The following is a 72,089-nucleotide window of genomic DNA, read 5'->3' as shown; positions in this document are numbered from 1 at the left end:
AACATATTATGAGTAATAATAATACATGAAAAAATACTTTTCACTTATTAAATGCGTTAGTAAAAAAAAACCTTGAAGGGTTGCGTGTAAAAACACAATTTTTCAAGTATTTTTCGGTTTGAGGTAAACAACATTTGATCAATAGCATTTTTCTAAACCAATACACATCCACAAAAACTATTTTACAAATTTTCCTGTAGGATATTAAAAAAAAAAATTTTTTCTATCATAGTCATATTATATACGAATTGTTAAAATTATGGAAAATATTTAGGCTTGGGTAGCTAGGCTATCCTTTAAGTAGGCAATTGTGCATTTCTTATAAAGCCACACTATCTCCTCTTATTCTCTTCAGTAAATCTATAGCCTATTTCTGGATAGTAAAAAAGTTCAACTCCTCTGATCCGGGACATTCAGGTATCTTTGATAATGAAGTTATCAGAAAAGCTAGCGTTCTCTACCAGCCTCTACACCTAACCTTCCTCCTTTCGAATTCCACACACAAGCATAAAAAAAAAAAATTTTCTTTATTTGATTTTTTAACCGTAGTTTTTGGAATTGTAGTGTAAATCTATTATACGTAGAATTGTTTTTTTTTATTCTATCAGAAAAATCATTTTCAGTGGCAAAAATACTGTGAAACCACGAAAACGATAATATGCAAAATGTTATAAAAGCAAATAGTAGTATATCGACATGTACCGACAAAGAAAAAATAATTTTTTTTTAATATTCTTGTAGTTGCGGCGTTTGTACAAATAAGAACAATTACAACGACAACAGCAGAAAACGCAAAAACCATTTTACTGTCAAATGAATATATTTTCAATTCAAATCTACGCATAGAGAAAATATCTGTTTATACTTTTACTTTATAATAAAAACAGCTATAATACTTTTAAAGCAAAAATTATTCATATTGATTAGGATTACATAAGCGTGGAGAAAATAGTGAAATTTAGAACTTTAAATTTAATGCTTGTTTTATGTGATTAGCTCTTCAAAAAAGTATTTAAAAAAATGAACATAACAACATTTTAGGGAGGGTAAAATATAATTTCCTCTCTGAGGAAGTCTAGAAAAATGTTAAATACTCAAAAAGGGTAGCAACCCTGTTAAATGATGCCCATTTAGTGGCACTTGCGAAAAATAAAAATGTTCCTTTACTGCTTAAACTGTAACAAAAAAACAAATTTAGTTAGAAAGTTAGCATGTGAATATAAAAATGTAAGGGATTAAAAAGAGTCGTTTATTAATAAATACAATTGTAATAATAATATAAGTTGGGTATGACGATAACCAATAATTATTATTTATAACAAATTATTTTTTTTAAAATAATATTTATCCAAACTATTAATCGTTATAGTTATAATAACTGTTTATTCAACATGGTATTAAAAAAAAAAAAAAATGGTTTAGTTAAAAATTTAGTTAACCATAAAAGTACGAACAGCAAGTATCACAATAAGGCTTTATGTAAGAAACGAAAATCATTAACAGATTTAGGTTCTTCAGGAAAACCATAACTAGGTAATACATAACAGCATTCAGCCCATCATTTTTTCATTATTTATTAGCGTCGAGCTCACTCGGCATGTAAACAAAAACCATCACGTCACATGTTTGAAATCACCGTTACCAGAGGGTAAAGGAAAAAATTTCATAATATTATCACAGACTAGATAAAAAAAAAATTATCTAATCTGGTGTAATGTAGTCAGTTATCCTTTAAACTTAGTGATTCCAGGTCGGTGCTAAGAAATATGCAAGGGGGGGGGGTCAAAATGAAGGTGCCGACTTTAAAATTTTAATTGCTGACTAAAATATTTGGGTACTTTCGTAAATAGTTTATGACATTTTACATCACAAGTCACAATTTTTTGCTTAAATTAATGGGAATTATTAATTGTTGAACGTTATTATTTTTTCAAGTATTAATTAATACAAACAAATTCAGATAGTACAAGTAGTACAAGTTTTTTAATGCGGACTATTTCTTTGTTATTTCTTCCAAATCAGTTATATCGAGAATATCTCTGGTTGAATTTAAAATCGTGAGGGTCATTTTTTATTATTTTTAAAAGATAACGACGGCAACTGTTTTTTTGGACAGCCTAAGAAATAGGAGGAAATGTAATATCTTTACAAAGTTGATCGGATTGATGAAAATTACAAATTTAAACGCTGAAATTTTTTTAATTTTTTTCTTCGGTCTACATACCTATGGAGCTAAAAACATATGTTTCCATTTGGAAAAACGAAGTCCGTGTTTATTTGACGTATAAAGGTTAAAGACACAAAATTTCAATACTAAGTTTTAAAGGTATTGAAAAATATAGTAAAATACCCATATTTTTTGAGTAAATGATTGTCTTATATCAGATAGACCACCCTGTATAAAAAATTTTAAATTCTATAGGTCAAAATTTCGGGCTATTGGTAGTAGATTACCCTATTTATAGTACGTATGCGGTATGTGTTTATTTTCAAAGTTGTTCTAAATCCGGGATTCCACGATCACACCTGGGCAATTTGTGTTTAATTTAAAAATGTATTGTTTTAAATATATTTTTATTTTATTGTTCCGAATAGCCTAATATTTTAAATAATTTTATAAAAAATAATGACATTGTATTCAAAATTATTATTGAAACCTTTGAAATTAAATAAAAAATGTATTTTTTTATGAGTTATTATCTAAATACAATTTTATATTAATTTTAGTTTTGCACTCTATTTAAAAAAATGCTCATGTCTGCTCCCTGCTCGCTATACATATAGTATAGTAGGTAATATACCACCGCAACGATAGTCATAAAGAAGAAACAAGACGTAGTGAAGTAGTACCAAGGAACTCTCATAGGCCTTAAAATCTGGCTTTATGATTTATTTTAAAATCTTAATACGTATCCATCTCATACCTTTTATTCAAATTTTACTAGGGCAGGCTCAAAAGAATTGTTAGCAGCTCCTTGGTGTTTTATATTCATTCTCTAACCATTATGCACCTGTTGTTCGTATTTACGGCGATAATCATCATCAAATGTGCTATCACATGCTAAACATTCGAGTTTTATACGTTTTCGCTTACGTTTTATATCACTCATATTGACAAATGAGGTTAAAATATATATAATCGATTACACACATTTATAACCAATATTTATTATTTTACAAGCGCACACGGGACAAGCAAAATAAACCCGCTAACTCTTTGCCTGCAGACTTAATACTATGGGTTATCTTACACTTTTTATAATAAACAATATTTTACAATTTTTATTTAAACAATCTATATCAACTGATTCCATATATTTCTTCTGATCAGTAATACCAACCTATGTAGCTCATACCAATGTACAATAAAGAAAGTATTTTGCTTTACATAAATATATATGTATAATATTTTCTGTAGTCAAACATTAAACAATTAAGGAGAACCGAAAAAAAAGAAAGGAAAAAACCATTTTGGACGAAAAATCATAATTTAATAATAATAATTATAAAAGTATAATAAAGAAAATTTGGAATTTTTCATTAGATAACACATAAGAAATTTTCGTCAAACAAAAGGAGATTTTGAGGTTAATTATAATACATTACCATTTTAAAATATTCATAAATATAAGCTTTAATTTTCATCAATTTTTCAAGTCATGAGTTAAAAATGTGTGTGTGTAGATTTTGGTCCAAACCGATGCCACCTGTAAACATTAGAATTGTCTATTTATTTCCTCATTTTGAAGTTGTTGTAGTACATCACCACCGCTTGGTCCAGCGTCCGTTTCTTTTTTAAAGTACCTGATTGTACGTAACTTAATACGTTCTAATATGGCCATTAGGGGAGTCGTTGGATGTTCGACATCGTCATATACGTCAGTACTCACCAAGCCCATCATGTTACCATACCGTTGACTAAACTCCATGCATGTCAGTTTGAAGAATTCTTTTCGGTCTTTCGAACCCCCCCTTTCTGACACTCTTACTACGTCGATGGCGGCTCTCATTTGAAGCACCGGCGCAGTCGATATTAAATACAATTTAAACTTGTTGTAAATGAGTTCTATTATAGGAATGATCGTATCAAAGAGCTTATTAATTCTACTCGATACCTTCTTCGTTATCATTTTATTTGATACATGACATAATCTACTCAACATCGAAATTCCTTCACTTTCGATTACGTTCATAAACCGAATATATGCCTGGGCGTAACGTCCTTTATCTACACAGTTCATCATCACTGCCTTCAATGTTTGACCTACGGCACCACCGCAATAGGTTTGCAATATAATGGCCATATAGCTTTCTGCTATTCCTATATTGGTTGTCGGCGAATATTCAGTGAATAAAATATTATACCGCAGATCTTCAGTAACCGTAAAGGGTGGCATCACTCTGTAGTATTCATATTGCACTTGTACGTCTGGGATACTAACGCATCTTTTCTGCGGTGCTTCTTCGGTCTGGTTCGGTTTATCTCGAGTATAGCACGTATTGTCCAACAACACCAAACTCATAAAGTTCGACTCGGTTATTAGCAAATTCTGAATAGTTTCCAATGTGATCATCGTTTGACAACCGCTAAGACTGCATAGTGCAATAACACAAATTTGGAAAACAAACATTTTTTAACTCGTATTCGTCGATTGTCGAAAATAATCAAAACAGGTAAACTATGAACAACAATAACTTTCACAAAAGAATAACTGCTCACACTATTTCTATGCGGGTTTATACATTACTTGATTACATTGTACCTATTTAGTTTAGGAACGAGCTAAGGCTTTATTTGTTCAATGTTATGTTTGAAGAGCTGTTGCTATTCGCACGCGTTTGACAAAAACTACATCGTACCGTTTCTTTTTCATGGCGACTTTGGTTGTACAGAAAGAAAAAGACATACTATTCTATTTTATAATTTTATGGTTTTTAGCGCGCACAAATTTGATATGTTTTAAAAAATAAATCTTTCAATTTAAGATTAACTAAAAACTGTATAAAAAAAAGGTCTAACACTTTAGAAAATTTTTAGAGCGTCATAGTCAACCAATCATACTGTACAACATTTTTTGAAATAATAATACTTTGAAAAAATCAATTATCGATTATTCCGCTAGATAGTACTAGTAGATGAAATATAAAAAATTATATTATTTAAAAAAAAAAAATTATTTTAAATAAGCAACATGGCGCATTGAAGGATAATTTGGTGTACTCAAATGTATTACCTGTGATCATAAACAATAGAATGTCATTTGTTCTACTAAAGATCTAAGTCCTCATATATTGTATATTATAATAGGAGAGCAGATTTTTAGGTTTTCACACATATTTATTAGCTTCATGCAGCTCTACGGGGTTGAACAATTTGTACAACACATCAGATATTATTTTGCCTAATAGAGCAGATTATAATCAGGTTTGACCATTTTTGAAATTTAGTTTTAATAGAATATTATGAGATTTTTTTTAATGCATTTCATCAAAATATTTTGAACTTTTAAAAACCAAAAATCCGATCATAAATTAAAGCAATTCTTTGGATTCAATATACATTTGTCAATTACATATCTTTTATTACCTGTGAAATGTAATTTATTCTGCTTAAGTACTAAGTCCTAATATATTTGATATATAAGTTAGATATACTAGACTCTAATACTTTTTTTTAATACTCTAATTATTTCAGAATTTGTATGGAATATAAAAATATATTCTTAAAATATAGTACTACCGGTAAGCATTGGCAAACCAAAAAATAGCATAAAACATATTTCTAGAGGGATAGCACTTTTTTTCTTTATTTCACTTTTCCAAACAATGTTTTAGTGATTAGAGTTTGAACACTAGACTGTAGGCAAAGCTACAGTGGAGCTATAACATTATATATATGTATAATATTTTCTGTAGCCAAACTTAATTAAATCATTAAGGAGAACCGAAAAAAAGAAACCATTTTTAACAAACATTTATAATATAATAATAATAGTTATACAAGAATAAAAAAGAAAGTTTGTAATTTTTTAAAACATTTTTTAAATTTATAACTTAGAATTTTATTATTAGATAGCACACAAGAAATTTTTGTTAAACAAAAAGGAGATTTTGAGGTTAAATATAATAAATTACTATTTTATAATATACATATGCTTCAATTTTTATCAATTTTTCAAGTCATTAGTTCAAAAATGTGTGTCTAGGTTTTTGTCCAAACCGATGCCACCCGTAAACATTACAATTGTCTATTTAATTCCTCAACTTGGGGTTATTGTAGTTAATGGTCACCACCGCTTGGTCCAACGTCCGTTTCTTTTTTAAAGTACTCGATTGTACGTAACTTAATAAGGGTCAATTCTCGGTTGGCTTGGTAGGAAGTCGTTATAAATTCAACGTCCGTATATACGCCAGTACTAACCAAGTCCATCATGTTACCATACCGTTGACTAAACTCCATGCATGTCAGTTTGAAGAATTCTTTTCGTTCATTCAAACCCTCCCTTTCTGACACTCTTACTACGTCGATGGCGGCTTCCATTTGACGCACCGGCTCAGTCGATATTAAATGCAATTTAAACTTGTTGTAAATGTGTTCTATTATAGGAACGATGGTATCAAAGAGCTCATTAATTGCCTTTAATGCCTTCTTCGTTATCAATTTATTTGATACATGACATAATCTACTCAACATCGTAATGCCTTCACTTTCGACCACGTTCATAAATCGAATAAATGCCTCGACGTAACGTCCTTTATCTACATAGTTCTTCATCACTGCGTTCAATGATTGACCTACGGCACGACCGATATAGGTGTCCAGTATAAAGGCCATAAAACTATTTGTACTTTGTACATTAGTTGACAGCGAATATCCAGTTAATATAATACTATACCCCACATCTTCAGTAACTTTAAAGGGTGGTATCACACCGTAGTTTGCATATGGCACTTGAACGTCCGGGATACTAACACATCTTTTTTGCGGGACTTCTTCGGTCACGTTCGGTTTATCTCGTGTATAGCACGTATTGTCCAAAAACACCAAACTCATAAATTTCGATTCGGTTATTTGCAAATTCTGAATGGTTTCCAATGTGTACATCGTTTGACAACGGCTAAGACTGCATAGTGCAATAACACAGATTTGGAGCACAAACATTTTTTGTACTATGAACACTAAGAACTTTCACAAAAGAATACCTTTCACTACGAAGTATATTTTATCAACTGAATCGTCGTTATTACTTTCGTGGCAATCCAAAACACGTTTTACGGATACATTAAACTTGTTTCTAACGGTAATAATATTGGTAGTGGGTTGGAATATTTCTATTCGTTTTTTTAGAAAAACTAGAACAAATAACACGACGATATTGGCTGGGTATAATGTTTGAAGTTCGTTCCTTGTACTTTCCCCCTTTTCCCCGTCCCATCAAAAATAAAGAAATAATTTTTTTTTTTGTGATTTTTTCACCGTAACGTTAATATTCAAGCATTCGTAAAGACGTATTATAATTGTAGTATTATTTAAATGTAAAAAAAATACTTGATTTACGCATGGAAGATCATGCGACTTCATCGGTCACTGCGGCAGTGTTTGCTAATGTGTAGGGACTGGACTTGACTTTGGTTCAATCGTGCCATGTGGGTTTCTGTAAAATCGCAACGAATTTCAATGTCAAAACAAGCTAAGGCTTTATTTGTTCAAGGTTATGTATGAAGAGCTGTTGTTTTTTGCGCGCGTTTGACAAAAACAATACGGTATCGTTTCTTGTACATGGTGTTTTTGGCTGTACAGAATGAAAAAGACCTATTATTTTATTTTATAATTTTATAGGTTTTAACGTGCCTAATTTTGATATATTTAAAAAAAAAAATCAATTATTCCAGATTAACAACTTAATTAAAACTGTGGGAAATAAGGTCTAACATCTTAGAAGAATTTGAGACAGTCATAATAAACCAATCATACTGTACAACATGTATTGAAATATGAATACTTAGAAAAAAAAGTTTATCAGCCGAGTCTGCAACCACCGAAGAGCGTTTACATGTCTCGTTGAAATATCGAGATAAATTTAGAGTGGTGGTGGAATTATAAATAATGATATAGTATATTACGAAGCAGTAACAAGCTAGTATCTATGGTGGTTAGTACATTAAAACTTCAAGTTTCTGGCGAATATTGTAGTTTTTAATATCTGGTTTAAAACAATTCATAGAGAATTTGGGCCCTAATACTATTTTGATTTTATCATTTAGTTCTAATTTGAACGTTGAACGCTAAACATATCTCTTATCAGATAATAGCGTAACGATTTTTGGGTAACACTTTTTTCGGTTATGTGGCAGAGCTAATTCCCACCCCTATCACCTATCCCCTATCTCCCACCCCTTTTTACTACCCCTATCTCCCACCCCTTCTTCCTACCCCTATCTCCCACCGAGATACAGATTCGTTACCCTTTTTTTCGGTTATGTGCCAGAGCTAAGACATGTATATGTCAAAATAAAATTCTTGTAACAGTATTGCTTTTACACCCACTATTGACTAGTATATGCCATGGCTCGTCTAAGGATGATGATACTAATGACGGTGCATTAGCCAAATACACGAATATTAATATACTCATAACAGTTTAAAAATGAGAGATGCCGTTAAAAAAATAATTATTTGGTGTTTATCATTATCGAGCAACAACTGCGGCTAATTACGAAACTATTGGCCGATTTAGAATTTTTTTTTACTTAAAAACTTATCGATTATTCCGTTAGATAGTACCAGTAAGATGAAATATAAGAAATTATATAATTTAAAAATGAAAAGATTGTTTTAATTAAGCAACATGGCGCATTGAAGGGTTAAATTGGTGTAGGGTTAAAATATATTTTTTTTTTACTTATTTCTTTATATTGACTTACTTTTTAGGTTTATGATTTCGCTAAGGGTATCTTTGTTTTCCTTAGTATTGAAGCTATTCATATTTTATAAAAAAAAACGAAACAGTTGAAAATGTAATTTTTAGAAGAGCTTTTTTAAAAAAAAAAAAAAAGTGAAGCACTAACCCCATAACTTGGGGTATATGCATTGCATGAATATACTTCTAAAATATGTAATAGTATAAGTAAGAACTTAGTTTCTTGTAGACGTTTTTGGCCTATTACGAGGCATTATGCCCTACAAGTAGATATTAGTTTTTTTTAGTTACACGTAAATAATATTTGTTGACATTTGTGTGTTTGTATGAAAAAAAACTGATGTACTTTCCCCGTGAATACTTTTCAGCGGGGTAAGTGTATCATTGAATGTAATAGTAATTAAACTAAATAATTAAATAAAATTCATAACAAAAACACAAAGCACATTAGTAATGTGTTTATATTGACTAGGAAAAATTTGAGAGATTAATAATTGTTCCACAAATTTTTTCTTCCGATGAACATTTGCTCCACATGTATCTAATAGCCATTTTTTATATGCCTACTAACTTTGAAAGATGTTAAACTATAAAACCAAAAAAAATTATTGAAATCTGATCGTTTGACACTTCAGAAAGTGGCTTCGCGTTTTGGTCTTAATTTGTAATAAAATTGACGCTTTCCGTTTCCCTTAAGATGATTTACCTACTAGGGTGGTCTGTCTTACTAATAACGGTGGATAATTATAACAAGTTAAGCTTCATGTCAAAAATTATCAGTAGGTAATTACGTTAATAACTTTTAAGGGTGTCGGTGCCGACCATTTATTAAGGAGTAAAGTATAGGCAACTTTTTACAACATTTTAACTTAAAGGTTAGATTCTAATGTGTAATTATTAGTCCAGTAGTTTAGACTCTTTTTTGGTAGTTGAATTATTCAACGAGATCGATCAAAATTAAATAGCTCTATTTAAACGAATAAAAATGCTTTTAAAGGAAAACTCTCACGCCTTGAAGACATGTCGGATTTTAATAATTTTTTTTTTTATTTGAAAGGGGAAAACTTTTTGCAGGTCGGATAGAAGCCTTAATTTTCATAACAACATATAGGACTAAAAAAATATGTTTAAAAAAATAACAAATATTGGCATAATTCAAATGCACATTTTAGCTTCTATAATACGAATTTTGAAATTCGGGATTCTACCCGACCTGCAAAAAGTTTTCCCCTTTCAAATAAAAAAAAAAATGATTTGTTTTGTGTTCTAGCCATTTTTAGTAGTGAAAAATACTTCTCAGAAAATTGTCTTATGGCTTACAGATTGGTATGATTTCGATCACTTTATTTATGTTTGAAAAATAAAGACTTTTTTACAGGACGATTTAGACTACATTATCAATTACGACAATATTAATTATACTGGTTTGTTGATTACGTTTGATTCATCTTTATTTAAGCATTCAGAATTGTAATTCTTAGAATTTATATGTAACGTTCAATGCATTCAACATTATTTTAGTTCATAAGAATACGAAATTCGTAGGCATATTGGAAAATAAATGTATGTATCTTAGATATCATTCATATCATATTATATAAAATATGTAATATGTATGTACATTTAAGCTCCTATCGTAACTAGCATAGCTAGTAATAATCTATTATGCTAAGAATGTTGTAACATATTCATGTTAATAATTAATATCTGATACCTATAATACCTATAAATTATAATATATAAAATGACAAGCCTTTTTTTTAAACCAAAAATGTTTTGATCCCATATACATTTTTTCCATTTACCATTTGTTCCGAAATATTATAAGATGAATTGTTTGTTGGAAAAAATGTATTGTGGGCCAAATGTATATTGGAACAATTACAATTTGGACCAAACGTCCATTAGCATAACTGTTTAGCGGAAAATAAAGTGATTGGAACAAATATTCGTTGAAGCAATCCATGATCTTGGATACAAGTGTCTTTGGAACAAATGTCTCATGGAATAAAAAAATTGTGGAACGAAAGGTAGTGATCCGAAAAATTTGAATTCAGGCTACATTTAGGCTACAACTTTTAATTGAATATTTACTTATTATCTGTTATTTGAAACATCAAACTGAATTTAGTTTAAAAGAACGCACTTACCCCAATAAGGCACTCACCCATCCTAACCCTACTCAAATGTATTATCTGTGAACATAAAAAATAGAATGTACAAAGTGTTAATATATTTGATATATTTTTCCCAATTGTATATTATAACAAGAGAGCTGATTTTTAGGTTTTTTACACATTATTATTAGCTTAATGCAGCTCTACGAAGTTAATTACTATACTCTAACACTTTTTTTAACACTCTAATTATTTCTAAATTTGTATGCAATATTCATTAAATATAGTACTTCTAGTAAACATTGGCAAACCAAAAAAATAGCATACACCATTTTTCTAGAAGGGATAGAATTTTTTTTCTTTATATCACTTTTTCAAACAAAGTTTTAGTGAATAGAGTTTGAACACTAGATCGTAGGTATAGCTACAGTGGAGCTTTAACATTATATATATATATATGTATAATATTTTCTGTCAAATATAATTTCATTCAAAATATAATTAAATAGTTCAAATTAAAAACACTTCAAATATAATTAAATCAATTAAGAGACCAAAAAAAAAAAACCATTTTGAACGAAAAATTATAATATAATAATAATAATTATACAAGTATAATAAAGAAAATTTGTAATTTTTTAAAAAAAATTTTCATTTATAACGTACAATTTTATTATTAGTAACACATAAGGAATTTTTGCCAAACAAAAAGATATTTTGTGGTTAAATATAATACATTACTATTTTACAATATGCATACATGCAAGCTTTAATTTATATCAATTTTTTAAGTAATTAGTTAAAATATGTGTGTGTAGATTTTGGTACAAACCGGTGCCACCCGTAAACATTACAACTGTCAATTTGTTTCCTCATTTTGGAGTTGTTGTAGTAGATGGTCACCACCGCTTGGTCCAGCGTCCGTTTCTTTTTTAAAGTACGCGATTGCTTGTTCCATAGTACGTTCTAATTCTTGTCTGGCTAAGAAGGCAGTCGGTAGAAGTTTGACGTTCGTATATACGCCAGTACTCACCAAGCCCATCATGTTACCATACCGTTGACTGAACTCCATGCATGTAAGTTTGAAGAATTCTTTTCGTTTTCTCAAACAACTGTCTTTCATCCTTACTACGTCGATGGCGGCTTCCATTTGACGCACCGGCTCCGTCGATATGAAATACAACTTAAACTTGTTGTAAATGTGTACTATTATATGATTGATGGTATCAAAGAACTCATTAATTGCCTTCGATGCCAGCAAGGCTATTATTTTGTTTGATAAATTACATAATCTACTCAACATCGAAATGCCTTCACTTTCGACCACGTTCATAAACCGAATAAATGCCTGGACGTAACGTCCTTCATCTACATAGTTCTTCATCACTGCGTTCAATGATTGACCTACGGCACGACCGATATAGGTGTCCAGTATAAAGGCCATAAAACTGTTTGTACTTTGTACATTAGTTGACAGCGAATATCCAGTGAATATAATACTATACCCCACATCTTCAGTAACCGTAAAGGGTGGCATCACACCGTAGTTTTCATATGGCACTTGAACGTCCGGGATACTAACACATCTTTTCTGTGGGGCTTCTTCGGCCACGTTCGGTAAATCTATATGTATAGCACGTATTGTCCAAAAACACCAAACTCATAAATTTCGATTCTGTTATTTGCAAATTCTGAATGGTTTCCAATGTGTACATCGTTTGACAACGGCTAATACTGCATAGTGCAATAACACAGATTTGGAATACAAACATCTTTTATTCTATGATCACAAAGAACTTTCACAAAAGAATAACTGCTCACTACAAAGTATATTTTATCGACTGAATCGTCGTTATAACTTCCGTGGTAATCCAAAACACTTTTACGGCTACATTAAATTTGTTTCTAGCGGTAATAGTTTTGGTTGTGGGTTAGAATATTTCTATTCGTTTTTTTAAAAAAACTAGAATAAATAACATGACGATATGGGATAGGTACAATGTTTGATATTCGTTTCGTGTACTTTTCCTCTGCCCCCCCTTTTCCCCGTCCTTCCAAAAAAAAATTTTTTGTATTTTTTTCACCGTAACGTTAATATTCAAGCATTCGTTAAGGCGAACAAAATTTGTAGTATTATTTAAATGTAATAAAATAACTTGATTTACACATGAAAGATTCCCACACTTTAGCGGTCACTGCTGCAGTGTTTGCTAAAGTATAGGTACTTGATTTAACATTAGTACAATTGTGCTATGCAGGTTTGTAGCTTACTTGGTTATATTGTACCTATTTAGTTTAGGCTATACATAAAAAGCATTATACCCTAGCATTAGACAAACAGACAGATATTAATTTATATAAATATATATGTGTGTTGTAGTCGAACATTATTGCATTAAGGAAAACCAAAAAAAAAACATTTTGAGCGAAAAATTATAATATAATAACAATAATAACTATCCAAATATTATAAAGAAGTATGTAATTTTTTAAATAATGTTTACATTTACAACGTAGATATGTATTATTTGATAACACATGAGAATTTTTTAGCAGACATTTTGAGGTTAAATATAACGTATAACTAAATATATATATGCTAGCTTCAATTTTTAAATTTTTTTAAGTAATTAGTTCAAAAATGTGTGTATGGATTTTGGTCCGAACCGGTGCCACCCCTAAACATTATAATTGTCTTCTTATTTCCTCATTTTGGAGTTGTTGTAGTAAATGGTCACTACCGCTTGGTCCAGCGTCCATCTCTTTTTTAAAGTACATGGTTGCACGTTTTAAAATACGTTTTAATTCTTGTCTGGCCATGTATGGAGTCAGTAGAAGTTCGACGTCAGCATATACGCCAGTACTAACCAAGTCCATCATGTTACTATACCGTTGACTAAACTCCATGCATGTCAGCTTGAAGAATTCTTTTCGTTCTTTCAAACACCTGTCTCTCACTCTTACTACGCCGATGGCGGCTTCCATTTGACGCACCGGCTCAGTCGATATTAAATGCAATTTAAACTTGTTGTAAATGTATTCTATTATAGGATCGATGGTATCAAAGAGCTCATTAATTGCCTTCGATGGCTTCTTCGTTATCATTTTATTTGATACATGACATAATCTACTCAACATCGAAATGCCTTCACTTTCGACCACGTTCATAAATCGAATAAATGCCTCGACGTAACGACCTTTATCTACACAGTTCGTCATCACTGCGTTCAATGATTGACCTACGGCACGACCGGAATAGGTTTCCAATATGAAGGCCATAAAACTGTTTGTACTTTGTACATTGGTTGACAGCGAATATCCAGTGAATATAATACTATACCCCAGATCTTCAGTAACCGTAAAGGGTGGCATCACACCATAGTTTGCATATGGCACTTGAACGTCCGGGATACTAACGCATCTTTTCTGTGGGGCTTCTTCGGTCACGTTCGGTTTATCTCGTGTATAGCACGTATTGTCCAAAAACACCAAACTCATAAATTTCGATTCGGTTATTTGCAAATTCTGAATAGTTTCCAATGTGGTCATCGTTTGACAACGGCGAAGACTGCATAGTGCAATAATACAGATTTGGAACACAGACATTTTTTATAATATGAAGCCTAATATTTTTCACAAAATGATAACTGCTCACTACGAAGTATGTTGTATAGACTAAATGGTCGATATAACTTACGTGGCATTCCAAAACACTTTTTACAGCTACAACAAATTTGTATGTAACGGTAATAGTTTTGTTAGTAAGTAGCAATATTTCTATTAAAATTGTAGGAAGAACTTGAACAAATAACATGACGATATGGGATAGGTACAATGTTTGATGTTCGTTTTATGTACTATCCCCCTTCTCCCATCCTTCCAAAAATAAAGAAAATAATTTCTTTTTTTGTATTTCTATCACCGTAACGTTAATATTCAAGCATTCGTAAAGGTGTACAAAATTTGTAGTATTATTTAAATGTAATTAAATAATTTGATTTACACATGGAGATTCCCACACTTCAGCGGTCACTGCCGCAGTGTTTGCTGAAGTCTAGGTACTGGACTTGACTGTCAAAATAATTGCTCTATCTGGGTTCTATATATTTTTACAAGTCCTTAATTGTCACATTATTTTTTTGTAAGTCTTAATGAAATTTTACTTTATCATTATATCTATACAAATAGCTGCAGTACGATATTACAAAAAGTTATTATTGCTTTTTCGATCAAATTAAATTTTCTAGGATTAACAAGAAGTAATATATATTGTAATATATAATGATATTTAGCAAAAAAAAATATTAGAAAATAATAATTAAACGTTTTGCCAAAGTGCGAGGTATTGTGTTAAACTACTAATAACACATATTTTGCGGCTAAACAGAAATTACATGTAATATAATGTTTCAAACACTATGTCCTGCGTTTCTGTAAAATCGTACAATGATGTATGATTTTACACAAGCTAAAGTATTCTTTGTTTAACGTTATGTTTAAAGAGCTGTTGTTATTCGCGCGTGTTTGAAAAAAACAACACGGTATCGTTTCTTGTACATGGTGACTTTGGCTGTGCAAAATAAGAAAGACATAATTTTCTATTTTATAATTTTATAGATTTTAGCGCACCCAAATTTGATATATTTAAAAAAAAAAAAATTCATAAATTAAAATTAACTAAAATCTGTGAAAAAAGGTCTAATATCTTAGAAGAATTTGAGAAAGTCACAAACCAATCACCATGACAACGTGTATTGAAATATTAATACTTTGAAAAAATTAAATTTTATTAACAGTATTGAGTTTATATCCACCATTGAATAGTAATTAAATCCATGACTGATCTAAGGATGATGATACTAATGACGATGCATTAGCCAATTACACTAATATTATTATATCCACAACAATTTAAAAATGAGAGATACAGTTTAAAAAATAATGATCAGCTCTTTATCATTATTAAACAACATCAGCGGCTAATTAGTTTGTTTCAAATAAGCAACATGGCGCATTGAAGGGTTAAATTGGTGTACTGAAATGTATTACCTGTGAACATAAAAAATAGAATTTCATTTGTTCTGCTAAAGTACTAAGACCTAATAGGTTTGTTACATTTTTTCCCAATTGTATAACAAGAGAGCAGATTTTCAGGTTTTTACACATAATAATTTCGGCGTGGAGTTGAGAAAATATTGTTTTTACAATGATGAGTATTTATTTATTAACAGATGAAAACCATTTAAAACGAAAAATTATAATAAAATAATAATAACTATACAAATATTATAAGGTAATTATTTAATTTGTTTAAATTTCATATGCATTTATAGCATACATTTTTTTTATTAGATAACACAGAAGAAATTTTTGGCAGTCAATTTTGAGGTTAAATATAATATAATACTATTTTATTATAAACATTTATGCAAGCTTTAATTTTATCAATTTTTCAAATAATTATATTAAAAATGTGTGTGTAGATTTTAGACTAATCCGATGTCACTTGTAAACATTATAATTGGCTATTTTTTTCCTGATTTTGGAGTTGATGCAATATATTGAATTCGACAACACCACCGCTTGGTCCAGCGTCCGTTTCTTTTTTAAAGTACTTGGTTGCACGTATCTTAATACGGGTTAATTCTTGGTTGGCTTTGAAGGGAGTCGGTAGATGTTCGACGTCCGTATATACGCCAGTACTCACCAAGCCCATCATGTTACCATACCGTTGACTAAACTCCATGCATGTAAGTGTGAAGAATTCTTTTCGTTTTTTCAAACCCCCCCTCTCTTTCTCCCTTACTACGTTGATGGCGGTTACTATTTGACGCACCGGCTCAGTCGATATTGAATACAATTTAAACTTGTTGTAAATGTGTTCTATTATAGGAACGATCGTATCAAAGAGCTTATTAATATCCTTTAATAACTTATTTGGTATTATTTGATTTGATAAATGACATAATCTACTCAACATTGAAATGCCTTCACTTTCGACAACGTTTATAAGCCGAATAAATGCCTCGAAGTAACGTTCTTCTTTTACACAGTTCTCCATAACTGCTTGCAATGATTGGCCTACTGCAAGACCGCAATAGGTGTCCAGTATAACGGCCATAAAACAGTCTGTACTTGGTATATTGGCTGTCAGCGAACTTTCAGTGGAAAAAATATTATGGCTCAGGCCTTCAGTAACCGTAAAGGGTGGCATCACACCGTAGTTTGCATATGGCACTTGAACGTCCGGGATACTAACACATCTTTTCTGCGGGGCTTCTTCGGTCTCGTTCGATCTATATTGAGTATAGCACGTTTTGTCCAAAAACACCAAACTCATAAATATCGACTCGGTTTCTTGCAAATTTCGAATGGTTTCCAATGTTATCATCGTTTGGCAACGGCGAAGACTGCATAGTGCAATATCACAGATTTGGAACACAAACATTTTTTATACTATGAACACTAAGAACTCTCACAAAAGCATTTATGCTCACTATTAAGTATGTTGTATCGACTGAATTGTCGTTTAACTTACTTGAGAATCCAAAACACTTTTTACAACTACAATAAATTTGTATCTAATGCTAATAATTTTGTTAGTGTGAAGTAATATTTTTATTCAATTTTTTGGAAAAACTAGAACAAATAACAAGTCGATTTTTGGTTAGGTTCAATGTTTGATGTTCGTTTCATGTACTTTCCCGGTTACCGTCCTTCAAAAAATAAAGAAAATAATTTATTTTTTGTATTTTTTCACCGTGACGTTAATACTTAAGCATTCGTATAGGCGTATAAAATGTTTACGTTTATTTAAATGTAAAATCATGTACAATCATGCTATGCTGGTTTGTACCTTATTCGGTTAGACTTTACATATTTAGTTTAAGCTATACAAAAAAAAAAAATCGAAAATCAGATAATGTTGACGGTAGGAAGGGTGTGGAGTATGGGTTATAATTATTATGTAAATTTGAGGCTTTCGCCGTATTGCTAAAAATTCTACACACTACAGGGTGTATCAAATATAATGGTGGGGCTTCAAACGGCTGTAGGTTGATAGGTATTGGACCTAGTAAGGCTTGAATGAAAGAGGGAGTTGTCAAGTTTCGAATGACTTCCACTAGACGTCTCTCCGCGTTTCCGTTTGTGTAGGCTGCCTTCTTTGTTCAGTTTGTTAAGATTAATCGTATAAAAACTTAATTTTCAATTTTTCTTAGTCTATAATTTATAGATATCTATATACACCTAAAGATAAGTTTTAATGCGCCAAATTTTCATATCCTTTTTCAAAAATAAATATATTAATTCCATATACACTTAACAAATTAAAAACGAGGAATACCGTTATAAAAATAATGATCGGGTATTTATTATTTTTAAACAACGTCCGCGGCTAATTACGAAACTATTGGCTGATCTAGAATTTTTTTTTTATCAAAAACTTCTCGATTTATCCGCTAGATAGTACTAGTATGATGAAATATAACAAATTAAATAATTAATTAAGAAAAAAGATTATTTCAAATAAGCAACTTGGCGCATTGAAGGGTTAGAGATTATATACAGATTTGAAAATTTTAAATATTTAGTTTACCACTCTTAATACAGTATTATGCATGTTTCATCCTGAACAACTTACCTACTTTTAAAACATAGGCTACGAATACTATAATTTATAAATAATGAACAATTGTTTATATTCCCAACGTATAAATTAGGTAAAAACGATTTATATATACTAATAACAAAATATGTCAAACAAAAAACTCAATTTTTTATCCATAGAATTGCAATTTTATACATGGCTTTTACATTGTTTAAACAAAGGTTAAAATAATAATATATCGTTTTTTATTCATTGAATGAAGACCTAGGGGGCACCGACGGTAGTCATTTCTCCCCCCCCCCCTCCAGGTCCCTTTTGTTTATTAAAACAATGATTTATTGTGTTGTTTTCCTTATAAAGTAATTAACAACATAATGAAACTACTCGGCAACCTGTTTGAATCTGTGGAGCGAGGATGGTAAAGTATAAAATACCGATAAAAATAATAATTGTAAGGCCAAAAATATGTTTATAATTGTATTTTAATTTATTTTTTATATACATTTGTATGGAATATTCTTTAAACATTGTCCTACCGGTAAACATTGGCAAACCAAAAAAATAGCATAAACCAATTAATTTCTAGAAGGGATAGAATTTTTTTTTCTTTATTTCACTTTTTCAAACAAAGTTTTAGTGATTAGAGTTTGAAAACTAGACCGTAGGTATAGCTACAGTAGAGCTATAACATTATATATATATATATTATATTCTGTAGTCAAACATTATGTCATTAAGAAGAACCAAAAGAAAAAAGAAAACCCTTCTAGCGAAAAATTATGATATCATAATAATAATAGTAATTATACAAATATTATGAAGAAAGTTTGTAATTTTTTAAAAAAATGTTTACATTTATAACGTAGATTTTTATTATTAGATAACACCAAAGGAATTTTTGGCAAACTTTTTAGGAGATTTTGATGTTAAATATAATATGCTACTATTTTATTACATACATTTATGCAAGCTTTAATTTTTATAAATTTTTCAAATAATTAGATTAAAAATGTGTGTGTAGATTTAAGACTAATCCGATGTCACTTGTAAACATTAAAATTGGCTATTTTTTTCCTGATTTTGGAGTTGATGCAGTACATTGAATTCTTTATTACCACCGCTTAGACCAACGTCGGTGTCTCTTGTAAAGTACTTGGTTGCACGACCTAAGATTAATTCTAGGTCAGCTATGTCGCAAGTCGATAAGTTTTCGACATTCGCATATTCGCCAGTATTGACCAAGCCCATCATGTTACTATATCGTTGTCTAAACTCCATGCATGTATCATTGAAGCAAATAACAAAACGACATTGGATAGGGACAATGTTTGATTTTTGTTTCATGTAGTATCCCGCTTCCCGTCCTTCCAAAAAAAAGGAAAAAATTTCTATTTTGGTATCGTTTTTTGTACATGGTGACATCGGCTGTACAGAATAAAAATAACATATTATTCTTTTTTATAATTTTATAGGTTTTAGTGCGCCCAATTTTGATATATTTTTAAAAAAATAAATTCATCAATTTCAAATTAACTAAAATCTGTGAAAAAAGGTCTAACATCATAGAAGAATTTGAGACCGTCATAGTGACACTCACCATGACAAAGTGTATTGAAATATAAATACTTTGAAAAAATAAAATTCTAGTAACAGTATTGCTTTTATATCCACTATTGACTAGTATATAACTATGGCTGATCTAAGATGATGATACTAATGACGGTGCAATAGCCAAATACACGAATATTATTATACCCATAACAATTTAAAAATGAGAGATGCCGTTAAAAAAATAATGATCAGGTCTTTATCATTTTTAAACAACATCAGCGGCTAATTAGATTGTTTTAAATAAGCAACATGGCGCATTGAAGGGTTAAATTAGTGTACTCAAATGTATTACCTGTGAAAATAATAAATGGAATATCATTAGTTCTGCTAAAGTACTAAGTACTAATATGTTTGATACATTTTTTCCCAATTGTATAATAAAACAAAAGAGCAGGTTTGCAATAATGAATTTGATTTTTTTTTTTAAGTAACTGATGAAAACTATTAAAAGCGAAAAATTATAATACAATAATAATTATAATTATACAAATATTGTAAGGTACTTATTAAATTGGTTTAAATTGCATATACATTTAAGCGTACATTTTTTTTATTAGTTAACACATAAGGATTTTCGGCTAACATATAAACTATATAAACATTATAATTGGCTATTTTATTCCTGATTTTGGAGTTGATGCAGTATATTGAATTCGCCAACACCACCGCTTGGTCCAGCGTCCATTTCTTTTTTAAAGTATCTGATTGCACGTATTCTAATAAGGGATAATTCTTGGTTGGCTTTGTAGGGAGTCGGTAGATGTTCGACGTCCGTATATACGCCAGTACTCACCAAGCCCATCATGTTACCATACCGTTGACTAAACTCCATGCATGTAAGTGTGAAGAATTCTTTTCGTTTTTTCAAACCCCCCCTCTCTTTCACCCTTACTACGTTGATGGCGGTTACTATTTGACGCACCGCCTCAGTCGATATTAAATAAAATTTAAACTTGTTGTAAATGTGTTCTATAACAGGAACGATCGTATCAAAGAGCTCATTAATATCTTTTGATAACTTATTTGGTATTATTTGATTTGATACATGACACAATCTACTCAACATTGAAATGCCTTCACTTTCAATTACGTTTATAAGCCGAATAAATGCCTCAAAGTAACGTTCTTTTTTTACACAGTTCTCCATCACTACTTGCAATGGCAGGCCTACTGCAAGACCGCAATAGGTGTCCAGTATAACGGCCATAAAACAGTCTGTACTTGGTATATTGGCTGTCAGCGAACTTTCAGTGGAAAAAATATTATGGCTCAGGCCTTCAGTAACCGTAAAGGGTGGCATCACACCGTAGTTTGCATATGGCACTTGAACGTCCGGGATACTAACACATCTTTTCTGCGGGGCTTCTTCGGTCTCGTTCGATCTATATTGAGTATAGCACGTTTTGTCCAAAAACACTAAACTCATAAATATCGACTCGGTTTCTTGCAAATTTCGAATGGTTTCCAATGTTATCATCGTTTGACAACGGCTAATACTGCATAGTGCAATAACACAGACTTGGAACAAAAACATTTTTTTACTTGTATTCTTCTTTAACTGTCGAAAAAAATTAAAAACAGGTATACTATGTACAATTGTTATTCGTTATAATATGAACACTAATATTTTTCACAAATTTTTAACTGCGCACTACGAAGTATGCTGTATCGACTGAATTGTCGTTAAACTTACGTGACAATCCAAACCACGTTTTACAGCTACACTAAATTTGTTTGTAAAAGTAAGAGTTTTGATAGTGGGAAGGAATATTTTTATTACATTTTTTAGAAAAACTAGAACAAATAACAAGACGATATGGGATAGGTACAATGTTTGATATTCGTACCTATCCCATATAGGTATGTTTGCTGTTCGTTCTATGTATTTTCCCGCTTCCCGTCCTTAAAAAAAATAAAGAAAAAAATTCCTTTTTTTTTCTATTTTTTCAACGCACCGAAAACACTGAATTTTCAATTTTCCCTAGTGTATAATTTACAGAAAGTTGAATCTATATATACCTAATATCAAAGCGTATTGGGGGGGCGTCTTAGTTACTAATTTTCCACACAGATTTTATGTAAGCTAATAATAACTAACAAGTAAAATTAAACGCTCTATCTGGGCACTTTATAATTTTACATGTCTTTAACTATTACATCATTGTATTAGTGTTAATGTAATATTACTTTATCATTATAACTATACATATTGTGTTGATTATTTATTTTGTTTTGATCCACACAAATATCAACATTGAACGCTTTTTTTTTTTATTGACAATGTTCAGACGTTTATTTATTCTTTTGAGTTTTCTTTTATTCACCTATAAACAAATAGTAGCGCCGGTAATAAAATTGACACGGTATTAAAAAAGTTACTATTGCTTTTTCAATACAATTTAATTTGTTGGGAAATTAACAAGAAGTAATAGTTTTAGCAAAAAAATAATTAGAAAATATTAAAACGTTTTGCCACAACATGATATTGTGTAAAACTAATAATAACAGAATTTCACGGCCCAACAGAAATTTCATAATATAATACAATCTTTAAAACACTATGTCCCGCGTTTTTATAAAATCACAGCGAATTTCTATGCCATGGTAATAATAGTGTTCTTTTAACTAATGTATGCAGCACGAGCTAAGGCTTTATTTGTTTAGTGTCATGTTTGAAGAGCTGTTGTTATTCGTGCGCGTTTGGCGAAAACAACACCGTATAGTTTCTTGACGGAAGAGACATATTATTATTTTTTATAATTTTATAAGTTTTAATGCGCCCAATTTTTATTTATTTTTCAAAAGTAAGTATATTAATTCCAGATACCCTTAACATTTTAAAAACTAGGAATACCGTTATAAAAATAATGATCTGGTCTACGATGGCTGATCAAGAATCGTTTTAAATAAAAAACTGCTTGATCAATCCGCTAGATAGTACTAGTAAGATGATATATAACAAATTAAATAATTAATTAAGAAAAAAGATTATTTCAAATAAGCAACTTGGCGCACTGAAGGGTTAGAGATTATATTCAGTTTTGAATATTTTTGAAAGTTTGTTTACCATTTTTAATACAGTCTTATGCATGTTTCATCCTGAACAACCTACCTACTTTTAAATCATAAGCTACGAATATTATAATTTATAAATAATGAACAATTGTTTTTATTTCCAACGTATTAATTAGGTAAAAACTATTTATACATGCTAATAACAAAATATATCAGAACAAAAAACTCAATTTTTAATCTAAAGAATTGGAATTTTATACATAGCTTTTACATTGTTTAAACAAAGGTTTAAAGAATAATATTCTTCTTCTTCTTCTTCTTCTTCTTGGGTTTTTCGGCCATCAAGACCATCCCATCACACATCCAATCCTCCAGCCTTCCCTTTCCACCGCTCTTGTTTTCCAATCCCGTCCTCCGTTCAGTGTTTCCACGTCTTTTCTTATCACATCTTCCCACCTCAATCGTGGTCTTCCCAGTGGTCTCCTGCCTACTGGGTTCTCGTCCATGATCATCCTTATGAGATGGTTCTGGCTTCGCATAGCATGTCCAGCCCATTGAAGTCTTCGGCTTTTGATTACGCTTAATATATTTTCTTTCCGGAACATCCTCTCCAGTTCCTCATTTTTTCTCGTTCTCCACTCTCCCGTTTCTCTGTCCATAACAGGTCCAAAAATCTTCCTTAAAACTTGCCTTTCAAAAACCAGTAATTTCCTTTCCTCAGTCTTTCTCAATGGCCAGGTCTCAGCCCCATAAGTGACAAATGGGCGTATTAAGGTTATGTATAGTTGTATCTTCATTTCTATTGACAGAGATCGTGATCCTAATATTTTTGTGAGTCCATAGAAACATTTATTTCCTGATAGGATTCTTGATGCTATTTCTTTGTCAGTCTCATTTTTTTCTGTTAATATTGAACCCAAGTACTTAAACTGTTTGACTCTACTGAACTCATATCTACCAACTTTCAGGTGTGGAAAAACGGCCACACTATCTCTTCTACCAACAATCATGTATTCGGTTTTTTCCTCGTTTACTTGTAACCCTACTTTTTTTGCCTTTTCCTCCAAACGAGTGAATAGTGATCTTAAATTATCTTGTGATTTGCTCATTAGTACCACATCATCTGCATATGCTAAAATTGCTATAGTCGATTCTTGTAACTTAACACCTTCTTGTGGTTGAATATACATTTCTCTTACTACTTTCTCTAAAATTAAGTTAAATAGAATCGGTGATATTGAGTCTCCCTGTCTTAACCCAGATTTTATTAGATTTTATTAAAGAATAATATATAATTTTTTTTTACATTGAATGAAGACCTAAGGGGGTGGCACCGACGGTAGTCATTTCACAACCCCCCCCCCCCTCCAGGTATCTTTTGTTTATTAAAACAATGATTTATTGTGTTCTTTTCCTTATAAAGTAATTAACAACATAATGAGACTACCCTGCAACCTGTTTGAATCTGTGGAGCGAGGATGGTAAAGTATAAAATACCGATAAAAATAATAATTGTAAAGCCAAAAATATGTTTATTTTTTGTGAGTTTAGCTATAGTCGTAGTAACAAAAGGCAATATCAACAATATAATACAATTATTTTTCAGATACACCATGTTGGCTGTTGACTAGAAATTTACTACCTACGACCAAAATTTAATTTCCCCCATTTTCTTGGGGGATTTTACTTTACAAAAAAAAAAAATAATACCGAAGAATTCTGAGGAAACGGTTTGTGTTATTCACATAGCTATTCGTGAAGTCTGTTACACCTTAAAATAAACCCTGAAATGTCATGCACATGTATCATGTATAATAAAGCAATTAAAACCGTTGAATGCAAACGTTAATTTACACAAGTGATTGTAAAAGCAATAACTCAAATGAAAGCCAAAACTCTGCTATGTACGTATGAAGTAAGTCATGATAAAATGTATTTGCATATACCAATTGGAAAAACATACTAGTATTTTACTGTTTCGGTGGACATGAAAAGCCCAATAAAATCAATTTCAAACTGATAGTTTAAAAAGCCGATCGTCAAATTGATCATATTGTATTTTAAATTTGTATTGTTTCGATATTTTAAAAAAGTAACACAATTCGACTGCAATGATTGTAAGTACGCTTTTCATACCGCTATGTCGACCTAATTTATTATAATCAATATGTATAAATTATTATTCATAATTTTGCAAGTCAATAAATCAAGAAGCAAACCTGAAAGTTACTTCATGGGATCTACAATTTTTAATGTTCACCGTTTTTCCCTTCAAAGTCTAGCTAAATTATCGAATTAGTTTCAAATAATTGGTTTGGAATATTCTTTAGACACGGTATTATCAATATACTTAGTCGCACACCTAAAATTAGTTCTTGGTTCTTTTCCCCTTTAAGCGGTGTGAGCATACTATTTTATTTTTTGGCTGTAGTGTAAAACCATGAGGAATGAAAGTTATAAAATCATAATATATAACAATAGGTAGTATAACATAATATGGTTAAAATGGTTAAAAAGTTATCATTTAAAAACACATTTTAAATTAACTAAAAATTCAAATTCGCATTTGTTTATTATTATTTTCAGATAAAAATCAACTTTTTTTGTTTCTTAATATCATTTGCCCTTCAAGAAGTTTTGGCAGTTACCTACGGTTATTTTTTCATCTTTACGCCTACTTAGTATACCTGGTATACTCCATTACAAAACCGATGTTTAACGATTTTTTTTTTACAGCGGAGTATAAGAAAGAGGTGGCCATCACCAGTGAGTAAACATTTCTTGCATACAAAATAACATAATAAGTTTTATTATTTTAACATCTACATGACATTTTAATAATTAACGACAGATAGACACATCGAGCTTGCAGGAGGTAAGATTTATTTAAAATTTATATACTGAAAGTCAGTTGTTTTATCATTTTTGTATGATAATAAATGATCAAAAAATAAATAAAATTAAAATTAAAGTTTTGTACAATCCGTTCAGATTGAAATAGTTCAAAATGTTAAGTACCGCAGTGTTCTAAACACTGTGAAAATACAGACGTTTTTATTATTTACTTAGAGCACACTTGGCTAATAATAGTTAGCGACTATTATTTGCCAAATCGTGGTGTACTCTTATTTTTAAGTTTTATATTTCTATTACGATTGTACTTGAATGTTATCATGTATCTCGACCAATTATTCGTTTATTCTAGATAGATTGCCGGATGTAATTGGAAATATTATATTTAAAATTACAGCGATGGGTAAGTATAATTCTAAAATAATAAAAAATTAACGGCGAGTTAGTCAGTCATAAATAATACTAGAAAATGGTATAAAAATTGCAAAGAACAATGGGCTGGTTGATTTTTAGTCTCGCTTATCAAAATCAGTCAAAGCTGTAGGAATGACAATATAATATCATAATACTACATAATATAATAAATATATAGACCCCTATATTCATAATATGGACATCCCGTTCATTGGAGTATAATATAATATTGTGCACGCCACTTGTTTTTTGCAAAAAAAAAAAAACAGTACTCACTTTCAAATAAACGCTTTTTATAATGATTTTATCACTTTCAAAATTAAAAATTCCTGCAAACCTGTGACCTCCCCGTCCCCACTATGGCCGGATTTTTTTCTTTGTTGCTTAACTTGCTATTGTTTAAAAATTCACTATTATACATTTATCTACTTATGTTATTGTTATTTCAGAAAAAATTGCTCTTATGTTAGCTGCACCAGGTAACAATATTGCTTACAGTTTATGGATGTAATTCCACATAGTTGTGTCATAAGAATTAAGAATAAAATATTTTCGTTTTGGTTTTAGAAAATATAATATCTTGCTGCCTAACAAGTAATCACCATTGTTGTGTTTATTAGTAATTATATTAGTTTATACAAGTATTGAGATTAATCATACACTTGTCTATACATTTCTATACATTAAAATATAATTGGGTTTTTATGTTTTAGAATGCAAAAATTACCAGAAAGCTATGCAAAATGAAATACTTAAAGTCACGTGTAAGTGTAAAATTTAACAATTTTCAAATTTAGTACTTAATTCCAAACAATAACGATAAAAATTCGACTAGGTACAAGTCATAACGTTATAATACGTTTTTTCGATTAAAGTTTTGTGAATTGTTTGTAATATTATTCAAATATTTGTACCATATTTTATATTGATTAATCGGTCTGAGTAATCTTAGTTATATTTAAGCAGTTTTACCTTATTTAAATATCCAAACCGGGTTATTTTTTACTCTATAATTTTTTTCATGTTTTTGTTACAGCTCAGCCTGTGCCCGATGCTGTAAACCTAAGTAATCACGCATTAATACGACATTAAAAACAGCCCTATAAACAATAAAGCACCGTTTTGTATAACACTATAATATAACATGCTTAAATAACAAACTCTTCAACCGCACAAAGCACAAGAAACAACTTTTCGGGTCATAGCACAAACGTTCTAAACTTTGAAAACATTACTGCTAAAAACTAATTTGTTTTTTATTTTTAATTAATGTTTGCTAATTACACAGTATTTTTTTGAAGATATTAGTTGGTCACAACTTGGAGTTGATAGAAGATCAAGAGTTAAACTAGCTCTGCAAGCCATAATCGCAAGATGTAAGTATACATTCAGAGTTTTAATGATTTCACTTTTTTACATGTTATATACACAGGGTGATCTATTTACTTAAATAGGCTAGGTTAGGTTAGAACGTTAGACATACAATTTCTTGGAAAACAGTTACAATTTTGTAGTTTTTCTACAGTTTGTATTTATATTACTCTGTAATATTTCAAGTATATCAAATACGTTTATTTTATAATCAGTATTTTCCAAAGCACTATCAGTTATTGAAACATAAACGGTACACATTTAAAATACCTCTTTAAACTTAGTATTAATTAAAATCAACAATATCTACAAAATCTTCTACTGAATTTTATTGAACAAGGCAAAACTTCATTTCAAATGACAATTGGTTTTTTTTCTTTAATGCTTTTGTTATAAAGTATTATTGATGTTTAATTAATTAATAATAAATAGTAGTAAAATTAATATTATACACAAAGTAAGGTTTTTTTTTTTAAATGTATTTTATACAATTTCGACGAATAAGAAGTTATGTTATGTTTGGTGTCCAGCCGTGTTTACCTATATACAAATTATCAACTAGAAGAACATAGCTGTACGATACGACCACCCTGTGTATTATATATTTTGTACACATGTGCCTAACTAAATAGGCCTTGCACGATAAACAAAATTATTGATCTAAATTTGACGAATTATTACAAAATAATTGTTTTTTTTTTTCAAGTTGAATTAGATGCAATTTTTCGTATAGCCGTCAAGATGTGTCGTCTCAAAGGATTGCTCTTGAGTATACAAAATCCCAATGCATATATTAAAAAAGTTATACTTGACGATGATGGTAAATGTGTCCTAACTGACATAGACGAAAATATTTACATACACAATTCTGTTTGGGACCCAAGTATGGAAAGTATACTTCACTCAAGTTAAACGTAAGAAGTGTTTACTTGCATCTCGGTTATAATAAATCAGACCAAGCAATTATAATATGGATAACTCATTGAAATTATGATCTACTATTGTTAATATATTGAAATAACCAAAGCGAATGTTAATGTATTTTACAATAAAAAGTTTTACTTACAAATATAATATACAAAATCTATATTATTGTATACCGGTTGATCCATTTAACGTAAGAGATTAATTTTCTTGAAAAATAAATACAGTGTGTGGTTTTTTTTTTGAAAATATTTTCATTTCTATTATTGTACATTATTTTATCAAACAACCGATTATTTACCTTGTTTTAGTATGTCGTCGCTTGAGATGCAACACTTCATATATAATTTTTCTCAACTTTACAAGAGGGCAAAAAAATCAGTTTCAAATACCATTAAATAACATTAAAATAATATAGAGGAACCGTTCCATCAGAATACTGATTCGAACAAGGAATAGATTAATAGTTAAGAGTTAAGGGAACAGCAAAATTATAAATTTCAAAGCAATTGTCCAAGCTCAAATTTAAGCATTGCCTATGCAATTGAAGGCTTGGACCCAACTAGAATTTAATTAAAATAAAACAATTCCATAAAAGAGGTTATTATTAGATAACCATTACAATATCTAATATTTGCCCTCTCGTTAAGATACTTTTAAAAACTATTCAGTACTTATTTAAATATAAATAATTTCATATATTATTTTTTGTAAATTCTATGCGCAGGTAAAAAAGTGTTGGTAACATGTAGGTTGTAGGTATATCTATACCATACCCAGCTTCTGATTGCTTGAGTAGTTAAATTTATAGTAATCATATTAATTTATGTAATGAATTATCAAAGCTAAAACTGTGCAAATCTCCCCTCATACTATTTTTTAATTATAACTACATAATTACATTATAAATCAGTTTATTAATGTTATTTTTTAAAAAAAAAGGTAATATATCAATTATTGTAAAACGTGTATACCGCAGCACCGTCTAGACTGTTAGTAAACAAAATTTTAAAAAAATGGTTTGAATCAGGTACAGTATTTTTAAGGAGGGATAAACAAAAGAATTCAATTACCCAGAAATTATCTTGTTCTCATCACATTCATATTATAATCTCTTCACCGCCTTGTGCCATAGGACATATTCGTGTCAAAAACATATTAATAAAAACGTTAGTGTGCGCAGGCATGGACCTAAATGTAAAAATAATGTATCAGTAGACTGAAATTAGTACCTCCGCTGCAGGGTAGTACAAAGGAACTAGGATATGTCTTAATATAGAAATATAGAACTCCGGGATTTTTGGTAATTTTGTACTTCCATTATTAATCTCATATCTGATTACATAATCTAATATCTTCGCTTATCTCTAGTCCTTTATCTCTGATCTCTTATCTCCATTCATTATTTTCTTATTACATTTCTCTAATATTAATAGACGTGACGCATTAAAGCAATAACTCAAATGAAAGCTGAAACTCCACTATGTATATATTATATGAATCATTATGAAATATATTTGCATATGCCAACTGAAAAAACAACACTAATATTTTATTGTTTCGGTCGACATAAAAGCCATCGACGAGTCGTAAGGAAATCATTTTAAAATAGACAGTTTAATAAGCCAATCAAATTGATCGTATTGTCTTTTAAATTTGTGTTATTTCAATATTTTTAAAAAGTAACACGATTCGACTTTAATGATTGTAAGTACAACTTTAATACATTTTTTATGATGAGTTTTTACAAGAATTTGCGAAAAATCTTTAACCACTAGGTCGTTTTAGTTAATTATAAATAATGTTATTAATACTACACAAATGTTGTACCGATTCAAATTATTTTTCAGAAATAGTATTATGAATATACTTAGACACACTAAAAGTACATTATAACGTTTTTCCTTTAAAGGGGTGGAAACATAGTATTTATTTGTTCTTTAGGTGCAGATTAAGCAATTTAAGTATGATATACTGAAGGTAGATCTAGAGTGAGATTATAAAATAGTATAAAATTTGCTCTAAAAAACTTTGTTTTATGGTTTTTCAAAAAAAAAATTATACATTTAATCTAGTAAATCACTATAAATAAAAGCTAACGACCACAAAGAATTACTACTGAATTGCATAAATGCATCTCAAATGCATCATAAATGCTCATTGGCATTGCTTATTGGCGACATACTCAATACAAATGACTTTTATGTTTATTATTATTTGCAGATGAAAATTAAATTTTTTTGTTTCATAATATCATTTGCCTTTGTTAATGTTTTGGCTGATATTACTGGTAATTTTTACATTTTTACACGTGCCTAGTTTGTCTTCAACACTTGAGCACGTTAAAAGCTAAAAAAAAGAACTAACAATTTAATGTTTTTTTTTTTTTTTTAGAGGAATATAAGAACGCAATTGCCGTTACAAGTGAGTAAAAATATTTTACATTCAAAACAACTCGACAAGTTTTAAAGTTTCAATGTTTTAATACTTACATATTTTAATAATTAATGACAGACAAACACATCGACCTTGCAGGAGGTAAGATACTAAGATGAATTTAAAATCGATATACTAAAGGCTAGTTTTACTGGAAACCTATTTTGTACACTCAATAGTTCTCAATCCATTATCGGTATATTCCAGATAGATTGCCAGACGTTATAAGAAATATTATTTTTGGACGTGCACCGATGGGTAATCATAAAACAAAAATCCCTAATACTGTAAATTTATAAATTGAATTTATTGTTATTTCAGAGAAAATTGCTTATATGTTAGCCGCACCGGGTAACAAATAACAATATGTCATAGTTACCTCATAATAATTATTAAGAATAAAATATTTTCGTTTTTAATTTCAGAATTAGCACATTCTCGTTCCATAGCAAGTAACCACTCATGTTGTATTTAAAAGTTATAATGTTTACACAGAGACATATATAAATTATGCACATATGACATGAATACAAAAATATATAGGTAAACATTAAAATATATTCCATTTTTTTGTTTTAGAATGCATAAAATACCAGACTGATTTGCAAAAAGAAATAGCTATGGTCACGTGTATGTACTTATACAGTTAACATTTTTCGAGAACATGTTTTAAAATTTAGAACCATTTTTTTACATTAATTAATTGGTCTAAACTCTAAGTAATATAAGTTTTATTGTGACAATTAAACCTTAATTATATAAAAAAAATCTGGTTTTTGTTTACTCTATAATTATTTTATACTTTTGTTACAGCTATCCCTGTGCCGGATGTTGAAAACCTAAGTAATCACACATTTATTTGATGTACAAAACAGTCCTTTAAACAATATACCTAGTATTGTTTTGTATAAATCTATAATATAACAGACTTAAATTAAGACCCTTCAATCGTTCAAAGTGCAAAAGCCAACTTTTCATGTCATAGGACAAACGTTCTAAACTTTGAAAACATCACTGCTAAGAACTTGAAAGTTAGTAATTGCTCAAAAGGGTATATACAGTTTTTTTTTATATACAACTTGAAAAAATTAAATAGTTTTACTTAAGTATCTATTTCGAATACTGATAAAAAACTGGTTAAACTAACACAAACAAAAAAAGCATTCGTTGATAAATCCTGTACGATCAAACACTGGTCGAACCCATAAACTTTAGCTTCTCATCGACCATTGTTGGTTTGTATAACGTCACTATGAACAACTAATTTGTTTTTTATTTTTAGTTAATATGTGTTATTAACATAGATATTTTAAATATTTTGAAGATATTAGTTGGTCACAACTTGGAAATGATAGAAGATCAAGAGTTAAAGTAGCTATGGCAACTCTAATCGAAAATAGTAAATATCCATTTATAGTTGTAATGATTTTCCATTAGTTTATTTAGGTTTGGTGAAAAAGTAAGTCACTTATTTTCTCGGAAAATAATTTTCAACTTTGCAGTTTTTCTTTTAATAAATATTTATATTACTAAACATAGGAACATGGGTGTGTTTGAAAATTTGTACTTTTGTGCACATTTGTTATTTTTGTACTTCTATTATCAACCTCTTATCTTTGGTCTAGTCTAAATGATTGAGAAATAAGCCATAATCATATTGACAAACTAATGAAATGTAAACGTTACTGTTTAAGTTTCAAAAGTCACCCCACCATCTCATTAATTTACTGTTTCTTGATGAAAAAAACATAAAATATTATTATTTGATAAAAACTAAAAAAGCAAGCTATGAAATTTTTAATACCCAAACACAATACAAACACAAATACATATATTATTAAAATATATTTATTTCAATAATAATTTCTAAAAAATAATAATATTTTAATATTTTAATAATAATATTTTTCTCAATTAATGTTAAATTTTGCTGTTTTAATACAATTTTAAATTGAGACCCTCGTCTATCGATCACAAGGTTATCTATGCCTTAGTGGTAGACTAAACAGTGATTTTTCTGATAAAAAATGAATGTAACATTTTTAAACTATTGATAAAACATTTATTATTTTTATGACTTAATAGTTAATAACGCATAGCTAATAAATCAAGAATATAGAATAAAGACTACTGGAGTATAAATGCGTATACTATATAACAAATGTAGTCACCAATAACAAATAATTTAACACAATATCCTCTATTGAGTTTTATTGAACAAAATGACAATGCCTTTTTTTATAAATGCTTCTGCTGTATTACTGAAATTTATGGTTAATACAGTCAACGTTGTAATTCGTTCATTACAACATTTATAAAGATTCCTTGGTGTAATTAATTTTTTTCCCATAAGGTCTCATACAGGCCATATATTGTATTATTTGTTATGCATATATTTTAGTTGTTACTTGTTTCTTGCACAATAAATAAAATGGTAGCTACCATTAAGCTTAATTTGACAAATTACTAAAAATGATGTTTTTATTTTTTTAGTTGATAGAGAGGGATTATTTACTATGGCTAAAAAGGTATGTCGTTTCAAAGGATTGATCTTGAGTATAGATAGGCCAACTGCATATATAAAAAATGCTAAACTTGACAATGCCGGTTTTTGTGTCCTAACTTCTATAAACAACAGTTCGTGCACACTTAGTCCTTTTTGGGAACCAAGACTGGCAACAATACTTTTTTCGTGTTAAATGTGAAAAATAATTTCTCAACTTGTTGAAATTTTAAAGTGCTATTAATAATATATTAAAATAACCAAATCGAATGTTGCTGTATTTTATAATAAAAAGTATTTCTCACGCTTACCACAGATTTGTTGCTCTTTACCATAATAATATATAGATTTTATTTGATTTTATACCGGCTGATCCATTTAACGACTTAGAGAAGGGAGGACTTAGCACACCAAGTTTATTTTTTTGTAAAAAAAAAGTTAACATTTAGTTTTCAAGCCCGCTAGACGCTAGAACTTATATAAATAGAGTTTTTACAATGTTTCGCCAAACCAAATAAAACCAACCAATTTAAATAATGTCACTTTTATATTACTCATAGTTTGTTACTAATACTTTTTTAAACTTAAATTTTGAAATAATTTTATATTATTAACCTTTAATTTTGAAACAAACCTCAGGCATTTAAAAAAAAATTACTTCTATACAACAAGATTCTCTAAAAAAACAAATATTTTTACAAATAACTTCACTTGACTCATTCAAATATCTTATCTAAACTACCTATATAAAACTTAATCTATACTCAGAGATTTGTTACGCTTATGAAGTTTGTCGAGCTGAACCTTAATGGATAATTATAGAACTAAATATAAACTCAATATTGAATTTATAATTAATCGATAAGAAAAAATTATTGTTTTTGTAAAGATTATTTAAAAACAATAGTTTTAGGTTTATTAAGACTATATTAAAAATTAATTTAAAAAACACACACAATCGTGTAATTTTCTCGTAGTAAGTAGTGCAATAGAAAACAAATATTATAGTTTTAAAAATAAATAAATAAAATAATGACACTTGGAGTATAGAAAAAATGTACCATAAAAAAAAACTAACAATATTTGTTATTTGTCGCAGCTGCGTCTACTTTAACTGATGTCTGAAATAAATTTTACTAAAACTAGTTGGCATACTTAAAATGTGTTTGATGTAATAATGGAATACGATACAAATGTTTAATACAACCAAAATCATATTACTAAACAATAAAACCAAATGTTATAATAACATTATAACCTGATCATATGAATTTAAAAAATAACCTCTCCTTCCCCTCCCCTCCCTATAGCTGCAATCTCTTATTCTTCACTCCATTTGTGGCACTTTTTTTTTATTAAAAATATCGAAATAATATATGTTTAAAACTGTACATAGCTTTATTATCCGTTTTGGTTAAGTTTGATTAGGTTAGATGCCATAGTAACAATAGGCAATGTCGTATCAACGGTATTTGTTGAGTCACTACTAACAAAACAGCAACCTAGAAATTTACAGTCTTCGACTAAAATTTAATTTCCTCCTTTTTTTTGGCTTTAAACCATAAAAAAAAAAAATAAACAAAGACTTCTGAGATAATTGTTTGTGTTGTAACTCCACATCGGTAAAATTTATATTATAAAAAACAATACCTATCGATTACTTATTTCTCAGGTTCGCATAATATTTGTAAAGTCTACTGCACCTTAAAATAAAGCCTAAAATGCCATGTGCAATAAAATAATTAAAATTTCCTAATGCAAGCATTTGTTTGTACAAGTGATTGCTAAAGCAATAACTCAGAGGAAAACTAACAAATCCGCTATGTACACATGATATGAATCATGATAAAATAATATATTTGCATGTTCCAACTGAAAAAACAACACTAATATTTTACTATTTCGGTCAGCATAAAAGCCATCGATAAATCGCGAGAAAATCATTTTAAAACAGATAGTTTAATTAGCCTATCGAATTGATCATATTGTCTTTTAAATTTTTGTTATTTCAATATTTTAACTAAGTAATACTATTCGACTTCAATGGTTGTAAGTACGCTTTTTATAGTTTTTTAGGCCACAACACGTCCACGTAAAAAGCTTTTGTTTTTATTATTGTTTGTAGATCAAAATGAACATTTTTTGTTTTTTAATATCGTTGGCATTTGAACATGTTTTGGCAGTTACCTATGGTAATTTATTTTTATTTTTACACGTACCAAGTATACGAGTACTTATCTTATATACTCGAGGCTGTGAACAAATTAAAACCAAACCAATATTTCACGTTTTGTTTTTTTTTTTTTTACAGCGGATTATAAGAAAGAGTTTGCCGTTACAAGTGAGTAGACATTTTTTTCGTATATATAGAAATATAAAATAACTTAAAAAGTTCCAATGTTTTAATGTGTATATGTTTTAATAATTATGACAGACAAACACATCGAGCTCGTAGGAGGTAAGATGTATCTAAAGTTAATACACTGAAAACCAATTGTTTTGTCATGTTTGTTGGACTATCAAATGATAAAAAAAAAATCAAAATTAAAGTTTTTCTTTCTAAGCGCTGTGTAAATACAGACGTTTTTATAATTTACTTACAGCACACTCGGCTTTTAATAGGTAGTGACTACTTAAGATAACATACAAGTAGCATCAATTTAAAATGTCGCCTCTAAATGACTGTGTACTCTTATTCTTAAATTTTATATACAGGGTGATCCACTTATCGTGAACCAGTCATTTCCCAACCGCACTTCCCCTCCCATCCTAACTTTAAAACAGTTATCCGAAACTGGATTATCGACCAGTCAAAATTTTAAGTACATTATTCTCAATTTGAAAAGTTAATAATATATAAACGTTAACATTTAAGTTTCGTATGTTGCTATCAAAAATATAAAGTTAGAAGGGGGTTAAAAACACAAAAAAAATTGTGAAAAATTGAGATCACATTGTATAAAAAAAATAAGAAAAATTTTTTTTTTTTTAACCCCATGAGATATTAAGTGGTTCACTATAAGTGGATCACCCTGTATCTGTAACGATTGTACTTGAATCTTATTTTGTACATTGACCCTTTATTTCTTTATTTTAGATAGATTGCCGGACGTGATTAGATGTATGATTTTTGGACATTTTCAGATGGGTAATAATAATTGTATAATAATACAAATAGAATTGATTAGTTAGTTAGTCGAAATGAATACTAGAAAGTGGTATAAAAATTGCATCGACCATTTATTTGTATACTAAATGGTCAGTGTGATAAATACATCTTAATATAGATTTACTATACATTTTAATGGGATATTTCTTAAGTATAAAACTTCTTAAAACAGGTAGTGATTTAAGGGTGATTTAATTACAACTATTAATATGGGGGTTGGTAGGCAAGCTATCATAGATTTTAAAATAATAAAATATATAAAATGGGTAACGCACCGTATTGGTATCGACAAATTAATATTTTGAGCAATGTAACTCCAAAAGAAGTTTACTTTATCTGTAATACCACGCACAGTATTTTTTTAAAAATTATTCTGTTACAATTTATAAAAGAATGAAAAATAAATAAAAATAAATTTATGTTATTTCAGAGAAAATTGCTTATATGGTAGCTGCGCCAAGTAACAATATTCCTTACAATTTATGGATTTAATTCCACATATTTGTCTCGTAATACTTAAGTATAAAATATTTTTGTTTTGATTTTAGCATCTGTAAATTATCGTATCATACCAAGTAAGTCTTATACTTATATATATATATATATATATATATATATACCTATATATAATGTATATATATATATATATATATACATTATATATAGGTACAGAGTCTCCAACAATGATTCTACAAATGAATTAAATTTTGTTCTTGTGAATATTTTCAAGATTTTTTTTTTAATTGATTTATTCTCATTTGCGATTTAAACACCACGATTTGTATCGCTTGCATCTGTTTTACTTTTTTCACTAGAATAAATGATATTTTGTTTGTCGAATCTTCGTGGGACACCCTGTATATACCCTGAGATTAATCATACACATGTCTACTAATTTCTATCATACAATTTGTAGATATACCACTTTTATTGTAATTAATAGTTACAATAGTTTACACAGAGTCCTATATTATACATTATGTGCATATTATGACATTAATCATAAAAAATATAGACAAACATTAAAAAGTATTTCTTTTTTTTTTATACATGTTAGAATTGATAAGATACGAGACTGATTTACGAATAGAAATAATGTACGTCACATGTAAGTATAAAATATAACGTTTTTCGCGAACAATTTTCAAAATTCATACTTATTTAGTTTTAAGCAATATTTTACAATGATTAATTGGTCTAAGTAATATAAGTTTTATTGTGACAGTTAAACGTTAATTATACATAAAAATCTGTTTTTTCTTTACTCTATAATCGCTTTATACATTTGTTACAGCTACCCCTGTGCCGGTTGTTGAAAACCCAAGTAAAAACACATTTATTTGACGTACAAAACAGTCCTTTAAACAATACAGCACCGTTTTGTATAAATCTATAATATAACAGGCTTAAATTAAGACTCTTCAATCGTACAAAGTACAAGAGCCAACTTTTCATGGCACAGCACAAACGTTCTGAACTTTGAATACATCACTTCTAATAACTTAAATGTAGTAATTATTCAAATGGGTGAATACAGATTTTTTCATACACAACTTTAAAAGTCGAATAGTTTTACCGAAGTATCTATTTCGAATACTGATAAAAAAAAACAGGTTTAACTTACAAAAAAGCATTCGTTGACAAATCTTGTACGATCAAACACTGGTCAAGCCCTAAAACATTAGCTTCTCATTTGTCCAATGTTAATTTCAAAATTTGAATGTGTAATAAGTATAAGTTATTTGAGTTTCGAGTACCCGAAGATTACTTTCTTAGGCTATCAATACTTTTGGCAGATAGCGCACCAAATTGCGACTCTTAGAAATTGAAAGTATAATAATATATGAGCAACTAATTTGTTTTTGTATATTTAGTAATTATATGCTATTACCAATGTAATTTTCGATTTTTAGCAGCTATTGGTTGGATAGACCTTGGAAAAGATCGAATCTCGAGAATTAATGTAGCCCTGCAAGCTATAATCGCCACTAGTAAATATCCATATAATAATATGTAGAGTTGTAACGGTTTGACTTTTTTGCGTGTATACAGGGTGATTCATTTGTGCAGTATGATTAGGTTAGAACGTTAGACACTCATTTTCTGGAAAATCAATTACAATTTTATTGTTTTTCTATAAGTATTTTTTGGAGCACTATCAAGTTTTAAAACTTAAACGGTTAGGCATTTATTAAGCATCATTGATGTAATTAATAAGAAATAGTAGTCAAATTAACTATAAAACAAACTACATTTTTTTTTAATGTATTTTATATCATTTCGACTAAAAGTAACATGGCTGTACAGTACGAACACCTTGTATATTGTTATATTTTTCTACAAAATGTGTTTTGCACGGGTTTTAGTTATGTCTTGCACTATAAATAAAAGTTGTAACCATTTGACAATTTACCAAATGAAATGTTTTCATTTTGTTTTAAGTTGAAACAGATGCACATTTTGCTTTGCCGATCATGATATGTCGTTTGAAAGGAATGCTCTTGAGTATGAATCAGCCCAGTGCACGTATTATAAAAAATGTCAAGTTGGACGATGCTTATAATTGTGTCCTAACTGCTGTAAACAACGATACATATATTCTCACTGCTGTTTGGGAGCCAAGCATGGCAAGCATACTTCAATCGAGTGAAATGTAAAAAAGCGTTCACTTGCCACTCGGTTATGACGAAACACATCAAGCATTTAAAATATGGACAACTCATTGAAATTACCAACTGCTATTGTTAATATATTGAAATAACCTAAGCGAATGTAATGTATTTCATAATAAACAGTCTTGCTTACGATTATTATACTACAAAACGTCGATTATTTCTATTTACCTTTCTACCCTCCCCTGGGGAGCATATCACCCCTCCCTAAATCCTCTTACCGAAGGGAGAATAAATTGCAATGGCATTAAAACACCATTGTACGGATAAAAACCAAAAATGTTTCACATAAGTGGTTTTTTTCATGATTTTAGAAAATAGCTAATAAGTCAAGTGGGCCATGAAAATTTAAATCCCACGTAGGTATTTCTCAACGTTAGGTGCACATTATTGTAACGCAAGCTCAGTATAGGCAAACATTGGATTTATGTAAACATTTTTTTTTATATGTAAACATTGAGTTTGGTTTGACTTTTGAATATCGCACGCGGATGTGCAAAATTATTCAAAAACCTTACTTTCTAACAATTAAAATAATCTCTACATTGTCTTATAAACCCGTGGGATCCTTGGTGGACTTATTGATCTAAAACGAGACAACTAATTTTTTGAAAATTATCCACCGACTATAAAAATGTGCCGTCGCTTTAAATATTTTGAAATTGAGAGGAACACAAACAATGGGCGTTTTTACAATTGATAAAACTTTTATAGAATTGAACACTCCAACCAAATGTTTTCATCGTGGTTCAAAGATGGAATAAGTGAAACAGTTAGGATTTTAGCACCGATGCAGAGCAAAAATGTCTACAGTTTATTTGCAAAACGGTTACATGTAGTAAAATAAGAATAAGAAACTAGGTCTTGGTAAAATTGTAATTAGGAGTACAACGACAAAAACAATCGCCCATTCGGTGTAGTACCCAAGAACCGAGAAAAACACTTGTTAAAACAATGTACATTGCGAAAATATTATACTGCTATTCGCCTACGTATGAATAATGTCAATTTTTTTTTACAGGGCCTTGTAGATATGTTTAAAAAAAACAGACACTGTCAACCATACACCGTCACGGCACGTATGAATACATTTTATTTTTCCGCCGTGCGTTTTTCTCAGTTCTTTATCGAACGACTTAACAGTGTTTTTACGCAACTATTAGATTAACAACCGTTTGTAATAATTACAAGATGCAAAAAATCACAAATGTTTTTATAATTGCCATTATCCTGGGAATATCGTTGGGTAAGTAATTATTTGTGTTTGTACTTTTACAACACTTCATTCTCGGTTAAGACTTAAACGTATCCAACAAAATGCCATATCGATGGAATTTTATTATTTCAATGCATCCATATACATCATTCCATCGCCAACACTAAATGTATTATGCGAGTATGAATTTATATTGTTAATTTTAGAAACATTTATTATTTCCTGTCATTTTGCATATAATATTTTTGGTGACTTGTTTTACCCCGTTGTATGCGTAATGGCAGTCGATTGCAATTTAAAAAAAAAAAGGGTTTTTGGTTTTGAAATCTAAAACTTTCAATTCAATAAATAACAGCATTTTTAGGCCTTTAGTCCAAAAATATTTCCATTTCTGCCATTTCCCCTCCTTGCCCTTTATTAGGTGACTACTTGAAATGTATTTTTTAACGATACAACTTTGATACGCAGCTGAATAGTATTTGTATTACAGTGTAGTGTTTTTGTTTATTGATTTTTAACGTGTCTAATGCCTCAAACTCATATATCCTATGCAAACAGTTCCAAAAAATCGAAAAGAAAAAAAAATTGTAAACAAATTTTTGGATTTGGGCGATGCTATATTCTTTAAATTTATTGTAAAAACACCTTAAGTTCACGACCGTATTACTTAATAAATATAAAATAATTATAACATCGAAATAGAATTTTCACTGAACAGTTATTTTTTTCATATCATCCCTAAACAATTTTTTTTTCTAATTTTTAAATAGCTTAAAATTGTAAAAAAAATTCAAAATTGTGTACATTTCATTCGTTTTTATGCTGAATCAAGTTTCAAATAAAAAAAATATGTATATATTTTATCCTAACACGACTAACTACACTCTTTTGATCATATTTTTTTTTTATGATGTAAAAGTAACTTTAAAGTTTGGCGTTTTACTAAAAGTTGCATTATTTATAAGCTTATAACGTTTTAGGGCGGGTATAAAATTTTGAAATTTGTTCAGCACTTACTAATATGTATGTAAAACATCTGGTAAAAGTTTGGTAATGCAAACATATTTTCACTACAAGTTGTATGAACTGAATTTTTCGAATTTCGTATTTTAGAACTACACATAACATATTTTTATTCAAGTTCTTACAACTCCTAGTAAAATTAAGTTTCAAAACTTTTACCAGTAAGTAATGTATAAATTCTATAGTTTTCAGTTCAATTTAGAAAGACTTAAAATTATTCAACAAATTGCCATTATGATGACATATTATTATTTCAATGCACTCATACATCATTCCATCGCCAACACTAAATGTATAAAATATATTGTTAATTTTTTTTTTTATTTAGTCGCACAAAGCCAGCCACCTCCAAATGGTAAGCTACAATTAACGGCACGTTATACATTTTGCATAGTGTTTTTATACAAACTTTTTGTCCCGATGGCGGTAAAGACTGGAAAACCGTGAAATTTTGCATTTTGAAAGCTTTTTCGGATTGATTAACTTGAAATTTAATATACACTTAGTATATTGCAATTTCTTACCGACAGGCCTGGGCAATTTTTTTTTAAATATAAACAATAACAAATTGCAATACAGAACTGATCTCGAAATTAATGGAAAAAATTATGATTTTTAGAAACTTTTATTATCTCCCATCATTTTGCATGTAATATTTTTGGTGACTGATTTTACCCCGCTGTACGTGTAATGGCAGTCGCTTGCAATTTTTAAAAAAAAGGATTCATAGCTTTAAAAATCTGAAACTTTCAGTTGAATTTTTAACAACATTTTAAGTTCCAAAGATATTTCGATTTCCGCTATTTCCCCACACTGCCCTTTACTAGGTGTCTCAATTGTACAATTTGTTGAATTATAGATGGCGAGAGTTCAAAACTTTCAATCGCAAAAGGCAAGTATAAGTTTTAATTACCTACTGTACATGGGTTATTCTATGCCAAATCATCTGATGTGTGTTCATGTGGATTTCCGAAATACCTCAAACTCATATTATATCCTATTCAAATAGTTCCGTAAAATCGAAAAAAGGAAAAAAAAAATCTTTTTTTGGATTTAGGCGATACTAAATTCTTAAAATTTATTGTAAAAACACCTAAGTTCACGACCGAGTTACTTAAACAATAATTATAATATCGAAATAGAATTTTCATTGAACAATTATAATTTAAGTGTTCTTTTTATAATATATCTAAACAACTTTTTTATAATTTTTATGTAGCTAAAACTTGGGAAAAAATTCAAAATTTTATACATTCATTAATTTTTATGCTGACTCAAGTTCAAAATTTAAAAAAAAATCTACATTCTGACACGACTTACACATGTTACAACTACACATATTTGATTCATACATTTCTTTTTTTTGTATAAAGTAACTTTAAAGTTTGGCGTTTTACTAAAAATTGCAATATAAGTACATATAGGTATGTGATGTACAAATTCCAGAGTTTCTGGTTCAAGCCCTAAGAAGTTATTGGCTCTTTTGTACAGCACTTTCATTAAAATGCCAAACTTTGAAGTTACTTATAAATAATAAACAAAACAAAATTATGAATCAAAGGAGTAAAGTTTGGTGTGCTAAAATAAAATACTTTTTTTTTTTAAATCTTTGACCTTGATACTTATTTTTACTACGAGATGCACGAATTGTATTTTTCCATATTTCTTTGTACAATGTTATATTGTAACCTCGTCAATGTACCTCTGCCAAAAAAAAATACCAATCAATTTTTCAATTATTGTAAAACAACACAATTTTATATTTGATCATCATTTTTAATAAAATTTAATAGTAATATTTCTCGTTTAAACGATTAGGTATTGCAGTAACCGCATATAAAGAACTACTGGATGCCATGGAGAAAGTATACAATTTTCTTTCAGACAAAATCCATGGTTCTGATTATTCAGGTACTTATTTAATGATATTAATAAATAGAAAAATAATGATAAATAACGTGTAGGGGTACAAATGATAAAAAAAATATAACAATAGGTAACTTGCACTTACTGAGTGGGCTTTTTAAACGTCTTAACAATATTTTAATACGTTTTTTAGGCGTCGATCGCAGAGTCCTTCAAGATGGAATAGAAGATGATGCACCTACACGTACGTAGTTAACAGCAAATAATAATTAACAAGATATAGGCAAATAAAATAAACACATAATTATATATAAAATTACAAAGGGAAGCTCGAAAAATGTCCACAAGAGTAACTTACCAGAAAAAAAAAATACCTAGAATACATTTTTACAGTTATTGCGGCACATGATTTAAATTTGACTGTGATTTTTAATATTGAACAATTCAATAGTACCTATGTGTTTCGCGTTTAAACGATTTGTGTTTGCAGCATGGGAAAATTTGTTAGATTCAATAAAGAAAATGCGCGTTTGTATTGAAGATAAACTCGTTTATACAGGTACTTATTTGATGATATAAATAAACAGCAATATAAAGCAAAAGTAAACTCATATATCCTATGCAAATAGTTCCAAAAAATCGAAAAAACAATTGTAAAACATTTTTTTGGATTTGGACGATTCTTTAAATTTATTGTAAAAACAACAAAGTTCACCACCGAGTTACTTAATAAATAATTATAATTTTGAATTTTCACTGAACAGTTATAATTTAAGTGTTTTTTTTTCATAGCATCCCTAAACCATTTTTTTTCTAATTTTTAAGTACCTTAAAATTGTAAAAAAATTCAAAATTTTATACATTTCATTCGTTTTTATGCTGACTCAAGTTTAAAATTAAAAAAAAAAAAATTTTTTAGTCTAACGCGTCTAACTACACTCTTTTCATCATATTTGTTTTTATGATGTAAAAATAACTTTAAAGTTTGGCGTTTTACTAAGAGTTGCAATATTTATAAGCTTATTGCGTTTTAGGGAGGATATACAATTTTGAAATTTGTACAGCACTTACTTATATGTATGTAAAACATCTGGTAAAAGTCTGGTAATGGAAACTTATTTTCACTACAAGTTGTATGAACTTGAATTTTTCAAATTTCGTATTTTAGAACTACACATAACAAATTTTTATTCAAGTTCTTACAACTTCTAGTGAAAACAAGTTACAAAACTTTTACCAGGTGTTCAATATACATTTTAGTAAGTGATGTACAAGTTTCATGTTTTTAGTACAATTTAGAAAGACTTAAACTTATCCAACAAATTGCCATATTGATGACATTTTATTATTTCAATGCAACCATACATCATTCCAACGCCCACACTAAATGTATGAATTATATTATTTTTTTTTTTAATATTTAGTCGCACAAAGCCAGCCACCTCCAAATGGTAAGTTAACTGCACGTTAAACGTTTTGCTCAGTGTTTTTTACCAACTTTTGTCCCGATGCCGGTAAAGACTGGAAAACCGTTAAATTTTGCATTTTGAAAGCTACTTCGGATTGATTAACTTGAGATTTAATATACACTTAGTATATTGCAATTTTTTGCCGGCAGAACTTATTAATTTTTTATTTAAATATAAATAATATCAAGCGCAATAAAGAACTGATCTCGAAATTAATGGAAAAAATTATTATTTTTAGAAACTTTTATAATTTCCTATCATTTTGCATGTAATATTTTTGGTGACTGGTTTTACCCCGCTGTACGTGTAATGGCAGTCACTTGCAATTTTTTTAAAAAAGGGTTCATAGTTTTAAAAATCTGGAACTTTCAATTCAATAAATAACAACATTTTTAGTTCCAAAGATATTTCGATTTCCGCTATTTCCCCACACTGCCCTTTACTAGGTGTCTTAATTGTACAATTTGTTGAATTATAGATGGCGAGAGTTCAAAACTTTCAATCGCAAAAGGCAAGTATAAGTTTTAGTTACCTACTGTACATGGGTTATTCTATGCCAAATCATCTGATGTGTGTGCAAGTGGATTTTCTAAATACCTCAAACTCATATTATCCTATTCAAATAGTTCCGTAAAATCGAAAAAAGGAAAAAAAAACATTTTTTTGGATTATATTCTTTAAATTTATTGTAAAAACACCTAAGTTCACGACCGAGCTACTTAATAAATAATTATAATATCGAAATAGAATTTTCACTGAACAATTGTAATTTAAGTGTTCTTTTTTATAATATATCTAAACAACTTTTTTATAATTTTTAAGTAGCTAAAACTTGGAAAAAAATTCAAAATTTTATACATTCATTAATTTTTATGCTGGCTCAAGTTCAAAACTTTTAAAAAAATGTATATTCTGACACAACTAACTACACATGTTTGATTCATAAATTTGTTTTGTATAAAGTTACTTTAAAGTTTGGCGTTTTACTAAAAATTGCAATATAGGTAAGTGATATACAAATTCCAGTTTTTGGTTCAAGCCCTAAGAAGTTTTTGGCTCTTTTGTACAGCACTTTTCATTAAAATGCCAAACTTTGAAGTTACTTATAAATAATAAACAAAACAAAACTATGAATCAAAGGAGTAAAGTTTAGTGTGCTAAAATAAAATATATTTTTTTTTAAAACTTAGACTTTGATACTTTTTTTACTACGAGCTGCAAGAATTGTATTTTTCCATATTTCTTTGTACAATGTTATATTGTAACCTCGTCAATGAACCTCTGCCAAAAAAAAATACCAATAATTTTTACAGTTATTGTAAAACAACACAATTTTATATTTGATCATCATTTTTCATAAAATTTAATAGTAATATTTCTCGTTTAAACGACTAGATATTGCAGTAACAGCATATAAAGATCTACTGGATGCATTGAAGGATGCATACAATTTTCTTTCAGACAAAATCCATGGTCCTGTTTATTCAGGTACTTATTTAATGATGTCTATAAATAGAAAAATAATGATAATTAACGTGTAGGGATACCAATGATAAAAAATATATAACAATAGGTAACGTGCACTTACAAAGTGCACTATTTAAACGTCTTAACAATGTTTTAATACGTATTTAGACTTCGTAGACGGAGTCCTTCAAGGTGGAAAAGAAGATGTTCCACCTACACGTACGTAGTTAACAGTAAATAATAATTAACAAAATATTGGCAAACAAACTCTTTTTGCACAAATTAAATAAACACATAAAATTTGACTGTCATTTTTAATATTAAGCAATTCAATAGTACCTATTTGTTTCGCGTTTAAACGATTTGTTTTTGCAGCATGGGAAGATTTGTTAGATTCAATAAAGAAAATGCGCGATTATATTGAAGACAAACTCACAGGTACTTATTTGATGATATAAATAAACAGCAATATATAGCAATAGTAAACTATATAAACGAACAAAACGTCATAATCTCTTTAAAAATTATACGCCTAATTATAGGAAAATATCATTGATAATTTATTACTCAACAGTAAAAACATTACAACCCACGAGGTCTAATGTTGACTAAGACGTTTCACGAACAGATCGGTTTGCAATACACTCACTAATTTATATATTTATGTTTTAGTGGAAGCAGAAGATACTCACGGAGATTAAATAAGGTAAGGTTTTTTTTTAGGAGTTTTATATTTGTTATTATTTATTTATTTTTATTTGTATAACATGTCGCTGGTTAATATTAACTGTACACTTACAATGCTTGCATAGCATGTTATACTGTATCATAATAATAATAATTGGTTTTATTTTAGGCATTCAAATATGGGTTGCTTACCTGATCCGACCTGAACACAAATATAATTCCATTATTTAAAACAACTTTTATTGACTTTTTAATAAAACTATGTATATTTTGTGTGTTATGTCTAATTTGTAACGAGCAATAAATGTGCAAAATGATGCGTTTAAGTTTTATTTTAAGAATAAATATATTAAAATTTTTAGTAAATAGTCAAAACTGAAATCTAACGAGTCTTTAACTCAGGCTCATTTGGTTAAAACCCGAGGCCGGACACAAACGTTTCAAAATCGCTTATTGTTTAACCGAATGTATCCGTTCGTTTAATACACATAAAAAAAGCGAAACAATGAATTGTCCGATACTTAAATAATTACAATAAAAAAAAATAATTAAAAACAATTATTTATTTGTTCACGGCCTAACACCGCAAAACGTCGCCCCTAAAAAAAACCGCCTCCCATTAATGCCAACACTGATAATATGTGTATACAATTTGACGATTATTAACGGTGTTAGCTGTGCTGCCAGCATGACATATTATTAAGGAGTAAATAGTAATCATCCATCACACGTGATCATATTAATTTTTACACATTAATTATTATATTTAAATGACGATTGTCAATGGCATATACCTGTGCTGTTGGTGAGAATTTTCAAAGCTTTTTTAATTTTCAGTCAATATTACAAGTGTCCATAGGAAGAATATGGTAAATTATTATGGAATTCTATAAGAGTCTTTTTACGATGAAATGGTATTTGAAAGAACTTTTTTTTCTCCTATGAAAACGATAAAAACGTAGGTACTTGAGAAATTCTATGCTCCACAATAATCTATCTGCCTTAAGCATACTTAATATATAGAAAACTATATAGAAAACTGAAGCATAATGTTGACGATATTATAACCACTTTTACTGAATGTCATTACTATAGACACATATTGTTAAAATATTTTAACTATAAAATAAATATATGCTGAAGTTTTTTTTCTGTTATTTTTATTTTTACTATTTCAATTGTATAATTTAAACGTAGGTACATTAATGATATTATTATAAGAATATGTAATTTTAAACTTGTACTTTGAATTGTGCTGTTCTTAAAGTAAGATAACCTTGTTCCGATACTATCATATTAGTTTTTATTATAAAACATAAATGAATGTAAGTATTTAAACTTTTTAAAAAAAACTGTACGATTAACAAATTCTAAATTTATTAAATTAAAATAGACTTTAATTTTAATAATCTGTAATAATTGTTTAAAAATATTTTTTTATATTTTTTATTGAAATAATTTAATAAAACAAGCCTAATGGTGTACGATTTGGTGTTAAATCCTAATACATGGAGATTTATTATTGTTCTAGTCAAAACAATTTGCGGACACCCGTAGCCACTCCTCACCCTTCCGTCTGTCTATACTCTGGCGCCGAAGTGGTGGCTTTTATTTTTTGTTTCGGTTATGAAGATGATACAATATACAGAGTGTGCCAAACGCTCATTGACAACCGAATATTTATTAACTCAATTACTACAAAAAAAAACCCAATTTTCGGGGGCTCGATTTCAGCCTAATAATTAACCTATATAAATTAAAAAAAAATAAAAATTTATGAGCTAACTAACAATAATATACTACTTTTATTCGAATAAACAACAAACATATTTGGGTCTTTGTGTGCACGTACTGTATACCATTATTTAGATATTTCGTATCTTGTATTTTTAATCTTCTGTCCCTCACTATATAGCTACATAAATTTATATAAATACTAATAACGAAAAAGGCGAGAATTATTTATAAATTAAAAGCAGAAAAAACTGAAACCAAAAATCCACATCTACTTAATTCGTTTTCATAGTTCATTCGTATTTTTCTCAAGAGTCCGAATACATGTCACACATACGCCTCATTCCAATTTTTCTTTGTATAATAGGATAATCTTAAAGTATTTTACAAAATAAATAAAATATATTACATTATTTTTATATCCACTGTAATACTGTAAAATATTTACTATCGGAATTTAATTTTATTACCTTTAACGCTGTAAAGCAAAGGATATGTAATGGTGTATATAGTAGCTCAAAAGGGATGAATGGGGTTGCCTAGTAATGCCAAAGAGTTACTGTTGTGTCGAATGTGTAATGTGTGTATAATGTCGATAATTTGAAAACTATAATAATTTAAAAAGGTTCTTTATTCGGTTATACATTAGTACCTACTTAAATTAGAATTGCCTCGCCGGTGCAACAAATAGTCAACTAAACAAAATACAATTTTACTGTAATAAAACTCACACACAACAAATTAACTTAATTTCTGGCCAGGGGTGTAGCGAGGTCATTGTTTTAGGGGGCTCATTTCAAATATTATGTAAACATGTTCACTTTGAAAATATACTTTTTGTATTTATTTATTTTATTTCCTGTATCAAATAATACTTCACTTAAATATATTATTATTTTAATAATTCAACTAGTTTGATAAATATTTCAATATATGTATAAATATTTTTTTTTAATGCCTAAACATTTTATCTACCTATATTTTGTAAATACCTAAATAATATAATACAGGTACAAGTTAACTTTTGAATTAGGTAGTTAACTACATAATTTTTTTCTAAGTGTAAAATATATTACCAAATATCATATTTTATTTCCTTGTTTTTTTATAGCGTTAGTTAGTTTAACGTTGGGACAAAATGTATAGAAATTAAACAAGTCAAAAACAATTACTATTTCACCTTTGTATAAATGCTATAAACCTATAATATGTATTTTGTATATTTTAAATACCTTTTAATTGTGCAATTTAAGTGAAGTATTTTGGGTGGTAGGTTCATTGTCTTATTTGATGCAATCAAGTTTACTATGTGAAGGTAGGTGAAAATTATAAAGAAACATAATATAACAATTTGTCAAATATTAGAAGTTCATAATAACTTTCAGCAACATTTAGATATCAAATAATTTAAATAAAATCTCAAATAACAAATACCACATTAATTGAACAATGTAATTTACACTGTATAATAATATAACATAATTATTTGAAAATACCATTTAAGTGTACACACATAACTTAGTTACTTGCGAATAATCATAAATTATACAATATGTAGAATATGAATTATAGGTAAATTTACAAAATTGTCAAGGGTATTCTTTGGTGACGAAAAAATGATATAACTTAATAGTAATAATTTGTGTACATTACAACAACAATTGCAAAATATAAAAGAAGAATTGGACATGTTGAAAATAAGGAGAAAACGTAAAAAATCAAAAAGAGCGTATTCCCATACAGTGTTAAGTAAAGCGAAGAAAAACAAGGGCCAAACAAATCAAAAGGGTTTTATTCATCTGCATGTCACTGATGTGTTTAGATTTTTTTAAGAAATTAAACCTTTTTAGGCACATTCGTCACCGAGTAGGGCTATCGTCGTTCTTGTGCGTTTTTTTGTGTCTTTTCAGTGTTCCAGACAGTGAAAATGTTTTCGAACATACTGTACATTCGAAAGGCCTTTCAGTAGTGTGTGTCATTTTGTGTCTACTAAGCGTTCCGGATTCCAAAAACGACTTGGAGCAGACTTCACATTGAAACGGTCTCTCGCCCGTGTGTGTCATTTTGTGTGTTTTAAGATACCCAGGTAGACGAAACGTCTTTAAGCATACTTCACACTGGAAAGGCCTCTCCGGCGTGTGTGTCTTTTTGTGTGTTATGAGATGTCCAGATTGTGAAAACGTCTTGCTGCAAACTTCGCATTTAAACGGCTTCTCGCCCGTGTGTATCATTTTGTGCTCTTTTAAAATACCCTTTTTCGTAAACGTCTTCGAGCACATCTCGCACTGGTACGGTCTCTCGCCCGTGTGTGTCATTTTGTGCGCTTCAAGATACCTAGGCCGTGTAAACGTCTTGGGACACACTTCACACGGGTAAGGCCTCTCGCCCGTGTGCGTCATTTTGTGCGTTTTCAGATGTCCAGACTGTGAAAACGTCTTCAGGCACAATTCGCACTGAAAACGCTTTTCTCCTGTGTGAATTATTTTCGGTCTTCTCGGATTTTCCGTAACAGAACCGGTTTCAGATTCTTCTTTAGCTCCGATACTTTTTGTCTCGACGTTTGACTCGCCAACACTACACAAAAAACAGGTAAAACAAATTATTTGGTAGTGTTGTCAATCTGTTAGTAATGTAGACAACAATGTTGTGGTTATAATTCATTCCATAAACATAAAAAAAATGTTTTAAGGAAAACACTGAATCATAAGTATAAGTTTGCAGCATATTTGGCCCTATACATTATGCACTAATCCGGTATCTGAATTGAGTAAATAATTCTAGTTAACATAATATCAAACTGTGAAAAAATTGAGTAAACTACTATTAATTATATTAATAATAATAACTAAGTTACTGGATTTTGATACGTGCACACAGATTTTAGGTTAACCGCAGGGGTAAAAACATGTACATGTTAAAATTAACTCACCCAGTAGACAGCGGCTCTGAAATTGAAAATGTAAAATCAGAAAATATGTTCCCGACTTCGGTTTCTTCAATTTTAATACTTGCTGTATCGCAGTTCGATTCAACGGAACTTTAAAAAAAGAAACAAGTAAAACAAATCATACAACAGTATTACCAACATCTAAAGTAAAGACAAACAAGTATGCTGTGACAATGATTTATTCAACGATACATACTATATTTACTCCTAAAGTAAATATAGTTATATTATTTGTTGCATGAGAAGCAAGTGAAATATTTTTATTAGAGGTGCCCTAGTACAATGTATAAAATAACTACCATCGTTCACATGAAACAAATACATTAAACCATTTATATCTTATAGGTACCGTCTTCGGCCTTATACATTAACTAACCCCAACCTAACCGATCAAAATTGTAAATAAATTCAATAAACGAATATACAAATTGAGTGAATAAACCAAATAAACCGATTAAAAGTGAAATAAATGAGTAAATCGTTATGACAAAATAGACTCACTCCGTAGAAAAAGGATCCACATATTCGTTCTTTAAAACCGTAAAATCTTGATCAGCTTCAAGTTTAAATTCAGGTTTGAAATAACAATCTTCATCGATTTGGTCAACTTCCGATTTATTTACGGCCTCGCTGTTTAATTGTACAACAATAAAAAAATAATGATATATTAAGCACTCCAGAAATATATTCTCTTCATTTATTTCAGATAAAATGTGAGTTTAGTATACTGAAATGTACATAGGAATCCAGGCATTGATTTAAATTTACTTGACAAACATAATTGATTTGAATTTGGTCCTCTTCAGATTACTAATAAGGATTAAGTGTAAAAATAAAATATCTAAACAAAATAAACTTACCCAGTAGACAGATGATGCTCTGGAATTGAAACAGTCCAATGAGAACTGTCTTCGACATCAGATTTTTCAATTTTAATAACCGTCTGAGGGTTTGATTCACCAACACTATAAAAAAAAAAAAATAGAACAAATTATATGACAGCAGTCTTAACATCTATGAAGTATGTTGAATATATTTATTTGAGAAAAATACAATTTTGGCGATAACAATAACAATATTAATTTCGGTTGCTGATCTTTAGGCGGGTCTAGGTTACTATATTTTAGGTTCTAAGAAAGTTAACAACATTTTTGTACAAATATTTACTATTAATATCTAAAACAAATGATATGAGAGTATGCGAGTTCATCGAGTGTCAGCGCATCAAGCTCACAACAATTATGTTATGCTTTTTTTTTAACTTACGACTTACCCAGTAGACAGATGCTCTGGAATTGACACGGTCCAGTCAGAACTGTCCTCGACATCAGATTTTTCAATTTTAAAACATGTCTCGAGGTTTGATTCACCAACACTAAAAAAAAAAACAAATTATAGGTCAGTATTCCTAATATCTAAATTTATCTTAGCTTAGACTGTACTTAGTAGAAAGAAGGTCCACATATTCGCCTTTTATAGCTGTGTCGTCGACTTCTGATTTAATTACAACCATGCTGTTAACAACAAAATATCAAATATTGCTTGGGTTTGTACAAAAATAAATTTATACCGTTCAGTCATATCGTTATCAATAATATTCTGTGTTATTTCCAAATATTGTGTATTGTCTCGATGCAGATCGCTGTTGAAATACGGTTGTATACTATCTGAATTCGAATCATTAGCACTCGACTCTACATTTTGCCGACGTTCCCTTCTTTCTGCTTCACGTTGTTAGAGTTCTTCTCGGTGCAGTTCCCTGTATCGTCGTTGACGTTCTTTTTTATTGAGAGCACCCTTATTGTCCGTTCTGTTATTACAAAAGCTGAGAAATTATATTTTTAAAGATGGTATTCATTAGTTCAATGAAAATAAAAATGATTATGTCACATATCGTCGATATAAAATTTAGTTAGTAAGTAATTAATCCAAAATATATTAGTACATACATACATAGCGTGGATTTAAACTTACTTTGATGAATATAATTGGTTTGCAGTTTGTTCCTCATTCGAATCGTACTGAAGATCTGCACATAGAATGGTACATGAATTAATACAAGTATGTAACATAATTTTATAACAGTAATGGCGTGCCCATAACCTACCCTAATGATATTTGTTGTATTCAATACTTATAACTATTCATTTTATAATTAAAAAATGTCTAGAAGACTAAGACTATGTCTGTACTAACATCATTGCCCATGATCACGCAACAACTTTATAATTGTATAGCGAAATAACTGTTTTTTTTTTGTTAAGTACTCACCTTGACTGGAAACTGGTGTGGATGGTTGTTTTCTGTATTTTTAGACCAATGAAGAAACAACCACTAAAATATTGTAATTCATTTTAAAGTATTTTACTGCTTGACGTTAAATGTATCACCCTGTGCTACAGTGCTTGAATTGGAATACGATAGCATGAGAGCCACGCTACTTAAAGCATAACAAATAGCTGGACAATACACATTTAGTCCATCAAATATTTTAGTATTTAAAAACATATTCATTTGATCATAATATAAAATCTAACTGCATTAACAAAATAAAAATGCACATTTACCCATGGAGGTATGACTAAACAGTCAAAAAATAATATGAATTTATGTTTACCTTGTAGCATTAACAAAGTGGCCGGCATACAACATTGACAGCTTGGGATTCATTTAATTTTCCAATTTCAGTCGGTGGCATCAAATACAACAGACACTGAAACAAAAAATATCTATAAATTATTTCAATTAAAAAAGAAAAATATATATATATAGCGTTGCGTGTGGATCGTAATCATGACTGACCTCTTTCTAGTATACATATTTACACAACCGCCCAAAGAGTAAAAGGGCAGTCGTTACTTTAAATTAATTTCCTTAACTCTGAAAATCAACTCGTATAATTGTATTTATTTAAAATGTGTTATGCCGAGTAAAATTAAGTTAACTTAAAAAATATATAGTTATATAAAAGATTTTACTCCTGGTATATGGGTTAGCCCTATGTTAGCCATAAAATACAATATAATATATTATTAAATTATGATATTAGCGTGTAGATGGTAAGATGATAACTAATTCGTACGTAGACTCTGTTTACCGAGAGAACATACAGCGACCCGTTGCATAAATACTTTTAAAATATTATTTACCTACTATCCAACAACTACTTTGTACGGCAAGGCCATTATACTTTTAAAACAATAAGACTCGGCAATCTCGTCGGTTTTCAACTCAAACAGTGATTCAATAACTCTAGAATTAGAACTTATACATACCAACAACGGTGGCTTTTCAAAAGTTGCAATATTTTTATTATTATATTGTTCATCATCACAAACGGTTAGGACCATCGATAAACAAATCAACAAAATCACATAATCCTTGGCAAGTAGGAAAGCACTTCCGGGGTTTTGTTATCATTTGACAACGACCAGACCAGAATCGGAAGACTTTAAACCACAATTATTGGCGATCGATCCTACAGGGGCTGTAGGATCTTACAACGCTGTAATCATTTATTCATTTATTATTAAAAATATCGTACAGTATAGTGCAATAATAATCACTTTATTCTTTAAAATATTATGTAAAACGTTCACATCAAAGTGTCGAGACGCAGCTACAACGAGACAGTCCAACGAATCGTTTTTCGTTTATCAAAATGTATCCGTTCGTGTAACACATACTAGGTATATAAAGCGAAACAAATAAGTTTTTACCGAAATTCTTTAGAAATAATAATTATTATATTACAAAACAATTTTGCACTTTTCGATTAATGTGACATTCGACACTTTACCGTGTGTTATCATATTGATAACAAATTACCTACAAAACAGCAGCGCTTGGCCACCCCTGTTTCAACGTTTTACCTTCACTGCATTCTACCTTCAGCCAACCACGGTCGCCGCTGTCATCACATATTGGGCTGTATGTAAACTGCGCCAAAAATGACCCTTTTTCTATAAGCTGATATGTAAACTGCGGCAAAAAAAATTTAAACATTATACAAACTGCGACAAAGATGATAAGGTACATTCTACAAACTGCGACAATTTATTTTATATACCTACTATATAGTATATAATATACTATAATACGTACCGAATACCGATAAGAATGCTATCTTGTACCATATATTATTATAGATCTATGGTGTGCACATAGTCAATAGGAGTAAAGGTGTAAAAATTAAAATAAAAAAACAATTTTAAAATACATATTAAATTGAAAAATATTATTATTTAACTAACATTAAATTGTACATCTAATAATAGTAATAAGTTTTATAGACTACTGTAATATAATACTGTCTAAAAAAATAAAAAATTTAAATAATAATACATTTTTTTTTTGTTGTTCGTTTATAAATTTGTATTTTTGAGTAGTAATTTTGTTTCATTGTTGTATTATACCTTCTTCTGCACTCCTAACTTTTATGTATATATCAACTTAAATAATATGTTGTAGAACATGTATAAATGTATATAGTGACGGATGATAATGATGATAAAAATATGCATTCAATTTTGAAGGGAAAGATTCACTTACATTATTTGTTAAAACTTCTGATGATGATGCCCACAAAGAAGGAGGGAATATACCTTCCATATAAGTTTCTGTTAAATAATCGCAAAATTGTACTACACGAGTATATGTTACCGTATCAATATGTATTATTGTACATAGCTAATATAAGTATATTATATCCTATATAGTAGGTATATAAAATAAATTGTCGCAGTTTGTAGAATGCGCCTTATCATTTTTGTCGCAGTTTGTATAATGTTTAAATTTTTTTTGCCGCAGTTTACATATCAGCTTATAGAAAAAATGTCATTTTTGGCGCAGTTTACCATCTCCCACATATAGCACAAACAATATTATAATATTAGTCAGTAACAATTCACAGTATATTATAATAATATTTATTCTATTATGCTGTTTGTTTTTACTTTTTACGGTTAATTTTTAAAAGTGATTTATACTATATTATTTTATAGTAGGCAGTGTATAGCATTACAACAGAAATGGTCGGAATTTGTTTACTTTAAGTTTTATTAGGAAATTACCTGTTGATAAAAATCAATACCGAGTAAAGACAAAAGATCCTGGTAAATTTCAACTGGAGTGAATTACCTATCACACTTTTATATTATGTTTATTTTAAACATCAAATCTGTACAATATAAAATTCCTACGGTTTTATTATGTACAATTTTTTTTATCGATGTAATATGTATAATATTACATTCGAAGTTGATTATCAACTGATAACGAAATTATTACTATATAGTACATTTAATTTATATTTTACACTTGCTGACTACTTTTATTATAGTTTGAGTATGTTCATATACCAAAAAATATTGCAACTCCACCCCCCCCCCCCCCAGGCAAACAACCAAAGCCGCCACTGTAGTAGTGTTAATAATTTTTTTTTTTTTTCTAACTATAAATCGAATTAATTTTCAAATAGCACAATCAAATATTGGCATTTTAACGCCTATAGAGAAAACGGTAAACTTCACATTAAAAGGAAAATTGGAATCCGTCTTATTAATACGATCTAAAATTACATTGAGTTGTTTTTTATCAAACTTCCGCCAAAACTGAGAAAAATAGGTGACTTAAAAAGTTATGTAACTAGAAAAAAATAATATTTGTACGCCTTAAAATTAGTTGGATTGTACTTATATGATATTTTTTTTCCGCCCACAAACAACGTCCCTTTTCTCGTTTTATCTGATAATATTAATATATAGTTCTCTATTATAAAAAAAAAAACATATTTTATATTGTTATTAGTGGTAATTGTCAGCTAAGCAAACATTTAAATAACGAAAAATATGATATTTGATTTAAATATCACACAAATATGTCTTTGAAATAATATCTATCTTAATAAAAAAAAAGTATACATCTAACAGGGATAAAAATGTACCCAACGAACTTAAACGTACTTTACATTACTTTGTCTATTTATTTTTACTAAAAAATGTCCAATAAAAACTAAAAATTAATTTTATGTTCTCGACGAGGTGAGAAAAGGTCTAGAATGCTATTATTTCCATCCACATTTTTCGTCTACAGTTTAAAAAGCAAACAATACAAAAATTATTTAATACATTACAAACCAGTTTTTGGTTTCACTATACTTAATGGGTGAATTAAATATTTAGGTTAAAATTTGACTTCTAAAAGTTATCTTAAACATTTGTCCTTTAAAATAATACTTACTGTAAAATTGTGTTTTAATTTACTATAGTAATTATAGTTCAACTTACGTATATAACAAGCTCCACTTGCCAAAACCGAAATATTTTTTATGTATTAAAAAACACTATCTGTACTATTGGTCAGTAAAATAGACAATGAATCGGATATATTTTTTAGCATGGCATATACCCCAAAATGTTTTAACATAAACATTTTTTTAAAAAATTTCATTTTACCACGGGTCTTCAACTATTGGCTAAATCACATATTGGGGGACTAATGCCCCTTTAGCCCACCCCTAAGTCCGTCTATGGATCTGGGACCGGGACTGGGACCCTTAAACAATATTAATCAATATAATGAAATGTACTTATGTAGATCCAAAAAAAAAAAGCCGACACAGCGTATGCTAAAGCTTTACAATATACAGCCAGGAGTAATGACTTTTTTTTTATCTTATTTGTAATTATTTTACTCAGCCTTGGCAAATTAAATTCCAGACAACGCCGATCGGGATAGCTAGTATATTTATAGGTAAATTTAGAAAGGACAAGAAGGTTTTGCTCAGTGGAGAATATAATCGTAAACCAGCGCAGAAGATAAATCAGTACCTCACCGAGACTGTTCAAGACAACTTAAAAATAATAAATGCCGTGGACCTCATTCCTATTGTCTACCAGATTGAGCTATTTTCAATCCGGTTCATACCTAGTGTCATTTTGCTATTCGCTGGCTTCCTATATTTTACAGTTACTAGTTGCTATGTATTTTGATTCACTCAAAACCAACTAGTATGAGCAAATGTTTTCAACGAACACTGAAAATTTATTAAACATTAGACGTAACATTTGGATCGCTTGTGTTCAGTTTTATATTACAGACTTGTGGAACCACTTGTCAATTATGTGAGTACACACCGTACAATAATAAAACCTTTAAACCTATTTGTTGTATGAACATGTCTCTTTTGTAGATGGATGGATTACTCCATTCGGTACCATTTAGTTATTAAATTTACTTGTTTGTAAGAATTACAATCTTATACATTGTTTTTCCTCTGATGTTTATCAAGAAATGTTTGGCTTACCCCAAATCCGGGTATAATCGGTTTGCCAAAGCAGTTTTCCTCGTTTTCCATCAGCCAAATCATTAAGCTCCAAACTTATATTATTGGACTATAAAAAAATACAATTTTTATTTTATAGAACATTTCCTACTCTAATATTTTCTATAAGTGGCCTCTAAAACCTAATAGTGAGATTAATAACGAAAATGTTGAAATCCATTAGAAAACATTTATCTAAAGTTATACATTTTAATACTTTTACTATGGCTTTACTACTGGCTTGTCCAGAGAGGCGTGTTCAGTCTAGTCTGACAGTGGTGCAGAAGTTGATCGCTGGCAACGGCCCCCCTCCCCATATTGTGTTGCCCAATTTTAATCTTAGCTCGGGTAAGCATTATCCCGTTGGATGTTTGCTAACCTAGTCACTCTAACCGAGCAGGTCCTTGTTCTCCCAGAGACCTTTCCCCCGTTTGTTCAATCTGTCACGGATCGACGGAAGGAACTTGAACGTCCATCTACCTTTGGTAGAATTAGTCCAGCGGTCCTGCCAGGCTTCAACCTGTCGGTTCCAAGTCTCTGATCTTTGTTGTGTTTTCTGTTGCAAGTCTAAGCCTCTGGTTTTCTCCACTGCCTCCATATAGGCTACCAGGAGATCTAGTGGCATAGAACCTGATAACACCTGTAGCGCTTCCGTCGATGGCGATTTATAAGCATCAGTTACACTCAATAAAGGATTTCTCTGTATTATGAGCAGGGTATCTCTCCCATACCAATTGTTGGCTATACTAGCCTAATGCTGGCAACCGTACATGACTCTGGGTATAAATACCCTGTTATACAACACCACGAGGTTCGGCCTATGGTAACCCCAGTCCGCTCCATAAGAAACAATGCGGTCTTCCCCAAACGCAACGGCAAATCCGGGTACTAGGCTTCCTTTCAACACCACAGCACTGGATTTAGTTGCCAAAAACGTTAGTCCTCTTCCATCGCCCTACGCTTTGGTAATAGCAAGAATTTCTTCTGCTCTGGCGCGTAGCTGTATCCTAGTATTTGCAGTAACCACTATGGCTATGTCATCCGCATAGGCCTGTATCTGGGCATAATTCGGCAGTACCTCAAGAAGCAAGTCCTCCATAGTGATGTTCCGCAAGAGTGGACCGAACACCGACCCCTGAGGGCAGGCTTTAGTTAACGTAATCCTTGGGTCAGGGTAACTGTACTCTCGGTTAGATAGTCCATGGTTATCTTTCTCGTGGCTGCTGAGCATCCAAGTCTGGCCATGGTGACGAACAGTGTAGGCCATTTAATATTATCAAACGCGCCACTAATATCAAGAAACATGCTCATAGCGTAGGTTCCTTCAATGTTATCCACCCAACACAGATCATTGATTGCATTTGACGTCGATACCCCCTTTAGTGAAACCGTATTGTCGGCCACTGAGGTTTGGTTCAATCTCCGCCTTGATCTTTGCACAAATCTCGAACTCCACGGCTTTTGACAAGGTTGACAATAAGCTAACTGGCCTGTAGGACTAAGGTACGGTCGGGTCATTATCACCGGATTTCCTTATACCGCTTTCATGGGTTCGGAAATTTATGCTCCAGGAATATATCCTTGACTAAAGCGAGGAATTTTTCGGTGATCATTGGCCACTTGACCCTAACCATTTTTGCAAAAACTCCGTCCAGGAGCCTTATTAGGCTCTGTCCTCCATACCGCAGCCTTCACTCTGCCCATGTCGGTTTCGATAGGAACTAATTCTCCGACAACTTCTGGTAGGACCTCCATCTGCTCATTGGGAACGAGAGCGTGTTCACTAAGAGTCGGACTGTCCAGTAGTCCCAATACTCAGCTGGTCAAAACACAACATTCCAAGGTGTAATCAACTCTTGAAACTCAGGTTGCAACATATAAATATTTCATATGGTTGTGGGCACTGGTGACCAAGATGCCCTAATTTCTTACATCGCATGCATGCGTGCATCCTCCTCTGAAAATTAACAAATATTTTTTTTCTTAACAACTTTCTAAGGTGTAATCAACTTTTGAAACTCAGGTTGCAACCTATAAATATTTGATAAACTTTTTAAATTAATGATAATTTGCTTAAAAATTGTTGAAAAAACAATAAATATTCAATTAATATGGAGGGGAGGGAAGGAGAAATATTTTACAACTTTACCGCACTTAACGAGTTAAAAAAGTTAATTGAATATAGATGTTACCATTTAAGTTTTATAAGTTGATGAAGCTCTAAAAGAAAATCAGAAAGATACATATTTGAATACGACCTCATATTGTAAAATAACATAAACAAAAGTCTTCAAATGAAAAACTACAAAATTCCAAATAGTTTAATAGAAATTGATTGTCTTATCCACAATGAATCTTCCAGTATAGTCGATTAATTGTTCATATATTCTAGGGACGTATTCCCATAGTATCTTATCAAAAGACAAATTTTTATTTTTGTTACTTACTTCCTGTTCCGCCATCCTCACCAGTATATCATGCTAAAAACCAAAATGAAAAAATAGTTGATAAAATTGCATATTTTAGATTTACCTATGGTCTAATATTCAGGCCTTAAATCTCAAAAACTTCACTTAAAAAAACAAAATAAAGAAAAAGTATCCACCCAGGGCCGGCTTTTTATGAAACGCTTTTTTTGTAACAATTGTTTCGGTTATGTGCCAGAGCTATGGCTTGAAAATGTCAGAGCGTTTTTCATAACTAAGTTTGCTGATGATTTGAAGCTTTATATGTTTGTTTCTGCTTATGCCGATTGCGTGAGTTTATAAAACTATTTACATAGATTCTGCTTGTGGTGTTCGTTAAATGGCCTGAATGTTAATACTCGGAAATGTTCCCAGATAACCTTTACTAGACGGAAATCCAAACCAAACTTTCAATACAGTATAAATAACAACTTAGTAAACCAACCTAAAAATAAATTGAAATTATTGCTTGATAAAAGTATACCAATAATATTGATTACATTTACAATTTAACACAGACCAGTTATAACTGTCTGTCATTTTATTTTTGTTATTTTATTTTATTTTTCTTATGCCATTTTAGCCCTAAAGGTAAAGCGTAATGCAGTTAATGCGTCATTAACTAATTTGATCTGTGGTTATATTGCGATACTTATAATATAGTGCCATAAAAATGTGCACTGGAAAAGGTGCTATTTCGAGATCACGGCGCGCTTAGTGTGCTCTTTTTACATATTGGCAATTATCATGAAAAATACTATCGATTAAAATAATTGAAAAAAAATGTGTCCGGTAAAGACTTGTTTCAGAATTTTTTTCATATGACTTAAACAAAATAATATAGCAACTTAAAATATTTATATTAGGTATTTTTAGTAGTTGTGTTTACAAATTACAAAAAAAAAAAATGAATTACCGGTTCAAAAGCATTTAATACTCTGAAAACTCTGAAAAATCTATGACTACTCATTATTAGGATTTTATCAGGGGTTAGATGCATTTTTCACAATTATAGCCAAAAGTAAAAACCCACGAGCCGCGGGACAATAGAAAGATGCCCTCGGCGGCCAAAGTATGCGAGATTGGCCGGTCTCGTATTCCCTTAATTAACTAAAAAATAATATATTTGTTCAATTGATATGTTCCTAAATTACTCTGAATTAGCGCGATGTATGTGATCAAATCTAGATCATAAATGTGCACGGTATAATTATAGTCATAAATAATTTATATAGTATACGTAGTATATCATAAAAGACACCAGATTTACATGTTAAAATACCTTCTCGCTTTGCATCAAAGCTAAAATATTGAAGGATATTTATTAATTTATAAAAAAAAACTATCAAATAAATATGTTTACATTCATCCCCTTTAGGAATAGAGCATGTGGTGACAATTAAAACTCTACTAAGCTAACTATATGATCAAAAAGTAAAGCATATGTCTATATATTATGTATTTGTATAAATGTATCTTCTGGGTCATACTTGGTTAAGTACGTCACAAGGCGGGCAACCGGTTAGAAAGCACACAAATAATTGCGTTGGCTATACCTGGGTGAGTATATTGGCAGATATACCACTGGTAAGCACGCTTGTTCACTTACATTAAAATTACAATTGTGATAACACCCTTAAGGCTCCGAGCCGCGGGACAACAGAAGGATGCCCTCGGCGGTCAAAGTATGTGAGATTGGTCGGTCTCGTAAGCATTTAATTAACTACAAAATAATATATTTGTTCAGTAAATACGTACGATGCTCATAAACTTTAATTCTAAAAGTTTATTTCTACTTCATTTAGTTTATAGTACGAATAAATTCCAGTTCCAGTCCCATTTTTAATTGAATTAATAAGCAAGTTATCACAATATATAATGTTATTTATAACAACATAAATGATCTACAATTAATAATGATTATAGTTTACAAATAGTTGTATACAAGTAGTGTACTTAGAACTACAACTGAAACAGGCATAATATATTAACCATTGTGACTATTAAACGACCATGTCAAACAATTTCATCAACCTATTTTATGATTTTTAATTTCAAACCTGATTTTTTTACTCGTCAAGTATTTGAGATTTAGTTTTATTAAAATTGAGGATTTATTGTGTTTGATTGTAAACTTTTTATTTTACCTCGTCTATTTAGTAGAAAATAAATTGTATTTCACCTTATATATGTAATAGGTGTACTAATTTTACAGTTTATAGGGGGGTAAAAACAAAAAACAGAAAAGAAGAGAAACGCTTTTTTAAATTATTTAAATATTTATTTACATAATTTTTTTAATTTTGAACTAAATAATTTACTACAATCAATCCTATTCCTCTTAAGAACCGATGACCAATTTTTGTTAGTACTCCTTTGTATGTGAACTCATCAAATGTTGCCAGCTGCAAAAAAATAATAAAATATAAAAACAATAAATAATAATTATTATTATAATTTCGTGTATTGTCTTAACATTCTGATGAATATTTAATCTTTGGTTTACGAATATTTATCGATAGCAGTTTAACTTCTTTTACGCATAAGTGATAAAAGTTAAACATTTCTGAGTATTAAAAATGTAATAAATTATGTACCCCTCTAAGTATAGGAAAAAATAATTTTCAAAATATTTATATTTTACGAGAAAATACGTGTCTCACCCTGAATTGACTTGATGTTATGTATGTTTAATGAATTAAATGAATCATATAAAAATAATTCTTTTAGCCTCTAAATAACATAAATTATTTATCCAAAATTTGTCCCAATCGAAATTTCATGGAGTCTCGATAAAATAATATGTACGAATTTCTAAGATTTAAATATTTAGTAATTGTATAATATTGTAAAATCATATATCTTGTGAAAGTTACTATGTTTGACGGGTTGGCAACAACTTAAGCAGCAAAATTATATAACCTATGAAAATAAAGTATTTATTTAAAATAATTATAGTGAGTAAAAAAGGTCTATTCTGATGCTCATTTTAATTGTAGAGATAATTGGAGATATGGAAATATGATATAATTACTAGTAGAGAAATATGCCAAGGGAGGTAATCACTAAAGCGCCTCCTCGAAAATACTTCACTTTATTACTCTTACACACTATTACGATGTGATGTTATAATTTACATATCAACTAACACAAATCTGTTTGACTACTTATTTATAATAAAATCGTACATGTTAAAGTCCCAATTAAATCTATCTAAGCTGTTGATCACCATTCTTTGACCATTATTCTTGTAGTATATAAATCCTATAGACGTGCCTTGGATGCACCTGGACATCAGCGGTCTCTTAAAGACAACAGGCCGCGATGCCGCGTATCTAGCTGAGGGTATGTCCGGCCGACCTACCAGGACGCTTATAGAACTCTTAGCATGGATGACATGCCAGACAACGTCTTCGATAAGTCCAAAACGAGCCAAAATTTTTGAAAAAAATCATTTTTCAGCTGAGTCTGCAACCACGAAAGAACATTTTCATCATTATTCTTCCCCATTTCCATTCCTAACCCATCGCCATTCTCTTTTAGTTACTATCAGCTTGCCGATTATAACCTAAAATAATTGCCTCATCTCCGATAGAAGGTGAATGACATTTGTCTGCTGGTTCTGGAGACTGGTAACTATAGACCTTCCGCTCGTAATTATTTGTCCCAGTTCAGCCTATAAGTCTTTAACAATGACTGCTGCCTTTTTTATGCGGTATTCGGAAATCGCCTGTACCGCTCTTACGACATGGGACTTAGCTTTTAGGTTAGAATCGAGCTCATCAATCTCATAGTCTTTGGCAGTATCGAATAAAAAATAATAATAATAATAAAATACGGTTTATTTTCCAAATTCTTCCTGATAAAACTTAGTTGAATATTTAGGCTTTGTAAAAAAAATAATAATAATAAATATGATACACGATTGCCGGTTAGGTTAGGCGGAGATTTTGTTAAAAAAAAAACATGCGATGACGTACAGAAAAACACCTAAAACAACTTATATGTGGGTCACCGAACGGTGAATAACATTTGTTTGCTTTTATTTCGAAAACCATAATATTATGTCTTGTCGGTGTTCAGATCTAAAGTGCTTGAATTCAAATAGTTGCTTACGGTATTTAGGTCGAACAGGCCAAAGCTCAGTAACGGTGTGTTTACGCGATCGAGTCAAATTTGATAGTTCTTGAAATATTGAAAACAATAAACTTTTCGTCGATTAAAAGTAATAAATCGTTTCCTATGGATCACCGGGGCTTACTATCGTGGGCATTGCTGTTGTTTTGCTTATGCACTATGAACGTGTACGCGTCGATCGAACCGGTGTGCAAAGGACAATCGCTTCAGGACGATTACGACACGTTTTTAAGACATTTGTACATGGGATACAAGAATCCCGACCCAAAGGACAGTGCAGATATTGCCGACACCGTGAAAGCGATCAAGAAAAACACATTGTGTGGAATCCAAACGATATGTCTGTCGATCATGCGAACGACGGCGCCCGTCTCCAACTTCCTGACGTACAACAAAATTCCACGAGACGCTCTGGTGATACTCTATAATATTAACGCCGTCTACGACCGCCGGGTCCTCTATTCGATATGGCTGTTCTGTTTGTACGTTGAAAATATTCACATTTATTGGCAAGACTTTAACGCCGAAAAAATGGTCAAAGTCCACGAAATGATCACCGAACAACTGGCGGGTTCAATGGAAGACTGTCCGGACGACAATGAATTCTCCGTGACAAACAGTAGTGTTTTTGATCCTACACGTTTTCCTAACCGAATAAAAGAGCACTTTGCCCAAATTCGACCGAAACTACTGGATGTCACCGGAGAGAGCTACAACCTAATCGATGCCAACAACTTGGTAGTGGGCACTGAATGTGTTCTACAGTCCGTATACGATTTGATTAGAATCGAAAGCACATATGGCAAATCTATCGAATGGGGCGACGCGCTCGCTGAGTTATGGGCAGCGTACGAGCAGGCCACAGATCCTATGAACCTTTACACCGGGTTGCAAGGCATAAGGGAGTATCGCTCCTTGTTCTTGGCCCTGATGAAAATTATCGTACTGCGAATGTTATGGATTCACTTGTTGCTGGTCACCGACGAAAACCGACCGCACTTGAACGCTGCAATGTACAAGACGGCCCACTCTTTCGGCATCATGACCGGTTTGAACTACGACAAGCCCTTTGACATAACGGTCGATTTCTTGCGAGTAAAAAGTCCTACGTCAAACGAGCTACAAGCGGCTATCGGACATATTATATCACAGTTGGCGGCTAGCTCTTCGTTGTTTGAAGGCTGCAAAGTCTCGATGATAACCGAAGAAGACGTTCCGCAGATCTTACAATCGTACAATGCAATCTATTTGGTAGACGGGAAATACCCACCGATACACAGAAGAATCATAAGTTAGCTGTATATTTCGTAGAAAATGTCGAAACAAAATTAAGGGCGCATCATGTCGACCAAGATTTCGTCAAGTCGGTTTTAGCGTTGTCGTATCCAATCCCTAAGAACTTCTAACTGTAAACATAATATAACAATGTGATGATAGGCCTTAAAAATATATTATACTAATGAGCACATAAGTTTTAAATTGATTGCTAATGCACCGCCTGTAGCTTCAATAATAACATATGTTAAAATGAAATGTAAAACATGCATGTTTTGCCTTATAATTAAAATACATTTAAATATTTATGAACTCATTTATTACATTTTGTAAATGCATAAAAGAAAACCTGTTTTTTTATACGTATACTGCTTAAAAATACATTTTCCAAAAAACTTACAATATTTCTGCCAAAAAATACACATCTGATCGATCTCGGTTAACCTAAAGATGTTCTGGTAATTAATCGGAAACAGTTGTCGGTTGAAATGGAAATTCTCTATTCATTGAATTAAAAATGCTCTGCCGATTGAATTAAACGGAAATATTTTATTTAATCAAGTCGGCGGCGGCTCAGAAGTAGGTCTTGACGGCGGCGAAGCACATACGATTATAAATTCTATAACAATGAAAGAGTACATAATACATAATATGGATTCCTACCTAACCGATGTGTCGAGGAAGATCCAGAGTGAATGATGAATGTGCGAGTGATTGAGAGGTAGTCGCCCATGCTGCAGACTGAATTTGTTTAGTTAATGTGTTTATAGCATGATCTATATCCTCAGAAGGTTTTTTGTTTTACATTAAGTTTCGTGTTGTCGTGCAGAATTTGTTGAAAATGAGCCCAGTTGTTTTATTAAATAAAGAAGGATTTTTCTCATTTTATTAAAGGGGTTGTGTAAAACCCATACGAAAAAGGTATACAAGAATGATAGCAAGTGTTGAAATACAACGGACGTTAGATGTTTTCCCTTCCTACCCCCTTCCTCCTTTTATACTGTGCAACCTGATGGAAACGTTTTAATTTAACTCGGAAATGCAAATATCCATATTTTATTGGTATAGAATGATAATAGTTTATATGAAAGACAGGTCGTATAAACAGAGCAGCAATTTGTTCATTATAATAATTCTGCGTAAACAATGTTTTTGGTAAAAAATTGACTTGAAGTTTCAATGAACTTCCCTTGCTGAGAAGTGTCAATGATTTTCATTACAATATCCTAAAAGCAACGAACACGCGATAAAGTAACACTTTGAACGACCGTCTCCTGGTAAATTAGATTTGGGAAAAACAAAACACAAACATAGTCATGTTCGAATATTCAAAGGGAAAGATGGAACTTGTATTATTGTTTTGTACTTTAACCGAAAAAATCCACCCTGACATCATTAAGAGGGCTCTGCGCCTGTGTATTTTCTATTAAACACAACTTTTTTTAAATTCGTAACCTTCATGATTTTATAGTTTAATATGAAAACATGTTATTATTTGAACAATACACGTGCACAATACTTTTCTGCTTATGTATTACAACTCAGATTGTACATAGACTTAGGGCCTCTTTTCCATGGAATTTTCAATACCAACTCATTCCAAACGAGTTTAAACCATACGCCTAATTTAAATTAAAAGATTTCATTGCCCGACAAGTATTGTTAAACTTGTACACGATTAATCTTTATATTTTTTGCGTTAAGTATGAAAACACTTTTTTTTTTATATTTGAACAATACGTGTATCATTTTTCTACTTATTTACTAGGTCGTGAGAAGTTTAAGAGGCCCTCTTAGGTTGCTTTCAATTCCTGACAATGTCTACACGACATTAACCGTTTTAAAATGTATTCTATAAACTACTAGCTGGTATGGAGTCCAATAGTGTATAAAAAATTTATTATTATTTATTACGTTTATTGTGTGAATAAAGCCACTGAATTTGCCATGTTTTAATTCAATCGATGATTCCATTGGACATTTTCTATTGATACCAAGTAAATTGTCATTGTACTGTTGTGTGCACTTCCATTAAACAGGCTTTTTGCATTGATTTGGAGGCGATTTTTCCCCGAAATTTAAGTTCGATACATTATTTTGTAACCAGTTGCTCGCCCAATCATTACAATATCCTTCGAAAAACAAAAAATATTTCGAACGAATACAATCTTTTGATATTCTACATCGTTTGTAAATAAAAGTACATGACAATTTAAAATGTTTCAAAAATGCACCATTGATTGTGTTAGTCCAAACGTCTTGTTTCAAAACTGTATACTTTTTTTCCATAATATACATCGACAGGACTCATTTTGACTTAATTTCTACTTCACACTCATCGCCAGTTTTTGAAGCACAATTTGAATGATTCTATTAACTTAAGGATTCTTCTTTTTGCTGACCAATTTCAAACTTTTCTCTCAATATCGATTGCCAAGAGTGACGATTTTAGTACACGCTTATATAAAGAGATTTTGCAGATACATTTCCATCTAAATTGTTAGAATTGTTAGAAAGGCGTGACCAAATAGGATCGAAATAACATCGAAGTATTCCTTCTACACCAAACAATTCGCTGCCAACTGAACCTATTGCAGCTAATACATCGTTTCTATCTACTTTCAGGATTCCTAAAAAATGAAATAAAATTAAGTTAGGAGTATCTACACTTCATGCAGGTACCAATACATGGACTATCGCGCTTATTACTTTTAGCTTTTTATAATTTGTTTGGTGTACCATTGTGAACATATGACCGTAAATCCAATCCGTCAATGAAAAAAGTTACATATGAAGTGATTTTAGATGAAAACATCAACTCATGTCAAAAACGTTTTAGGTGTTTGAAATCTAATAATTAAATATAGTGCAAAGCCTATCCATACATATTTAGTTAGTCGGCACTGAAAAACGCAGCAAGACAATAATCATAAGGTGCAAAAAATTATTGAAAAAAGCAAAGCGCTAGCATTCATCATACCCTATGAATATTAATGGACGATTCCCATGGATATAAGGAGAGAGCGGTTAGTTGTCTAAGGGAAAATTGTTGCAATAGAGATATTTAAAAATTTTTGTTAACACTGTGCTGACCAGATAATAAAGTTATCTTTTATGCTAAATATTTTCTTGTCATAGCGATTATATTTTAACATTTCGAAAAGAAGTTACAATAATATGTTTTTTCATATCAAATAGTCTTGTCAATTGATCTTTATTGAATAGTGTTGTTTTATTTTCTACACGTTAAATGCAATAATAATAATTTTTTATTAGATCAGTTTTTTCATGTTTTTAGAAGTTATCGCGTTTGGATTACGACTCCAAACTTGTTTTATTGGACTATGATGTTCATGACACGAATAAATGTTTTCAACTTATAGTAATAAAACTCATTAAGAAAGTCAAAAAAACAAAACCAAACAATAATAACTAACATTTGATACGAATCAAACCAAAAAAATAACAATCAACAATAAATGATTAACAAAATAATAACAATCAACGATCAATTTAAAACAAAACAATAATACTTAAACACTTCAAAATACTTCTATGAAATCGTCTCCAAAAGTTCGAGACGAATGTGCCGCTTCATCCGTTCTTCTCCACCAACAACGCCTTGGGCTAGTTATGTTATAATTCCGTTCTAGTCTATCTTTGCTCTAATTTTCCGATCTTAGTTGTTAAGTCTACATCTAAAAAAGCGAAATCAAGAAAAATGTCGCATCCACTTTTAGGGCAAAGGGTTTGTGATATTCGTTTGGTTTGTCAACGTTTATTGTGTGTTTGGTATTTTTGTCTAAGGTTGTCTAGAGCTTACAACCGCTCTAGTTAAAACAAAACCCATTACAAAATAGTTTATAAATATTTGCATATAAGCGGTTTTTAATTTGGCGAGTATTAAACGGTTGACGTCGTGCTTTCAATCATTTTTTAAAGAGGTTTTTAATAGTTAATATAGATCAATTTAACATTTCGATCCAACTCACACTTCGATTTAACAGGGTTGCTACCCTTTTTGAGTATTTTAAAGATTTTTCGACTTCCCCAGAGAGAAAATTATATTTTCCCCAACTCAACATTTTGTTTTGTTCTTTATTTTAAAATACCATTCTCAGGAGCTAATCAAATATAGTTAGCATGAAATCCAAAATTCTAAATTTCACTACTTTTTCCACGCTTTTGTAATCTTAATCAAATTGAATAATTTTTGCTCTATTAGTATTACCTAAAGCAGTTATTTTTGTAATTTTTTTTTCAACTTGCATTATAATGTAAAAGTTAAAACAGATTCGAGTCGGTTCGAATTGAAAGTCTATTCGTTAGCCGGTAAAACGAAATTGTTTTTTTGTTTTCTGCTGGTGCGGTTGTAATAGTTCTTATATGTACAAATGTCTCATATACGAAAATATAAAAAAAATTATTTTTTTATTCGGTTCAAGTCGATGTACTACCATTTGCTTTATAACATTTTGCATATTATTGTTTTCATGGTTTCACAGTATTTTTTGTCACTGAAAACGATTTTTCTGTTAGAATAAAAAAACGGATTTTACATATTGTAATAGATTTACATTACAATTCTAAAAACTACAGTAAAAAACAACTAAAGATAATTATTATTCCGAAACTGTGTGTGGAATTCGAAAGGAGGAGGGATAGGTGTAGAGGGTGGTAGAGAACGCTAGCCTATCTGCAACCCAGAAGAGTTGAACTTTTTTTCTTTCCAGAAATAGAGGGAAGGGAAAAAATAAATGTACTATTAAATAAATATAAGAAACATGCGGGGTACAAAAATTAATCCTACATAATTAAAATTAAAAAGTCATGTCGATTTCAAATTTTTTAGTATCCGAAAATA

The 72,089-nt window shown here is 30.2% G+C and overlaps 4 protein-coding genes and 2 long non-coding RNA genes across 7 annotated transcripts; 5 read left to right on the top strand and 1 right to left on the bottom strand.

Moving 5' to 3' along the window:
- The first annotated feature begins 25,311 nt into the window (after positions 1 to 25,311).
- LOC126844019 (uncharacterized) lies at positions 25,312 to 26,039 on the top strand. Its single transcript, XR_007686517.1, has 3 exons — positions 25,312 to 25,390; positions 25,860 to 25,926; positions 26,010 to 26,039. It is a non-coding gene; the product is annotated as an uncharacterized LOC126844019 (long non-coding RNA).
- Positions 26,040 to 26,428: 389 nt separating this feature from the next.
- LOC126844011 (uncharacterized) lies at positions 26,429 to 28,947 on the top strand. 2 transcript variants are annotated; one of them, XM_050581853.1, is made up of 7 exons: positions 26,429 to 26,529; positions 26,990 to 27,019; positions 27,108 to 27,134; positions 27,254 to 27,304; positions 27,577 to 27,606; positions 27,842 to 27,916; positions 28,645 to 28,947. In XM_050581853.1, exons 1-7 carry the CDS (start codon positions 26,439 to 26,441, stop codon positions 28,821 to 28,823), a joined length of 483 nt encoding a protein of 160 aa, XP_050437810.1. In that variant the 5' UTR covers positions 26,429 to 26,438; the 3' UTR covers positions 28,824 to 28,947. The 2 variants fall into 2 exon arrangements, with proteins under 2 accessions (XP_050437810.1, XP_050437809.1); XM_050581852.1 differs by having other exon boundaries at positions 26,432 to 26,529; positions 28,618 to 28,947.
- A 2,395-nt stretch (positions 28,948 to 31,342) lies between these two features.
- LOC126844015 (uncharacterized) lies at positions 31,343 to 33,970 on the top strand. The gene is made up of 7 exons (XM_050581858.1): positions 31,343 to 31,373; positions 31,593 to 31,622; positions 31,697 to 31,723; positions 31,851 to 31,901; positions 32,085 to 32,114; positions 32,596 to 32,670; positions 33,765 to 33,970. The coding sequence occupies exons 1-7, from the start codon at positions 31,343 to 31,345 to the stop codon at positions 33,968 to 33,970; spliced, it is 450 nt and encodes a 149-aa protein (XP_050437815.1).
- A 4,260-nt stretch (positions 33,971 to 38,230) lies between these two features.
- Positions 38,231 to 39,653, top strand: LOC126844018 (uncharacterized). The gene is made up of 3 exons (XR_007686516.1): positions 38,231 to 38,267; positions 38,857 to 38,934; positions 39,386 to 39,653. It is a non-coding gene; the product is annotated as an uncharacterized LOC126844018 (long non-coding RNA).
- A 1,025-nt stretch (positions 39,654 to 40,678) lies between these two features.
- Positions 40,679 to 47,657, top strand: LOC126844010 (uncharacterized). Its single transcript, XM_050581851.1, has 12 exons — positions 40,679 to 40,861; positions 42,183 to 42,209; positions 42,714 to 42,746; positions 43,673 to 43,765; positions 44,211 to 44,279; positions 45,145 to 45,171; positions 45,668 to 45,700; positions 46,585 to 46,677; positions 46,825 to 46,875; positions 47,032 to 47,094; positions 47,329 to 47,362; positions 47,513 to 47,657. The coding sequence occupies exons 1-11, from the start codon at positions 40,807 to 40,809 to the stop codon at positions 47,355 to 47,357; spliced, it is 573 nt and encodes a 190-aa protein (XP_050437808.1). The 5' UTR covers positions 40,679 to 40,806; the 3' UTR covers positions 47,358 to 47,362; positions 47,513 to 47,657.
- A 2,951-nt stretch (positions 47,658 to 50,608) lies between these two features.
- Positions 50,609 to 55,754, bottom strand: LOC126844014 (putative zinc finger protein 66). Its single transcript, XM_050581857.1, has 12 exons — positions 55,591 to 55,754; positions 55,300 to 55,529; positions 54,642 to 54,737; positions 54,296 to 54,358; positions 53,978 to 54,053; positions 53,595 to 53,834; positions 53,467 to 53,538; positions 53,298 to 53,399; positions 52,885 to 52,989; positions 52,526 to 52,654; positions 52,007 to 52,114; positions 50,609 to 51,672 (listed from the first exon to the last, which is right to left on the bottom strand). Exons 6-12 carry the CDS (start codon positions 53,603 to 53,605, stop codon positions 50,937 to 50,939), a joined length of 1,263 nt encoding a protein of 420 aa, XP_050437814.1. The 5' UTR covers positions 53,606 to 53,834; positions 53,978 to 54,053; positions 54,296 to 54,358; positions 54,642 to 54,737; positions 55,300 to 55,529; positions 55,591 to 55,754; the 3' UTR covers positions 50,609 to 50,936.
- Between the last annotated feature and the right edge of the window lie 16,335 nt (positions 55,755 to 72,089).

Source organism: Adelges cooleyi, unplaced genomic scaffold (assembly GCF_023614345.1).
Source record: "Adelges cooleyi isolate 19-005CV unplaced genomic scaffold, UGA_ACOO_1.1 ACOO_flye_CR_arks_rails_tigmint_CR_PRNA_592, whole genome shotgun sequence".
Lineage (NCBI taxonomy): Eukaryota > Metazoa > Arthropoda > Insecta > Hemiptera > Adelgidae > Adelges > Adelges cooleyi.
The sequence above is the reverse complement of the archived record's forward strand: the minus strand, read 5'-3'. Positions and strand labels throughout refer to the sequence as shown.

Excerpts from the sequence above, each read along its gene's own strand:
- LOC126844011 (XM_050581852.1), top strand. The coding sequence starts at position 26,439 with ATGTTATCATGTATCTCGACCAATTATTCGTTTATTCTAGATAGATTG. Across the intron at positions 27,020-27,107 it reads TCTTATGTTAGCTGCACCAG|AAAATATAATATCTTGCTGC; the intron begins GTAACAATATTG and ends TTTTGGTTTTAG. Across the intron at positions 27,607-27,841 it reads GCCCGATGCTGTAAACCTAA|ATATTAGTTGGTCACAACTT; the intron begins GTAATCACGCAT and ends ATTTTTTTGAAG.
- LOC126844015 (XM_050581858.1), top strand. The coding sequence starts at position 31,343 with ATGACAGACAAACACATCGACCTTGCAGGAG. Across the intron at positions 31,902-32,084 it reads AGAAATAGCTATGGTCACGT|CTATCCCTGTGCCGGATGTT; the intron begins GTATGTACTTAT and ends CTTTTGTTACAG. Across the intron at positions 32,671-33,764 it reads GGCAACTCTAATCGAAAATA|TTGATAGAGAGGGATTATTT; the intron begins GTAAATATCCAT and ends TTATTTTTTTAG.
- LOC126844010 (XM_050581851.1), top strand. The coding sequence starts at position 40,807 with ATGCAAAAAATCACAAATGTTTTTATAATTGCCATTATCCTGGGAATA. Across the intron at positions 43,766-44,210 it reads CCATGGTTCTGATTATTCAG|CATGGGAAAATTTGTTAGAT; the intron begins GTACTTATTTAA and ends TTGTGTTTGCAG. Across the intron at positions 44,280-45,144 it reads AGATAAACTCGTTTATACAG|TCGCACAAAGCCAGCCACCT; the intron begins GTACTTATTTGA and ends TTTAATATTTAG.
- LOC126844014 (XM_050581857.1), bottom strand. Across the intron at positions 52,115-52,525 it reads GTGGATCCTTTTTCTACGGA|TTCCGTTGAATCGAACTGCG; the intron begins GTGAGTCTATTT and ends CTTTTTTTAAAG. Across the intron at positions 51,673-52,006 it reads TCAGAGCCGCTGTCTACTGG|TTTTACCTGTTTTTTGTGTA; the intron begins GTGAGTTAATTT and ends CCAAATAATTTG.